We start from the raw sequence: 63,404 nt of genomic DNA, 5'->3' as shown, positions 1-63,404 counted from the left end.
TTCCATCAGTTTAGGGCTCTTCTATGCCAAGTGCATCTGCTAGTCATTCCGATACTAGGGGTTCCCTTCAGTCCCCGTTTCCAGCACCCGGAAGTTACTATGAGTGTGGAGAGATGGGTCATATGTGGAGGCAATGTCCTTGTCGTCTTGGGGGTTCATCTTAGCAGAGGAGTTAGCCATCGGCTTCAGCACCAATTACTTCACCACCACCCACCCACCCAGCTAGGGGTAGAGGTCAGTCAACTAGGGGTCGCCATAGAGGGGGAGGTCGATCAGGTGGCGGTCAGGCTCGTTTCTATGCATTCCCAACTAGACTCGATGTTATTGCTTCAGATGTCGTGATCACAAGTATTGTCTTAGTCTGCCACAGAGATGCCTCTATATATTTGATCCCGGTTCCACTTATTCTTATGTGTCATCATACTTTTCTCGTTAATTGGATAAGCCCCGTGAGTTTCTTATTTCATCTGTTCGTATATCTACTCCGGTGGGCAATACTGTTGTTGTAGACCGTGTGTACCGGTCATGTGTGGTGACTATTGGGGGTCTGGAGACCCGAATGTATCTTTTGTTATTATGTCTGGTAGACTTTGATGTAATATTGGGCATGGATTGGCTATCTCCGTGTCGTGCTATTTTAGACTGTCATGCTAAGATAGTGACATTGGTCATGCTAGGTGTGCCACGGATTGAGTGGCGAGGTTCGACTAATTATGTTCCTAGTAGGGTAATTTCATTCTTGAAAGCCCAGCGTATGGTTGGTAAGGGTTGTCTTTCTTACTTAGCCTTTGTGAGGGATGTCGGTGGAGAGACTCCTAGTATTGATTCTGTTCCTATTATGAGAGATTTTCCCGATGTATTTCCTGCAGACCTGCCGGGCATGCCACCGGACAGAGATATTGATTTTGGTATTGATTTGGTGCCGGGAACTCAACCTATTTCTATTCCACCGAATCGTTTGGCACCAGCAGAGTTGAAGGAGTTAAAGGAGCAGCTTCAGGAACTCCTTAATAAGGGGTTTATTCGGCCTAGCGTGTCGCCTTGGGGTACGCCTATTCTATTTATGAAGAAGAAGAATGGCACTATGATGATGTGCATTGATTATAGGCAGTTGAACAAGGTTACTATTAAGAACAAGTATCCTTTGCCTCGTATTGATGATTTATTTAACCAGCTTCAGGGAGCGAGGGTGTTCTCCAAGATTGATCTCTGTTCAAGTTATCACTAGTTGAAGATCAGGAACTCAGATATTCTTAAGACGACTTTCAGGACCCCATATGGTCATTATGAGTTCTTGGTGATGTCTTTTGGGCTGACCAATGCCCCAGTAGCGTTCATACATTTGATGAGCAGCATGTTTCGGCCTTATCTCGACTCATTTGTCATAGTTTTCATTGATGATATTCTGGTATACTCGAGTAGTCAAGAGGAGCACGCAGAGCATTTGAGAGTTATGTTGCAGAGATTGAGGGAGGAGAAGCTTTATGCAAATTTCTCCAAGTGTGAGTTTTGGCTCAGTTCAGTGGCTTTCTTGGGGCAAGTGGTGTCCAGCGAGGGTATTCAGGTTGATCCAAAGAAGATAGAGGTGGTTCAGAGTTGGCCCAGACCATCCTCAGCCACAGAGATTTTTAGCTTTCTTGGTTTGGCGGGTTATTACCGCTGGTTTGTTCAGGGGTTCTCATCTATCGCATCGCCCTTAACCAAGTTGACTCAAAAAGGGTGCTTGATTCAGGTGGTTGGAAGAGTGTGAAGAGAGCTTTCAGAAGCTCAAGTCTGCCTTGACCACAGCTCCAGTGTTAGTTTTGCCATCAGCTTCAGGTTCATATATCGTGTATTGAGATGCTTCGATAGTTGGTATTGGGTGTGTGTTGATGCAGGAGGATAGAGTTATTGCTTATGCTTCTCGTCAGTTGAAGCCCCATGAGAAGAACTATCATGTTCACGATTTGGAGTTGGCTGCCATTGTTCACGCAATGAAGATTTGGAGGCATTATTTTTATGGTGTGTCTTGTGAGGTGTTTACTGATCATCGTAACCTCCAGCACTTCTTCAAGCAGAAGGATCTCAATTTGAGGTAGTAGAGATGGTTTGAGTTGCTAAAGGATTATGATAATACTATTTTGTACCATTCGAGGAAGGCCAATATGGTGGCCGATGCTTTGAGCAGAAAAGCGGTAAGTATGGGGAGTTTGGCATATATTCCTATTGGGGAGAGACCTCTTGCAGTTGATATTCTGGCCTTGGCCAATCGGTTCGTGAGGTTAGATAGTTTGGAGCCCAATCGGGTATTGGCTTGTGTGATTTCTGGGTCTTCCTTATTTGATCACATCAGAGAGCGCCAGTATTATGATCCTCATTTGCTTGTCCTTAAGGACAGAGTTCAACATGATGATGCCAAAGATGTGATTATTAGTGATGAAAGGGTGTTGAGGATGCAAGGCCGAATATATGTGCCTAATGTAGATGGGCGCCGGGAGTTGATTATGGAGGAGGCCCATAGCTCGCGGTATTCCATTCATCCGAGTGCCACGAAGATGTATAAGGATCTGAAACAACATTATTGGTGGAGGAGAATGAAGAAGAACGTTGTGGGATTTGTAGCTCGGTGTCTCAATTGTCAGTAGGTGAAATATGAGCATCAGAGACCGGGTGGCTTGCTTCAGCAGATGGATATTCCAGAGTGGAAGTGGGAGCGGATCACCATGGACTTTGTAGTTGGGCTCCTACAGACTTTGAAGAAGTTCGATGCTATTTAGGTGATTGTGGATCGACTGACCAAGTCCGTGCACTTCATTCTTGTGTGTACTACCTATTCTTCAGAGCGATTGGCAGAGATCTAATTTGGGAGATTGTTCGTTTGCATGGTGTCTTAGTTTCCATCATTTCATATAGGGGCACTCGGTTTACTTCACAGTTTTGGAGGTCTGTGCAGCGAGAGTTGGGTACTCAGGTTGAGTTGAGTATAGCTTTTCACCCTCAGACAGACCGGCAGTCCAAGCGCACTATTCAGATATTGGAGGACATGTTGCGCGCTTGTGTCATTGATTTTTGAGGGTTATGGGATCAATTTCTACCGCTCGTAGAGTTTGCTTATAACAGCAGTTACCAATCGAGTATTCAAATGGCTCCATATGAGGCTTTGTATGGGAGGCGGTGTAGATCTCTAGTTGGTTAGTTTGAGCTGGGTAAGGCTAGGCTATTGGGTACATACTTGGTGCAATATGCTTTAAACAAGGTGAAGGTGATTTAAGAGAGGCTTCGTATAGCGCAGTCAAGGCAAAAAAGTTATGCTGACAGAAAGGTTCGGGATGTGTCCTACATGGTTGGCGAGAAGGTCTTGTTGAATGTTTCGCCCATGAAGAGTGTTATGAGGTTTGGGAAGAAGGGTAAATTGAGTCTGTGGTCCATTGGGCCTTTTGAGGCGCTTCGGAGGATTGGGGAAGTGGCTTATGAGCTTGCTTTTCCACCCAGTTTATCGAGTGTGCATCCGGTATTTCATGTTTCTGTGCTCCAAAAGTATATTGGCGATCCGTCTCATGTTTTGGACTTCGGCACGGTTCAGTTAGATGATGATTTGACTTACGATGTGGAGCCACCAGCTATTTTGGAGCGTCAGGTTCGAAAGTTGAGGTCAAAGGATATAGCTTCAGTGAAAGTGCAGTGGAGAGGTCGGCCCATGGAGGAGGCTACCTGGGAGACCGAATGGGAGATGCAGAGCAGATATCCTCACCTATTTGAGGCTTTAGGTATGTTTCTTGACTCGTTCGAGGATGAATGTTTGTTTAATAGGGGGAGGATGTAATGACCCGACTGGTCGTTTCATGATTTACCGCTCTGTTTCCCCCATTTCTGCTTCTTATTGCCTTGTTTAGGGGTATTATGTGTTATCGGGTTAGTTGGCTCGGGTTCGGAGAGGTTTTGGTAAAGTTTGATACACTTAGTCTCTTTTGAGTAAGCTTAAGTTGAAAAAGTCAACTCAATGTTGACTTAGGAGATAAAGGGCTCAGATGTGAGTTCCGATGATGCGGATAGCTTCGGGAGGTGATTTTGGACTTAGGAGCGTGATCGGAATATGTTTTGGAGGTCTGGAGTAGATTTAGGCTTGAATTGGCGAAATTGGAATTTTGGCATTTTTCGGTTGGTAGGTGAGATTTGATATAAGGGTCGTAATGGAATTTTGGGCGTTGTAGTAGGTCTGTTGTGTCATTTGAGATGTGTGTGCAAAATCTTAGGTCATTCGGGCGTGGTTTGATAGTCTTTTTTATCGAAAGCGAAATTTAGAAGTTTTTGGAATTCTTAGGCTTGAATTTGATGCAAATTTGGTGTTTTGATATTGTTTTGAGCGTTCCGAAGGTTGGAACAAGTTTGAATGATGTTATGGAATATGTTGGCATGTTTGGTTGAGGTCCCGAGGGCCTCGGGTGAATTTCAGGTGGTTGAACGGATCATTTCAAGTTGAAAAAGATTGTAGAAAATCTGTTGTTTATGTTGCAGACTTTTATCCTTCGCGTTCGCGAAGGGTTAGGATGAGAGGCAGGAGGTTTGGCCTTTGCGTTCGCGATTGAGGTCCCGCATTCACAAAAGGTTGGGGTCAGTGAGCTTCGTGTTCGCGGGTGTGGGGTCGCGTTCGCGGTAAGTGGGAAGACTGAGGCTTCAAGTTCGCATAAGGGGTGTCGCGTTCGCGATGAAGGAAAAGTGGTCAACGCCAGGTTGTGCTTCGTGCACGCGAGGCGTTGACCGCGTTCTCGAAGAAGAGGTTTTAAGTGCTGGGCAGAATGTTTTAAAAGATCAATTCTGCGATTTTTAGCCTAAGTTTCACCATTGTTGGGCGATTTTAGAGCTTTTTGAAGATGATTGAAGAGGGAATCAAGGGGGAATACTTGGAGGTAAGATTTTATGGACTCAATAATCAATCCTAATGTGTTTTCTACTTAACTAATCATAGAATTTGTAGAATTTAAGCCTAAATATTGAAGAACTAGGGCTTGTAATTGGAGACCTAAAATTAGGGATTTTAGGGGGGTCATTTGTGGTTGGATTTTGGTGCTTTTGATATGAATGAACTCGGGGAGTGATAAGGAGTCTATTGATGTAAATTTTATCGGATTCCGAGACATGGGCTCGGGAGTCGGGTTTGGCCAATTTCAGGATTTGTGTTGTAATTTAATTAATTTCGAGTGAGCTTTGTTCCCTTAAGCATATTTTGATGGTTATGTATTGATTTTTGGTTAGATTTAGAGCATCCAGAGGCCGATTCGAGAGGCGAAGGCATTGCGGGCTAGAGTTTGGACCGGATAGAGGTGAGTAATGATTGTAAATGTTGTCCTGAGGGTAGGAAACCCGAGATTTCACATCGTTGTGCTATTTCGAGGTGACGCACACTCTAGATGATGAGCGTGGGATCGTGCACTATTGAGGATTGTGATTTAGTCTGTCCCGAATGACTGTCTAACTATGTATTTGTTTGAAAACTGTTTGTTATCATCATGTTATGGGCTGAATGTCATATTTGGGCCTCGTGCCAACTATTTTGGTCCCTAAGGTGATTTTTACTACTATTCCTCACTGTTTTAACTTTATATTTGTACTCAGTCATGCTATATTCCACAGTTTTCATAACTCAGCCATGTTTATTCTATTTTGACATCTTAAATGATATTTTGAGTTGAGCATCATATTTTAATGTGCACGAGTGGCTTTTATAGATTCTAACTGAGTAGAGCCAAGGGCCTGTGTTGTGAGGCTATTATGGGATCGGGCTGCGCGCCGCAGTGGTATTGTGTTGATTTATGATTATGAGGCCTAGGGCCTGAGTTGTACGCCATAAGGTGGCTTAATATGAGGCTGAGAGCCTATTGATTATGTCACGAGATGGTTTGATATTGCGCATGGGCCGTAAGGGGCCCCTCCCGGAGTCTGTACACCTCCAGTGAGCGTGGGTACCCAGTTTGTGATATGATATAGCCCGAGGGGTTGATGTTGTTTCATGTTATTTCCCGAGGGGCTGATACGAGTGATTGTGGGATAGCCCGATGGGCTGATTCTGTTGGTCTTTTGCCCGAGGAGCTAATTTTATGTGTCTATTTTTTCTCATTGCTTTTTCTTTCACTCGTTTAACTGCTAAAAGACGTTTTAAAGAGATTTCTACTGATCTAAGGTGTTTTGTACAAGTTTTTCACTATTTTATTGCATTGTATTGGTTTTATACTGCCACTTTGTAGCATTTTGCTATGTTTTACGTATTTTCTTATCGCTCAGCTGCCTTTACTTATATTACTCACTGAGTTGGCGTACTCACATTACTCCCTGCACCATGTGTGCAGATTCAGGAGCCTTCGGTCCTGCTAACGAAGGTTGATTGCTTCCAGCAGACTGTTCGGAGTTCACTAGGTAGCTATTCGGCGTTCACAGCCCAGTGCTTCTCCTTCCTCTCTCTATTTTCATTTGTATTGGATTTGTAGTAGACTTTGTAGTCTCTTCCTACTCTTAAACGGATGTTTAGATTCTCATGACTGGTGACACCCCGATGTCGGGCTATGTTTATTTTCGCACTTATTCTATTTCACTCTATTTTTGGGATTTAGTACTTATTAATGACTTAAATTGAATTATTATAACTGTTTAAATGGATTGGGAATTTGTGTCGGCTGGCCCTGATTCACGATAGGCGCCATCACGACCGGGTCCGGGTTTAGGGTCGTGACATAGAGTTAGGACCTTAGTTTTTTAATTTGATTTTTTTATATGGGTGTAAGGGTTGACATGGACCATTGGATGAAAGTAGATCCATGGATATGATTAAGGGAGGGGTTTGATGGGTGAGAAAAGGGTTTGGGCTAAAAGGGATTGGGAAGAATGGACCTTTGTCTTGCTAGGCCACTAAAATCCGAAAATGAGTTCCCAATTGGCCCAAATTCAATTCTTTCTCGTTGAACAAAAATAAAATACTACCAAAATATACTCATTAATAGGAGAATAAATATTATAAAACTATTTTTGTGTTTTAAACTTATGTTTTAAAATTAAAAGTTGACTGAAATCCTATTAAAATAAAAAAGTAAATATTTTTAAAATACTATTTTTAAAAGTTGTGGGGCTCAAAAATTACGTACTTACACCGAATATAAATAATTTTTACCGCGGGCTAAAAATGATCTTTACCAATTCGAATAAAGCAATGACTAGAGCCTTATGGAAAATAGTAACTTCAGTAAAGAGTGTTCAAGTAAACAGCAGTAGCCTCGAATTGAATTACCAGAGTGTAATTTAAATTGTAGTATTTTGTTTTCTGGAAATGAGACAGACTTTCTTCCTCCTTCTCTACCCCCCTAAAGCAGGGGCGGAGCGAGCCTACTAGCTAGATGCAGGTTTAGTCGAACCAGTGGCATAGTTATTCTATGTTAAAGGTAGTCAAGCGAACACCTTTTGTCAAAAAATGATATTGTATTTGTAAGTAAAATATTTATATATCTATATATATATTAAACCAAGAAAGTTACCATATATAATTGACATTATGGTTAAGCCAAGTGACAAGCTAATAAATATCAATAGTATATGGTAACTTTATTCTATATTTGACTATTTTAGTTATATATATATATATATATATATATATATATATATATATATATATATATACGGAATTTGAATTAAAAGATAATTTTGAATTTATAGATAAATTTCTAAAATTCGAATTTAAATTAAAAATAAAATTTATTATTTTTTATCATGTTATCATACTTAATTCGGTTAATGATCATATGCAATCATGTTAGGAACTTTTAATATTTTTTATTATTATTTAAATACTACTTCGCCTCTAGCAAAAAAAAAAACTACTCCATATAACTATAAAACTCTTTCACGTTTAAAATTCTATAAGTATAGTTCTTTGAAACACTGTAGCTAGATTTGAATAAAACGGAATTCTTTTAAAATAAATGTAATATATAGGGCACACGTCTATGTTTATCTAAATAACAAAAAAGAGTTTACAAAACCAAATAAAAGTTTACTTACATATACAATAAAGTAAACATACATACTGGAGAAAGAAACATCACAAAATCAGTCAATATTAAAAAAAATTGTTTCTTTTTTCTTCTTGAAGAATATTTGTTTAAAGAGTCAATTTGCATAAATGGACATCAAACAAATAACAAAACTTTGGCTATACAATTGCTATCATTAATTTCAATTTAGCACATTCAAGGAATTGAAGGGTATAAGTTGAAACCCCTTCATTTAGCTGTAGTCAAGCCAATATTGCACGGGTATAATATTTTTTTCGTTGAAGAATATTAGTTTTGAATCATTAGATTATGTGAAAGGTTTTTTTTTTCAAACTCAACAAGAGATAATCCGGTTTCTAATTGATAGTTTCTATAGCGACTTTTAAGTAGAACAAAGAGTATATATAAAGAAAATATTGGTATGAAGTGGAATAATTTTTTTTTTAAAATATAAACAAATTATTTCGAAAAAACTCTTTACTTTTTTTAATTCAAAGATAATAAACAGATAAGATATTTTTGAACATTAGTAGAGAGTTTAAAATTATTATAATAGAAGTTATATCGTGGATAAACTCAAAAACCTAAAATCTTATGGAACATTTACATAATATCCAGCCATATTTATTATTTACTTTTTATAGATAATATAAATAGATGATATATCGACAACACATGATTATACACATATTATATATGGATTATATATAAATTATACATCATTCAATTTTTTAATTTAAGTGGTCGGGTGAGCACCTATTTAAGCTGATTAGAAAAAGCCAAAAGAAAATATGAAATAATTTCAACAAAAGACTAAAAATATAATTAAAGTTCATATGTAGACAATTTTTATTAAAACTCATCCTTTTATAGTGAAATAAATTAATTTTTTGTACAAAAGAAATAATGACATAAAAAATAAGATAAAAGAAAATAAATATTGAAAAAAAATATTATAATGATCTAAAAACGAGAAATAAAAGATGACAACAAATTTCTTCTTATGTTTCATCTTTGTTGAGTATAAAATTTGAAAGTTAATCTCATCGATTTCAAATATTTTTTTTCAACTCAAATACATAGATTATAAGATAAAGATATCTTCGAATATTTTTTTTTAAATTTACATTATGTGTCGTTTTTAAAAAATCACTATTACTAACAAACTGATATGATATTCGAATTTGAATTGGAATGCAATTTGAGTAGTTTGCATTGAGCTTAAGCCAAGTATGGTGTCGAAAACGAAACTACTTGACAACTTTAAGACGGTATATGCAATGTCTTATAATAATAATAAACTAATTTAACATTTAATGATTCAAAAAATAAAATTTTTGTATATATAGGGTATTAAAAATTTAAGTTCTGGGGCTAGAGATATCGATAAACTTAAAGTGGAGTCATACTGAAATAAATCCGGCCAAAGAATCATTTAAATTTTTAGATAGCCGATTAAAGTGAATTTTAAATTAAGGATAATATATTCACTTGCATCATTATAAAGATAATCATTATTATAATATATATAAAGTTTTAGAAATTAAAATTTCAAAATAGAAATATTTTTTGAAAGATAAAATCATACCAAATAAGAGTTCAAGTCGTAGTATAAGAGTCACGTAGTAATCAAAGAATCATTTATATCGTGTCAACCTTTGTGCTTTGCCATAAATATGAGTTATTATTTCAATTTGTGACTATTTTTAGGTTCCAATGACACCTATGAGAATAGTGCAAAAATAAAATTATTACTACGAGAATTGAGAAAATATTAAGTCTTTTTTCATGTAGTGTTTCTTAATTAATATCTGACGATTATCTATAATTATTTAGAAGGTTTAAATGTTAAGGTTATTTACATATAATTCAAATAACGCAGATATTTAACATGATTAATGTTAAATGTCAAATATCAAAATGGAGTTAAAAAATTCACTAGCTAAAGAAATATTTTTAGATAGCCAACTAAAATGATTTTTGAATTAAGAATTAGTTTCTAAAAATAATGTTTTAGAAACTAAAATTTTAAGAAAGAAATATTTTTTAAGAGATATCAACACACCAAATAAGATTTCAAGTAGTAGTAAAAGAGTTAAGTCTTATCCAAAGAGTCACTTATTGTCTCAATATTTCATTATTTTGCCATAAGTATGAGTTATTATTTTGCTTCCCAACTATTTTTAGGATTCAATGACACCGGCAAGAATGGTACCAAAAAAAATAAATAGAAGAAATTGTTTTTTCATGTAGTTAATATCCAATGATTATCTATATTTAGTGAGAAAGTGTAAAATTTAAGATTATTTACATACAATCCAAATAACTTAAATATTTGACATGATTATTGTCTGCGCATCCGCGCGGATATTAATGCTAGTTACTTTATATAGCTACATATTATATTTTGAACACCTTAACATAGTTGAGTGAGATAATCTAGTAGTCCAGGGTGTTCAAAGTGAGATGTTCTTCATGAAATCTCTATCCAAATATTTTTATCTGCTCATTTTGTTTGCAAAAACAAAACGAAGACCACCGTGTTTTGTCTATTGACTTTTTTTTATCTAAATAGATTCCTAATAAATAACTCTTAAAATATAACATTTGTGTAAAAACAAACATTTAAATCTTAAAAATTATTTTTTAATAAATTTTATAATTTAAAAGTCAAGCTTTACACAAATTTTTCAACAAAAGATTTTTACATACTACAAACTCTCTCTCTCTCTTTCTCTCTCATTTTACTCTTACTTTTATTAGCAAAATTTCTTTTGTTGTCTCGTTTTATGTTAGTTTTGATTTATAAAATTATAGTTCTATTACAAGTGTTTTAATTGTTTAGCTAAATATTATGTAGTTCGATTTAAAAAAATTCGGTGTACTCATACATCGTAAATAATTTTATCGACTTCCTTAGAGTTTGAACACCTTTGATGAGATTTTTTACTACTACGTCATTGGACTGAACCCAATCATGTTTGCTGAGATATTATACATGAATAAATATTTAATTTTGAAACCAATAACAAAGACAGCTATAAGTTCCATAGAAAATCTAGAACTTATAAATTTCAAATCCTAAATATGCATCTATCTTAAAGTACTTTCGGGTGGTTTGGTTGATTGTATTGAACGACTAATTCCAACATATATTTTCTTATAAAATGATACAATGTTTTGTTAACCGCACAAAGATAAAATAATCTCTGCATAATTAATAGTAAATTATTTGGTTGACAGTATTAAATAATACCCACATTAATATGTAATAATTTATATGAGATAAAATGCGAATAAATTATTTAAAGACAAAAAATACCCTTTTAAAATAAACAATTTATGTATTACAATGTTCTGATTATTTTGCATAACAATTTCTTCATTATTAATCACAGTCACAACATTATGATCTTCGTATAACAATTTCTTCATGGTTAATCATAGTCAAAACATTATAATTTTCGTATAACTAGCATGTGAATCAAACGACTCCTTACAGCTTGTTTGGATGGTTATTTTGTATCGTTTCATAATGTATCGTATAATATTGCATTTTACTATACTGTATCGTTTTGATCTACACAACATTTGGATAGATTATATTTTTTGTTGTCGTTTCATGATGTCAGGCACCATGTATATGGTCGAAATCGGAAGAGCTCGATTTCGAGGGCTTAATGGAACCCCGGGGCTCGAATTCGGGTAGCACAAACTAAAGACCGTAGCTGACTGAAAAATGCATACCTCGAGGGAGCAAATCGAAGACCCGGCATGATCCGACTCGAGTGCAGTACAATTTCGATGACAGTCAAGAAAGAGCGGGAATTCCGCAAGAACACGTGGGTTAGGGGATAAATTAGGGGATAAGATTTGTACGAAATAGTACAAGTCCGTACTAGGTTGTTATACAGCTGTACCAATAGAATTCTTGACCATACTTGGAAATGTACCATATTAGGGTTTTCTCCTTCTATATAAAGGGGACCCCAATCTTTGTAAAAGATATCTCATTCACTACAATAGAACATTCTAGTCTGCTTTTCTCGTTTATCATGCTCAATAATTGTTCTTCAGCTTTATTATTTTTACTTTATTGTTCATACTTCTTGGTACTTAACTCACCTCGAGGCCCCCGAGATTATCGAGCTCGAGGTCCCCGCTGCTCCAGCAACACTGGTTTGGTTCATCAATTCTTCTTGTTTAAACCTAATATTACTTATATATTCACTAGTATTGGAATAAATCATATATCTTTAAAACCACAAATTATCTTTAATTGTTACTCATATTTTTCGAGGTAAACTGTTTGGTGCCCACCATGGGGCTAAAGATAATAGTGATTATTTTAGCGCTAGTTTTCTAATAACACACGTTATTCTTCACAGTTTTTCTTGTCAAAGATTCTTTGATTTCAAGCTAAGATATGTCTAGCATACAAAATGCACCTGCTCATGACAGTGAGGGACTCGGAGAAAACAGTGGTATAGGGGTCGGTGTACCACCCATAAACCCTGAGGGAGTGCCAAATATGGAGCCAGTTGATAACAGCTGGCATAACGTTCTATACGTGGATTCAGGTGCAGACCCCGTAGGGAATGCGCACGGGGAAGCCCGGCCCGATAGCCAAAGAACATGAGGAATGGAAGAAGGAGGAATCAACCTCCAGGTGATATTCGAAATGTTGCAAGCCTAGCAAGTCGCCATCGCTCAACTTCAGAGTTAGAATAGAACTCCAAATACAGCCGAACCAGTGAACACTCGGCGTGCTGAACCAGCACTTGAAAGCCTGCTGAAAGCGGCTCGGAGACTGACCCCACGGTTATGAGAAGGCTCGAAGAGCTTGACAAAAGGATCGAAACCGGAGAAAAGAAGATTGAAGAAAATGAAAAAAAGGTGGAGACATACAACTCTAGGGTCAACCAGATACCGGGAGCACCTCCGATTTTGAAAGGACTGGACTTGAAGAAGTTCGTGCAAAAACCATTCCCCTAGAGTGCAGCTCCGAAGCCCATCCTGAAGAAGTTTCGGATGCCAGATATCCCAAAATACAACGGAACCACTAATCCCAACGAGCACATCACCACATATACGTGTGGCATAAAAGGAAATGATTTGGAAGCCGATGAGATTGAGTCTGTTTCGCTAAAAAAGTTTGGGGAAACTCTGTCTAAAGGTGTTATGATTTGGTGCCATAACTTACCCCCGAACTCTATTGATTCATTTGCCGTGTTGGCAGACTCATTTGTAAAGGCACACGCAGGTGCCATAAAAGTTGCAACAAGGAAGTTCGATGTATTCAAAATAAATCAGAGGGAGAACAAGATGCTGAGGGAGTTTGTGTCCCGTTTCTAGTCAAAACGAATGGAGTTATCACTAGTCTCCGATGACTGGGCCGTGCAAGCCTTTACTCAAGGGATAAATGAACGAAGTTCGATAGCTTCGAAGTAGCTGAAGCAGAACTTTTTCGAGCATCCCGCCGTAACTTGGGCGGATGTACATAACAGGAACCAATCAAAAATTAGAGTCGAGGATGACCAGTTGGGAACCCTCTTGGGCTCAGTTTATCCAAGCAGGTTACTAGCAAAGGATTCAGGAAATGCAAACAAGGGGTCAAGGTCAAATAAGGAAAGATATCAGCCATACGTCGAGGATCAAAGGAACATTTTAAGGTGTACATACCTCGGAATGATCGAAGAGCAGATCGAGGTCAAAGTTCCTGGGGACTCATGAGCAAAACCGGGTTTGATAATCACTTGGGGCCTGCGGAGGCACCCCGATTATCAAAGTACAACTTCAGCGTCGATGCCTAGGGCATCGTCTCAGCCATTGGCAAAATTAGAGATACTAGATGGCCCAAGCTTATATAGACCGATCATTCTCAGAGGAACCCCAATTTGATGTGCAAGTATCATAGTACTCATGGGCATAGGACCGAGGATTGCAGGCAGCATAGAGAGGAGGTAGCCCGATTGTTCAATGAGGGGCATCTTCATGAATTTCTCAGTGACCGGGCCAAGAACCATTTCCAAGAAACAGATACAAGCAGGAAGAATGAACCTAAAGAACCTCAACATGTCATTCACATGATCATCGGTGGAGTTGACGTCCCACAGGGACCTATATTCAAACGTACTGAAGTATCTATCACAAGGGAGAAACGGACTTGGGACTACATGCCCAAGGACACCCTCACATTTGGCGAGGAAGACATCGAGGCCTTATCTCAGCCTTACAACAATGCATTGGTAATCTCTATCCTTTTAAATAAAGTTCAAGTTAAACGTGTTCTCATGGATCCATGTAGTTCGGCAAATATAATCAGGTCGAGGGTCGTGGAACAGCTCGGGTTGCTCAGTTAAATCATACCAGCATCTCGAGTCTTGAATGGCTTCAACATGGCAAACAAAACAACAAAGGTAGAAATCATTCCCCCAGTCAACGTGGCTGGAACCATACAAGACACCAAGTTTCATGTCATCGAAGGTGATATCAGGTATAATACTTTGCTTGGAAGGCCGTGGATCCATAGCATGAGGGCGGTACCATCGACCCTTCATCAAATGATGAAGTTCCCAACAAAGGATGGCATAAAAACAGTATATAGAGAGTAACATGCAGCTAAGAAGATGTTTGCAGTACATGACTTGGCATCGGTATCGACACCATCCACATCAGAGAAGTCAGAGGGCGAACAGGTGGCCAAATAGCGATCACAACCCACACCCTCGGTTGAGTCCGAGGCACAGGTGTTCGATGAACAGGTGGTCGAGGACGAAGAAGAATATTTCCTCATCCCCCGAGCCTTTGTTGCCCCCGAGGAATCGGACACAGCAAAGTCCATAGTTGAAGAACTCGAGAAGACCATATTGGTCGAGCATCTTCCAGAACGAAAGGTATACCTGGGGATGGGGTTAACCCCTGAACTTAGGAAAAACTCATTTAATTTCTTATCAATAACATTGATTGCATCGCCTAGTACCACTTAAATATGACAGGAATCCCACCGGAGATAACTACCCATCGAAGTATGATACGTATTGGAAAGAAGTATTTCCCGAGGTGTTATGGGCATATCGAACAACATCAAAATTAAGCATGGGGGAGGCCTCGTTTTCTTTGGTATACAGGTCTGAAGCATTTATCCTTGTCAAAATCAAGGAACCTAGCATCAGGTTTCAGCATACCACCAAGGACTCAAATCACGAAGCTATGAACACTTCTCTCGAACTACTAGATGAAAAATGTGAGGCCACAATATTTCAGAGTCGGGGATTTAGTCCTAGAAAAGTCACTCTCAACACTCGAGACCCAAACAAAAGGAAACTAGGAAGGAAATTATCGTGTCCTTTTAGTTGTAGGGAGAGGATCCTACAAACTTGGCACAATGGAAGGCGAACAACTACCAAACAACTGGAATGTATCGTTTCTTAAATGCTATTACTGTTGAGGTATGACCTTCTCCCCTTTTTCATTTATATTTAAAACTAACTCCTTGCATATGTTCGATTGGAAATGTCGAGGTTCCTTTCAGCTCGAAGACCTTGGGTTTTAAAGCATGGGTTGTACTCTTTTCGCTTAGATCAGATTTTATCCCAAATAGGTTTTATCAGCAAGGTTTTTTAACGAGACAACACCTATATGCTACCTAAGAAATATTCGACAAGTATTCAAGGATTCTTTTCAATCAAATTCTAACACTATGGGGCATCACCCTCGGAGAACGCTATCTCGAAGAAAGCAATTCATGCCAAGAAGGGCCTCGATAATTGAATGTTGTAATGGGCCAAACGATCAAACGAACCGTGTCCATGTAAAATAATCGAGCCCCTAGCGGAAAAATATGTACACATGTATCAATTATTTGAAGAAGCATTCTTGTTATATCAAAACACTTTGTGCCTCAAAGAAGTATGCTGTTTTCACATTTAACGGCTCAAGGGCCAAAACTTCGAATGCACCCGAATACTCGGGGACTGTCATCGACAATCGACACATCGAGTCATCGAACAGTCGAACTTATAAGACCTCAAAGATGCACACTCGAACTTATAAGACCTCAAAAATGCAAACTCGAACTTATAAGACCTCAAAGAGGCACACTTGAGCTCACAAGACCTCGAAGAGGCATCCCCTCAATATTAAGGCCAATGCCATCACACTCGGGGACTAAAGGCTACAACCATACAAAAGACTACTGTCATATGAAAAGGCTACGACTGAAATAATGCGGCTAAGGGACGTTTGACTTCTTCCATAAAACTAAAAGGCCTTCATATACTTCGAAAAAACCGGTTAAATCAGGCTACCCTCGGCAAAAGCAAATTATAAGGGGCTTCGATATAATCATCCCTCGAATAATGCAAAGGCTTCGATAACATAAGCCCTCAAAAAAACCTCAAGAGGTATTCGACTAACATTGCATATCAAATTATAAATGAGGTTTCAATCAATCGAACCTTCGAAAAACCCAGACGGGTACAAAAAATACATGCTAAGGCATACAAAATTTTTACTAAGTCTTTTAGCCAAAAAGAGGGAAAACTGATAGCCATTTTTGGAGGCCGAACTGCCCCAACTTAAAGAGCCTAAGGGCCGATATATAAGAGCCTAAGGGCCAATATAAAAAACCTAAGGGCTAACTTTACTTTGATTTCGAGCTAGTACTCACTCAACCACCAAGCCCAAGGGCTACCCGAGTTCGAGAAAATTCTCACTCGAGGACTATCCATGAAGACTAAGGGCTAACTTTATTTCGAGTTGGATCAAGTACTCACTCGACCCCCAAGCCCAAGGGCTACCCGAGTTTGAGAAAATTCTCACTCAGGGACTATCCACGAAGCCTAAGGGCTAACTTTATTTCGAGTTCGCGCAAATACTCACTCGACCACTAAACCCAAAGGCTACCCGAGCTTGAGAAAATTCTCACTCTGGGACTTGCCACGAAGTATTTGAGACCTTGTTCTCGCTCAAATCAGACCCAAGAATTCCTACTCACATCAATTTAAGCTTAGCTCAAGGGCTAACAAAGGCCTCAAGGAGTATTACATTAATCAGTTAGAAACCTAAGGGTCGTCATGACCAAACCAAAACTCAAACCGGTCATTTAAATTATAGGATCGAATCTACAACAAATATGAACAAGATTCAACACAAGCCAAAAGATGAGACAAAAATAAAATCCTTTTGTATTTCCAAGAGATAGTTACAAAATATATTTACAACACCCATGAAGGATCCTTACACAGGAACAAGAAATCAAAAATAAAGCCAAGAACCTAATCTACTTTTAGAGCCACATCCTCGAGAGCGGCGCCTTCGGGAACCTCCTCTGTGACAACAATAGATGAAGAAAAGGCTATATTCTATCAAAGAGCAAAAGCTTTTAACAAGTGGAGGAAATTGTGGCCTGGTAAAAAACTTGGCAAGTATGGATCTTGTCAGCACAACTATTCTAAAGCCACTCCCTAAGACGTTATACCGATGTGGGATGTAAAAGTTAGTGGATGATAGTACCACCTCACTCCATGGAAAGCGGAAGGAATGAAGTGCCACACCAGGTTGAAGTTAAGAGAGATGAGCGATCGCATATCTCCGGATACAGGAAGGGTTTTGCGCCCTCTTTTCGTTGCTTCGAATCGAAGCTTCGAAAATAAAAGTCTTGGCGTAACTACTAAAATTGCTGCCATGTGACCAGAAGCTTACAGGTTTTTGAATTATGGAAGCAGAAGGTTAGATGAAAAAATAAAGAGGGGAAAGAACCAGAGTAAAAATGGTGAATGAACACAGTCTTTGTTCAAATCAGATAGCCTCGTATTTATAGAAAGGCAGTGACGATTTCGGTGGCGCACGTGGCCGACCGACGCTGGTATGCATTTGATGTTCTAGGGAAGATTGTTGACGTGACATTTCCGGTCACTTCAAGCGCCCACATCACGGGTATGACATCATTCTAAGAGGCTCAAAAAATTGAGGTCTAAATTGTTTCTTACTCTAAGAAATACGAGGCCGAAACAGACAAAGGTTAAGGAATAGGGGTCAAGACCTCGTTCTCATTCAACTCGGGCCCAAGGTTCACGTCATTACAAGCTCGATCTAAGCTCGATAATTACTTAAGAACTCAAGAGGCATCATGTTAATCATTAAAGAACCTAGGGGTTCATCACTTTCTAAGTTCGAACCAATGCTCAGGCTGATAAATTGGGTTGTACAAGCGAATTTTCTGTAAATAAAGAAAAATGAGATTCGTCACAAACCAAGATCAAAACAAAAGTTCCTTTATATTCACGAAACACATTTACAAAACTCCCCCATGGAGCCCTTACATAAAACAAAGAAATTAAAGGGGACCTAGTTTATTGTCGGGGTCACTCGCTCAGAGGCAACATTCACAGGAATTACATCTTCGGTGGTACGACCTTCAGTAGCCTGATTTTCGGGGACCTAGGGGGTTTTTTCCTCTTTGGGGACTCCGTCTTCATCCTCCCGACTCTCGGAGCCGTTGTCAGAATCCTCATCAGTAGAAAGCAGTGTAGCTGCCTCTTCTTCCAAAACCTTCACCTTCTCAATTTCTGCAGAAAGGTCAAAGCCTTTGGCATGCACTTCCTCGAGAGTATACCTTCGAGATTCCTACCGAGCATGATTGACGGTGCAGGATAACTTGAGCTCAGCTGTAGTAGATACCTCCCTAGCCCGAGCATTGGTAGCTGCAATATTGGCTCAGTATGAAAACATGAATGCATCAACTTTGGACTTAACCTTAGATAACTCAGCGGTAGTCTTAGTGTGAAACTCCTTAAATTTATGACCCTCCTTCTTTGCACTCCGAAGCTGACTCTCGGCCGAGGCCAGTTGTTCTCGAAAACTATTATTTTCAAAGGCCAAGCGATCCATATTTCACTTCCACCCGAGGGTTTCAACCTCTTTGGTCTTAAGCTTATCCCGGAGTTGTTCCACCGGGTCAGCCTTTTCTGGAACTACAAAGGTGAAACATTAGACGCTAAAACAAATAAGTACAAAATATGCCAACAAAGGCTATATTACCTTTGCAACAAGCTCGGCCCACTCTTAGGAAGCCTTCACAGAACTAGATCGAAGATCATTGAGTTCCTCCTCTTTTGGCATAGAGAAATTTGAGTTCGTCCATCTCTGACGTAAGCTTCCTGAGCTCAATTTCACATTAGGCAAGCTCAGTTTTAGACTTGGAAAAGGCATGATCGAAGAGCATCGCAGACTAAACGCAAAGGAAGGAGGTCAGATGCGGAGACTCAAATATTTGAAATAAGATTTTTTTCAGGGGGAGTAAAATGCGCGTTGTACTCTTTTTCCCTTATTAAGGCTTTTCCCACAGGGTTTTCCTTATAAGGTTTTTAATGAGGCAGCCAGCAATGCGTATTATTAAATATATGTACTCTTTTTCCTTCACTAGGATTTTTTCCCACGTGATTTTTCCTAGTAAGGTTTTAATGAGGCACATTATTTTTTAATGAACATCCAAGGGGGAGTGTTATAAATATATTATATTATAGATGTTCATTTAGTACTCCGTTGTAAATAAGCTTCCTGAAGAAGCTTATCCATATGAGACTCCACCGTAAATATGTTTATCTATTTAAGTACTCTATTGGAAATAAGCTTCCTGAAAAAGCTTATCACTTCGATACCCGGTTATGGATAAACATTACCCCCGATAGAAGATTATCCATACCGGGTATAATAAGCTTATCCTTTTAGTACCCAGTTATGGATAAATATTATCCCCGGTAGAAGATTATCCATACCGGGTATAATAAGCTTATCCTTTCAGTACCCAGTTATGGATAAACATTACCCCCGGTAGAAGATTATCCATACCGGGTATAATAAGCTTATCCTTTCAGTACCCAGTTATGGATAAACATTACCCCCGGTAGAAGATTATCCATATCGGGTATAATAAGCTTATCCTTTCAGTACTCCGTTATGGATAAACATTGCTCTCAGTAGAAGATTATCCATATCTGGTATAGTAGCAGCTTACACAACAGCTTCCTTTCTTCTATAAATAGAAGAGATTTCAGTTCATTATGTACATCAGTTTGAATTCGAATAATATAACAGTTTCTCTCTATACTTGTCTTTACTTTAAAGAACACTTAACATCTCATTCTTCATGCATTGATATGCTAAATAAATGAGGCCACCTACAAAATGACGCACCAATTTATTTATTTTTTAATATTAAATAAGATGGTAAAGAAAAGACACTCTACTCAAGAATTCAAACTTTTTTATTTTATTTTCAGATTGGACGTGCAATCTCTTTATATACCTTTACTTTAAATAAATAAAGCAAGAGACAAAATTTTATAACAAATTATATAATACTAATATACACAGTTGAATCTTAGGAACATCTAAAATCTATCTACACAAAAACTGAAGACTAAATCTATCTATGCATATTAAAATGGAGAAGACTCAAATTTTTAAAGGAACTCAAAGTTGCAAACTGACTTTCATTGTTTAATATAACTTTAACAATTCAATGTAAAGTTACGATCAACCGTAATAATCCAAAAACGAAAATTTATTTATTTTTATCTCAAATTAACGTAGTTTATTTCATAATACAATAATAATTGTAGCATATAATATTTGTCCTTCCATGCTAAATATCTGTTATTACTAATAGTGGGTTATCTAAATTTGATCTTTAGTTAAAAAGAAAATTATCATGCATATGCTAGATGTCATGTTAGAGTTCAAGAAAATTATCAAAAATTACATTCTAAATACTACATTAAAACAAAGGAATTTTTATTGTGCATTTTCAAATTAAATAAAAGAGAATTATATTCCATAATTCTAAGGTACATTGGATGGTTTAATTCTACTATTATAACCATGCATTACACCTTGTAAATATACTTAAGCAGAAAAGAATAAAATTATAACAGAAAGAACCAAATTAAATTGAAAGTTTAAAATACATAAAAATAAAAATGAATAAGAATGAGTCGTGCACCTTTTCAACTATTCAATATTGTTTATATGATTTTGTATAACATTGAAATTTTTAATATTTCATGATTACTCTCTAATTTTTTGCTATTTAAATTTTTAAAATTTGATTCTAATGGCCCACCCAACAGATTAAACTAAAAATAACTGGTAGATGTGTATATATATAATTTATGTATAATCTATTTATACCAGCTAAAAAAAGTAAATTACTAATTCATTCGACTATTTATATAAGGATTTAGAAAAAATCTCAATATCCAATATAGTGTTTGGGTTCATGCTTAGCATGGGCCATCCTTTACTAGTGTTTAATACGATCTGGTAGCGAGTCACTATCAAGACAGACTTTTTGGCAAATGGCTATTGGCTAGTCACATTCCCAGTCTCCATCATTTCGGGCTGGAAAAAATGTCATCTTAATGTCATCGATCTTATACTAAAATGTCTTACGATTTCTGCCTTAAAATGTCTCGAGCTTATATCAAGGAAAAATAATTGGCTATTTGAGACCAACACGAAGGAATATTAACATGTTTTTCTGAATTAGGGGAATCGGTATAAATTTGAATCATTTGCTAAATGTTTCTCACTGAAACTTGAAAACAATCAACCTATAGTATATTGCTTGGAAGAAAAAAGAGGAGGGAGAGGGTTTAATTCATCACGACACTAGTTTACTCGGTTAGAAGAGAGGGAAAAGTCAGTTTTTCTATCCTCAATTCAAAGGAAAAGGTAAAAAATTTCATTTAATAAATTGGATTTAGTATCTTCTTAGCGCACCTGCCCTCGTAGAGTACTCTAACCAACTTCAAAACTAACAAAAAAACTAAAGTAATCCTCGTGATAATATAGAATATCCAAAATAAAGAAAATCATAGTAAAAGATAAAGGTACTCATTATTTATTTACAAACATAACACATGTATATCAATGAACATTAAGTGCGCCGGAAAACAAAAAAGGAAAATATCTGCTAACATCCAAAGAATATAGGAATACAAGAAATCTGAAAAAACAGAAATAAACTCTGTGGACATGCATGATGTGAAGATCAAGAACAGAACCATGATAAAAGAAAACTACCAATCAAGATGGCATCTTATTTCCTCAAAATTGATAGATGATGATCTGCCATTAACCTCCAGAGGAACCTTGAAATCACACTCAATCTTTGGCTTAATTTTGGGTGTTTTAATCCAACCAGCCTTAAGCCTAATACGCATGTAAAGCTTCACTTCCATCTCATATACCCCTAAATTCTTCTCATTACTGTAATTGGATTTCTCTCTGTCACCCAATAGAACCAAGCTCTGACCTTTGAACACTGGATGCAAGCTGCTAGTATTCTTGTGACCTTGATAAAATGGTTGCAAATTCGTACTAGCAAATCTCTCGCCTTGATACATAGCTCTAGCTTCAATTGAATCATAGTAAATTCCAATACGTTTGTTGGGGTTTCTAATAGTCATATTTAGAGCAAGATCATAGAAAATAGTGTTGTCTGTGTTGGACAAATCGAACTGAGTCAACGTAGCATCGGTCACGTAGAATTTGACCTTGTTAGGACGAAGAACGAGCCACAGAACTAATGCAGCGACTCCAATGATGACAAGAATGGTGAAGAATATTTGGAAAATGCAATTGCAGAGCAGCCGAAGAGACAGCTACATGGATTGCAGCTGCTGCCACGGCCATGGCGGTGGTAGGTTTTCGACCGTGGCGGAATGGAGGGTCCATAATAGGCTCCGTTCAAATGGGATTCTGCCATAGCTTAACCAAACAAGAATGAAAAATTAAGTAGCAACTTATATAGTATTATTTTTTTGTTCCTTTGGTGTACTATAGGCTACAATAGTAGAGATGAGAATGATATATTCTTTGTTGATCAAAAGAAATGAATATATATAGCTAGTTGTTTGTTCAGTCTGTGGTTTAATGTGTGTATGCTATTTGTGTATGAAGGGAATTGTGGAATTGGTAAGCGAAAGCGGATTGAATAGTAGGAAAGGCCGTGTTTTATTGTTGCTTTGAGTTTGAAAGACGCGCTAGTTTTTGTAATGGTTTCTTCGGAAAAATCAGATTGTATTGAGGTAGATTTGTGCAAAGCAATTTCCTCTTAATATGATAGTCAGTGCCTTACATTTTAGTCAATATTTTTCCACTGTTGTTTATATTTCCTCTCATAGTTTCTAGAACATGCTAATTTGGACGCAGAATATGTCTTTGAATTTCTGGATCAAAACGATAAACTTTACATGCCATCAATTTTGTTTTAAAAAAAAAACTAGTTTCTAAAGTGATTTTCTAAACGGATTTTTAGTAACTATGTGCATGAAGGATAACCAACACTTCTTTTTGCCTTGGGTGACCAAAATATAAGCAGATTCTAGGAATTCAATCAGAACTTAACTATTGCTTTCTCCTCAAATTATGTATATTGATGAGAATTTTTTTACTCATTCTGATTTTGAACCCAGTGACCTTATATTTTAAATTCAAAATGTGACGAGAATAGTAGAGCTTAATTTTTTTTTTTTTAATTTTGTAATTTCTGGCTCCTTCGTTTTGTTTTGAGAAATCTGGTAGTAGGTGATCATTATTCAGGACAGACTTTTTGTCAAAAGGCAATTGGCACATTCACCAGTCTCCATCGTTTGGGCATTGAAGAAAAAAATGTCATTAGCTTAACGTCATTGACCTTAATTCTTATACTAAAATGCCTTATGGTTTCTTTGGCTTTGAAAACCAGTGAATTATATCGCTAACAAATATTGAAGTTGGCATTAAGAGGTAACTCTACCATAAATGATTTGGATACACATCAACGAGATTAAATTAAAGCAATAGGCTAATGGAGAAACTAATAGAGGAAAATTACATGTTTTCTTTCGAATAAGAGTACAAGTATATAGGTATTCTTGAACGAGTCTACGTGTGTGAATTTTATTAGGGATATTATTTGAAGTTATCATGTGTTAATTTTATTAGGGATATTATTTGAAGTTATCTTTTGATCAATAAAAGTTCTGGATCTTTTACCATTCCTGCAATACTTAGAAGTGTAGGGTATAATGTATTACGTAATTACAAGGCGGAATTTATATAGGAAACTTATTTTTATAGAGTAAAATATGTTCATATTAAATGATCGCACGAGAAAGTGACACGTGGAGCCGAAGACAGAAGGTAGCCGGATGTGGAGGTAACAATCCCGTCTGTTACCGGAGTAATGATACTCATAAAGGAAAAATAAATGGCTGTCAACCGGTAACATTTAATGAGGAATATTCTACAACATTAAATACGTGGCCCGTTACAAGGAATATGGCATTCACTGCCTGCCGTTATACATTCTTCAATAGCCTTCATAATTATCATTAAAAGGGGGCTTGATCCTAGGACCTTGTTCCCTAGCTATAAATAATGAACTCTATTATCATTATAAAGGACACGAATTCTCTGACAAGCATATACTATATTTTATCAAAAGGTCAATAACATTTTGCTCTTGCTTATTTATACTGTTTTTACTGCCCCCCGTAGCTCTGCGCCCGCGATCAAGATATCCGCCGTTTCATTTCAATTTCAAGGCTAAGTCTTACATTTTTGTCTAATTCATCTATTATCCTAGGATCAAATTAATTTACTTATCTATAAATCGCTATTCAACTGTACTGTTTTACAGGTAAACAGTTTCGCACCTACCTTGGGGCTTAGATAATTGTGTAATTAAGTTGATCCTTGCCATTATTACTAGCACGTTTGATTATTTGTTCTTAGCAAAAATCATAGAAAATGGCAGATGAAGGTGTTAACAACACACACAACGTTGAGGCCCAAAGAAATCAGCCTCAGCACGAGGATTCAATCAGTAATACCCTTAGAGAGGGGAATGAGGCCATGTCAGTCCGCGATAGACGGTATCTGCGACATGTTCGAGAGGCGACTCCTGATAATGCTGAAGAAGAGCACGTCATCAAAGCAGTAAGGGTCTTGCAGGAGTAGCAAGAGGCCATTTTAGGCCATCTCACACGACAGGATAAGGTCATGACAGATCTCAAGCAAGCGTTGTCGGGTGCTTCCAATAATGCGAATGGACGAGGTCCAATTCCTTCCGGTGCTCCCGCAAATCAAACAACATAGAGGGTCGACAACAACACCCCGAGGGACGAGGTCGGCTTCGATAAGGCGGGGGAGGGGGGAGCGGATCCGGTCACAACAACGTGAGTGATTCCTTTAAAATCGAAGAAGGAAGTGAACACCCGAATGGATCAAATTCCGGGCGCACCACCGGTGCTGAAAAGGTCAGGCTCAAAGAAGTACACTCAATTGATGTACAAACCTAGAGCGACACCAGAATTGATCCCGAAGTGATTTAAAATGCCAGACGTGCCGAAATATGATGGGACTTTAGATCCTCAGGAGCATATCACCATTTATACAACGGCGGTGAAGGGGAACGATTTAGCTCCCCACGAGATTGAGTCAATTTTGCTGAAGAAATTCCGGGAGACTCTTACGAAGGGAGCCTTGACGTGGTATTTGCTTTCGCCCGAGTGTTCCATAGACTCCTTTGAGATGCTCGCGGACTCTTTCATCAAGGCCCATGCCGGGGCTAGAAAAGGTACAGGACCGAAATGCCTATATATTTAGGATCACACAAGGAGAGTCGAGTTGCTGCGGGAGTTTGTAACCAGATTCCAGAAGGAAAGGATGTTTCTACTAGCCGTACTGGACGAATGGGCGGCTGAAGCATTCACCAAAGGTTTGAATCCGAGAAGTTTCGATGCTCCCCGGAATTTGAAAGAAAGTCTGCTTGAGTTTCAGGAAGCAACTTGGGTGTATGTTCACAACCAGTACGAATCAAAGATAAGAATCGAAGATGACCATTTCGGTTTTTCGGAAACGGTCAAGGGTCGAGACCGAGAGAAGAATAAGGAGAAATCGAAAAATGATTTTAACACAGATCGATGTTCTTAAAGGAGTCGGTTTTTTGCCTTATGAACGGGCCGAAGGATGCGACAGAGGTTTCTGATCGGAAGATAGATTCACTATCGATAGGAAAACTGACTGTGGTCAAAATAACAAGCATTACAGGATAAGGAAATGCCAGGTCCTCGAGATTCTTCCTACCCCAAGATTTTCGAATACAATTTCAATGTCAGCGTAGTGGAGCTGGTGTTGGCCATAAAAATATTAAAGAGGCACGGTTCCCGAAGCCAATGAAATTTGATCCCAGCCAAAGAGATCTTAACATATGGTGCGAATACCGCGGGACAAATGGTTATCATGCTGGGAACTGTCGGCATCTGCGTGAAGAGGTGATGACATTGCTGAAAAATGGCCATCTCAGGGAATTTTTAAGTGACCAAGCTAATAATAACTACGATCGTAATCGTGATAATGCATAGCCTTCAAAAGTAGGAAAAGATCCACCGCGCTTGACGATCAACATGATTTTTCGGGGAATGAGATTAACGGGGTTACATTCTCGGCGGCAAAAAAAATGAAGGTGTCAGTAACCCATAGCAAGAGACTTCGGGAAGTTGTTGAAGACGACATTACTTTCACGGAAGAAGATGCAGATGGATTGCTGCTACCACACAATGATCTATTGGTAATCTTTTTAAATGTCTTAGATTTTAAAATTAAACGTGTGCTTGTAGATCTAGGATGTTTGGGCTAACATCATACAATGGAGGGTATTGGAGCAAGCCAAGCTCACTGGAAGTATTATTCCGGACACAAAACTCCTCGCCAGCTTCTACTTAGCAAGTGTGATGACCCGAAGAGAAATCCTTCTACCTACGAATGCCGAAGGGGTGATGAAGACGACCCTTTTTGAGGTGGTGGATGGTGATATGGGCTACAATATTATCTTTGGTAGACTGTGGTTGCACGAGATGAAGTTTGTACCATCGACATATCACCAGTTGCTGGAATTCCCAACTCCCAAAGGAATTAAACAAATAAGAGGCGGCCAACTGACGGCAAGGGAGATGAATGCAATCTCAGTCTCCAGTAGCAAAAGGAAGGAGCATGCGACATAGCAATTACATGAACTGGTGCATGTTCCCGAGTGGATGGTGATATGGGCTACAATAGTATCCTGGGTAGACTGTGGTTGCACGAGATGAAGGTTGTGCCATCGATATATCACCAATTTTTGAAATTCCCAACTCCCAAGGGAACTAAAAAAATAAGAGGTAACCAACCGGAAGCAAGGGAGATGAATGCAATCTCAGCCTCCAGTAGCAAAGGGAAGGAGCATGCGGCATAGCAATTATAGGAATCGGCGCTTGTTCCCGAGTCAAGCAAAGTCAACCAGGGGGAAGAGTCGTCGGAATCCTATCAGGTGCCAAGGTATTTCCAGGTACCTGAAGAGAATGACGCAACAGAGTCCACAACGGAAGAACTTGAGCAAGTCGCATTATTTAAAAAGTTCTTGGAGAGGAAATTCCACTTGGGGACAGGACTACACCCTGAACTCAGGTCTTTATTTATTGAATTTCTCAAATTTAATGTCGATTGTTTTGCACGGTCGCATGCGGATATGACAGATATCCCGCCGGAAGTGGTCGTACACAAGCTAAGCTTGGATCCCAGCATCCCTACGGTAAGACAAAAAAATGTCATATTGCCGATGCTAGAAATAAATTCGTTAAAGAAGAGGTAACTCGCTTGCTTGATATCGGTTCAATCCGAGAGGTAAAGTATCCCAACTGGCTAGATAACGTAGGAGTAGTTCCAAAGAAGAATAATAAATTTTGCATGTGTGTAGACTATAAGGACTAAAATAAGGTGTGCTTAAAAGAATCGTTCATATTGCCAAACATTGATCAAATGATTGATTCAATGGCTGGGAATGAGTTAATGAGTTTCCTCGATGCTTATTACGGGTACAACCAAATTTAGAAGAACCCGGAGGATCCGGAAAAAACATCGTTCATAACGAACTTCGGCACATATGCTATAATGTGATGCCCTTCGGCCTAAAGAACGCCCGAGCCACTTATCAACGGCTCATGAACAAAATGTTTGAAAAGCAAATAGGGAAAACCATGGAAGTTTATATAGACGATATGCTTGTTAAGTCTTTGAACGCAGGTGTTCATCTTAAACACTTGCCGAAACTTTTGATATCTTAAGGAAGCATAACATGAAGCTTAACCCCGAGAAATGTGCGTTTGGGGTCAGCTCCGACATGTTCCTAGGATTCCTGGTGTCATAAAGGGGGATTGAGATTAACCCCGATAAAATCAAAGCTATTGAAGATATCCCTGACCAGTTATTAAGCGTAAAGGAGGTTGAAAGGCTAACAGGGAGATTGGCCGCTTTGAGTAGATTTATTTTCGTTCTTCAGAGAAATGCTATCATTTCTTCTCGCTTCTCAAAAAGAAGAAGAACTTCAAATGAACCCCTGAAAGTCAGCAGGCTTTGAGGGATTTGAAAAAGTATTCTTCAAGTCCTCCAATACTATCAAAGTAGAGGAAGGCCAAAAACCTGTTAGCAGTCTCGGAGTTAGCGGTAAATGCCTTAGTCCGTGATGAGGAAGGTACGTAGTCTCCTATTTATTACAGTAGTAGAATTTTAATGCGAGCAAAAACTCACTATCCGCATCTAGAGAAGTTAGTCTTAGCCCCCGTAGCCCCCGCTCGAAAGCTAAGGCCTTATTTCCAATGTCACCAGATAACTGTGGTGACCAGCTTTCCCCCGCAGAATATCCTTCATAAACCCGAACTTTTGGGTAAGATGTCCAAGTGGGCCGTCGAAATAAGTAAATTTGACATAAAACATAAATCTAGGACTGCGATTAAGTCACACGTTTTGGCCGACTTTGTGGCCGATTTCAGTCCGGCACTGTTACCTTTCGCAACTAAAGATGCAGTGATGGTGCCAGAATCGACATTAGGAGTTTGGATCCTACTCATGGACGGAGCTTCGAACATAAAGAGGTCCGGGCTCGGTATAGTACTAACCACGCCTTCGGGAGAAACCCTAAGGCAGGTCATAAGAACAGTTCCTCTGACTAATAATGAAGCTGAGTATGAAGTTTTGATTGCAGTGCTTGAATTGGCTCAGGGATTGAACCCCGAGGTCATAGAAATCAAATATGACTCTCAGTTGGTGGTAATCAGGTCTACGGGATCTTCGAAGCCAAAGAGGAACGCATGCAACAATACGTAGTGAAGGTTCTGGGAGTGTTCAATTACACATATCCCGAGGGAAGAAAATGCGGAAGCGGACGCACTAGCTAACCTTGGCTCATCTACGGAAATGAAAGGATCGAACTCTGGTATGGTCGTACAGCTTATGTACTCGATTCTAGACACAGATAGATAGACGCCGCTAATTTGGTCTAGGATTGGAGGAATGAGATCATTGATTATCTCGAGCACAGAAAGTTGCCTGAAGATCCCAAGGCATCTCGGGCGCTACGCACTAAGGCATCACGATATAGTTTCAAAGGAGGTTAATTGAACAAAAATCTTTCCAAGTGACGCTGGCCCAATATTTCGAAGCCTCTAAAGCTAACTATGTTATGCGAGAAGTCCACGAAAGGATCTGCGGAAATCACTTAGGCGCAGATTTCTTAGTACTAAAATTAATAAAGGTAGGATACTATTGGCCCCGGATGAAACAAGACGCCAAATCTTATGTTCAAAAATGTGACAAATGTCAACGCTACGCATCATTGGTACATTAACCCCCAGAGCCATTGCACTCAATTTTGTCACCATGGCCGTTCATGAAGTGGGGAATGGATATTATCGGACCACTACAGCCGATCCCTGGTAAGGTAAGATTTCTTTTGATTTTAACTGATTATACATATAGGACTTATTCTGATTTTGCAACCATTATAAATTCAATTCGAAGTAAAATGATAGTATGTTTGGCCCTTTTTTTTGGCCAATAGTATTTTCTTTTTTTGTTGCTAAAAGCGTTTTTTTTTCTCAAATGAACAATGTGAAGAAAATTGTCCAGTTTGATTTTTTATAAAAAATTCCAGCTCCTTCGTTTTGTTTTAAGGAAGAAAAAGAAATTTGGCAGCAGCTGGTCGCAATTCAGGACAGTCATTTTCGTAAATGGCTATCGACTAGTCACATTCACCGATCTACATCATATGGGCATTGAAGAAAACACAATGCCACTAGTCATTAATTGATCTTATACCAAAATGCCATATGGTTTCTTTGGCTTTGAAAACCAATGAATTACATCACTAACAGACAAAGAAGCTGACCTTAAGAGGTAACTCTATCGTTTGGTAGGGTGTATAAGAATAATAGTGAATATGGTGTATTAGTAATGCTGGTATTAATTATGTTTGCATTAGTTATGCTGGTATTAGTTATGCTGGTATATTTCTTATCCATTGTTTGATTTGATGTATTAAAATATTGCACAATTTCTAAAAAGAATTGTTTGTTTACAAAAATATCCTCAAAACCAGTCCATCACTCTAACTTTTTAAAAGAAACATATGTTGAGAAATATTTTTATATGAAAAAGTTAAAAAAATTATTTGATTTGTCTACCTATATTGTAATATAGAACTAAATATTTATTTATTAAAAAAGAAATATACTAAGTATTTATTTATTTACTAGAGATATAATTTTATTTCTCACTATTTGGATTATTATAAAGTTGCATTAATATAATAACTAGCACATTTTAATCAAGCATAAATTTTGAAGGACAATTTTGTCTTTAACTAAGCTATTGCATGCATTAAAAACCATTGCATTGCTAATACCATGGTTTTTTATGCATTAGTTATACATAGGATAATACCAAATAGAATGTATAACTAATGCTTGCATAACTAATGCATAGGTTCAAAATATCTACCAAACAAGGTATTATTAATATACAAAGCTAATGCATGCATTATTTTATCTAATGCATCCTACCAAACGACCCTTGAGTGTTAAAATGATTCGAACACGTATATATCAAGGAGATTAAAGTAGTAGGCTATTTGAGAACCTAATAGAGAAAAATCAACATGTTTACTTCCTACTAAGGGACCAAGTATAGGTTTTTTGAGCGGCTCCATGCATGCTAATCTTATTAGGGAGATCATCTAAGGCTTCATTTGTTTTTTTTAAGATTAAGACGTCTGAATCTGAATCTACATCTGAACATCAAGATGTGCATTAAGATTAACACATCTGAATCTGAATACATATCTGAATATATTAAGATGTGTATTAAGATCTGAATACTAAAAATTAAGAATGTTTGATTTTTAACATCTAAATGTATAAAATTTATTTTATTTCAAAATTAATAAACATGAAATTCAAATGAATACTAACTAATCTAATATTCTATCAATAAAATATATTGTTTTTTAAAATATGATAGTTGTTGGTGGTGATGGCTAACGGGTGAATGCCGACTAGAGACAGTGGTTGGTAGTAGTTTTGGTTGATGATGGTGGTTCATGCTAATAGCTAGTAGCTAGTAGTGATTGGCAGTGGTGGCGATTATGATTGAGGATGGTGGTGTTGGGTGGTGATAGTTAATAATGGTGGTGGTGGGTGGTGATAGTTAATAATGGCGGGTGGTGGTACTAATTTTGATTGAGGAAGGTGGTGGATTGGTGGTGGTAGGTTATAATGATAGGCGGTGCTGGCTGTGATTGTTGATGGTGATGGGATGGTTAGTTGTGGTAGTTGAGGTGGATGAGTGTTGATTGTGGGTGAGAATGATGGTGATCGGAGTGGTGGGATGGTGGGTGGTGATGATCGATAATGGTGGCAGCTATGATTGAGGATAATAGTGGCGTAGTGGTGGTGGTGGTGATGGAGTATGGTGGTGGCATGGTGGTAGTTGATAATAGTAGGTGGTGGTGGCATTTAATAATAAATATGTGATATCATCTTAATGAAATTAAGTCTTTGTTATAGATTTTAATCATACAGATCTATTCAGTGGTTGTGAAGTAAAAAAACAAACACACTTAATGATTAAGATCTGAATAATTAAGATTCAGACTTTAAAAATAAACGCACTTAATGTCTGAGATCTGAATGATTAAGATTCAGACCTCTATTAAGTACAAACAAAATGAGGCCTAACTTATCTCTTGAATAATCAATATTCTGGATCTTTTTATCCATTCCTGCACAATTTAGAAGGGTGGGGTAATGTGTTAAACATCCCAAATTAAAAACAAAACATATATAGAAAAATTATTACCAAGATCAGCCTAGAAACCTTTTTTAGAAATTCAACACTTTGGAATTATGCTGAATAATAATTATATTACAAGGAGGAAGAAACATAACAAAGAGTTAAGTTTGGCTCCTAGAAGGAGGAAGAAATATAACAAAGAATTAAATTTGGCCCTTCAAAACCTGAACCAGAACAGTACCATTGAAAATGCTGTGAATGCTCAAGGGCAGCCTAAGGAAGATGAGCAGAAAGATCAAGCTAAGGCATCCAACAATCATGTTAAGGCTGTTAACGACCAAACTAAGGCTGTCAGTGAGCAGTTGTCTTCGAGAACTAGGATACACAGGGATATGAAAGAGGATAATGAAAATAGAGCTACAAAAGAAGATAAGCAGAAGTCCATCCGAGAAAATGTTAGTCAGAATGTGAAGAACGATACTGAAAACAAAAAAAATGCAAAAGAGTGCGTTAAACATAAGTGATTATGTCAATGAATCAACTAGTGTGCCTTCTGAAATTCGAAATCTTCTTGGGATTGAGATGGTAGTTGATCTCAATATGGAAGCCAAATCAAAACAAGATAGATATGTGACTAGTCAACAAATAGAGGTGACATCTCCTAATAGGGTGACAGTCATGATTCCTGAAGACCACATACAAACTGATTCAAAAGATGAGTCTTCCAGATCATATGGTCCAAAGAAAAAAAAAGGAAAAAAGAACAAAAGACCAAAAGCAAAGATACTATACCTCCTAAAGGGGGACACTCATGCTAGCCTGAACTATTTTAATGATAAATGCCATTTTTTGGAACATTAGGGGTGTGGATACCAAAAAAGCCTTATCAAGGCTAAAAAAATTGATCTCCATCTATAAGGTGGAACTAGTTGCCATTATGGAACCTTTTGTTAGTACTAATCAAATAGAAAGGTGCAGGAGGTTCCTTGGTTATCAACACTGTATTTCTAATTCAAATTGTCAGATTTGGATCATGTGGTCAGGCAACAACATGACTACTATACTGAGCAACCATGATCAACAACTTACTATCAAATTGCATTATGGGGCTGTCAACAGTGATCTCTACATCACAGCAGTATATGCTAAATGTACTCCTGAAGAAAGGAGAGAGTTGTGGAATAGTCTTGAGTTAACCAATCTTCATGTGAACAGTCCATGGTGTATTGGAGGTGATTTCAATGTCATTCTGGATCCCGATGAGAAAAAAGGTGACAGACCTCACAGAATGAACAAAAGTCTAGAATTCAGCAATTGCATAGATAACTGTGGTATGATGGACTTGGGTTTTGTTGATCCAAAATACACATGGTGTAACAATTGGGAGCCAAGAAGGAGAATATGGAAGAGATTGGATAGAGTTTTTAAAATAATATTGTCAACCACTTGACTAGAATTGGCTCTGACCATAGACCTATTATAATTCAATGCAAGGACTCTAACCAGTATGGGCCTAAATACTTCAAGTTTTCAAATTTTTAGACTAATCAATCAACTTTTTGCGGGTAGTTGAAGAAGTTTGGAGAAATTGTGTCAGTGGGAATTCTCTGTGGAGACTTCAACAAAAGCTTACAATGTTGAGCAGAAGACTGACTCAATGGTCCAGAGACGACATTGGCAATGTTTTCAACCAAGTTCAATACTGGGAAGATAAAATGAAAGACCTTGAACAAATGGATCTTATGAACAGTAATGATACAACCAGAACTGAACTGAACAAAGGACAAGCTGAGTATATTAGATGGATGGGAATGTAGGATGACATCCTCAGACAAAAAGCTAGGATAAACTAGTTTGAAGAAGGAGATACTAACACTAAATACTTCCATAGCACCATCAGAGGGAGAAGGATAAGGCTGCAAATTTTTAAAATCAACGACCATAGAGGCTACTGGATCGAGGGGGATACTAATATTGGCAAAGCAGCTGCCATCACTTTCAACAGTTCTTTAACATCAATCATCACTACAATGATCATGACATCATCAACTGTATTTCTCAATGTGTAATTGATGCAGATAATGAAAGTTTCACTGCCATTCCTGACACAGAGGAGGTTAGAGATGTTGTTTTCAACATGAGTCCTGACAGTGCAGCAGGGCCGGATGGATATAATAGAAAATTCTTTTAATCCTGTTGGGATATCATTAAGGAGGATATCATTGATTTTGTTCAAGATGTTTTCAATGGCAGAAGGCTCACTAAATCTTTTTCTCATACTTGTTTAGTTCTTATTCCTAAAGTTGACTCCCCTAATAGTTTTTCGGACTTGAGACCTATTAGTTTGAGTAACTTTACATCCAAAATTATCTCCAAGATCCTTTCCAGAAGGCCGAATCCTATTCTTGGGAAGCTTATATCAGAGAATCAAAGTGGCTTTGTGAAAGGAAGATTGATCACTGAAAATATCCTTTTAGCTCAAGAGATTGCTCAGGGCGTGAACAAGAAGAACAGAGGAGGCAATGTTATTATAAAACTTGACATGGCAAAAGCTTATGATAGAATTTACTGGACCTTTCTGATAGCAGTTATGAGGAAATTTGGTTTCTCTAAAAATTGGATTGATAAAATCTGGGGACTTCTACAAGATATATGGTACTCCATCATTATCAATAGGGCTAGAACAGGTTTTTTCACATCTACTCAAGGCCTCAAACAGGGAGATCTCTTATCCCCTTCTCTGTTTATTATTGGAGCTGAGGTTCTCTCTAGATCTCTAAATGCTCTAAATGATTTTATTGGCTACACTCCTTTTAGCATGGATCCGAGAGGTCCGATGATCAATCATTTAGCCTACACTGATGATATTGTTATATTATGTGGTGGAAACAACATGACTCTCAAGTTAATTAAAAAGGCTATTGACAGGTATGAAAAGGCTTCTAGGCAGAAAGTTAGCAATGATAAGAGCTTCTTTATTACAGCCCCTCATACTTGTGCTGCAAGAATCAATAGAATTAAGAATGCTACAGGCTATATGGATAAGCCTTTCCCTTTCTCTTATCCGGGATGCCCCATTTATTTTGGGAGAAATACTGGCAATCTTTTTTACGGTATGCTCTCTAAGGTGGTCAAGAAACTTAGTGGATGACAATCCAATATGACGTCCTCTGGAGGGAGAATGATTTTGATTAAACATATCTTACAATCCCTCCCCACATACATCCTATCTGCTATGAACCCTCCTAAAGGAATTACTAAGCTCATGGAGAAACACTTTGCAAACTTCTTCTGGGGTACAAATGAAGGTAAAAACAAATATCATTGGTCTTCATGGAATAATCTTTGTCTCTCCCAAGATGAGGGAGGAGCTGATGTCAGAAAAATGGAGGATATCATAGATATACTTAGCATTAAAAGATGGTGGAGATTCAGAACTCATCCTTCCCTATGGACCAACTTTTTCAAGAATAAATATTGCAAAAGAGCCCATCCAGTGAACAAAAAGCCAAATCCTACTGATTCTCATATTTGGAGAAACATGCTCAAAATCAGAGACAAAGCCGAGGAAAATATTATATGGGAAATACAGAAAGGTAATTGTAGCTTTTGGTGGGATAACTGGACAGGTAAAGGTGCATTGGCCAACATATTAAAAGGTAGTGGGAGATCTTTTAAAGTACATGTGAAAGACTTCATAATTAATAGAGAATGAAATATTGTCAAACTAAACGATGTTCTCCCCGTGCATATTATGGATAGTATTGCTCAACTGGATATAGGAGACGCAAATGAGGATGATTTCCCTGTTTGGACTACTTCTAATGATGGGAGATTTTCTTCTAACTCAGCATGACATTCTATTAGATTCAAGAAACAGAAGAATATCTTCATAAACAAAATCTGGCATAATTCTCTCCCCTTTAAAATGTCCTCTATCTCTTAGAGAATTTTCAAAATAGACTATCTTTTGATGATGTTATTTGTAGGCTTGGTACTAATATTATTTCCAGATGTTCTTGTTGTTCTTCTGTGTAGGTAAAAATAGTCCAACATATCTTTAATAGTAGTGAAGCTGCCATCTTCATATGGAACAACATAGGAAATGCGTTTGGAATCAAACATCAGCATGAGCCTATTATTGCTACCTTCAAAAGATGCTGGGAGACAACGACCAACAATAAAGTGCACAATCAAATGCTTCAGATAGCCCCCACAATCATATGATGGGAACTGTGGAAACAAAGAAATGCATGCAGATATGGAAAACAGAAGAAGTTTCAGCTGAACTCGATGAGACACCAAATCACATGGACATTGAAAGTGGCTATCTCCAACATGGTACCAGGTGACTACACTCAGATAGAATGGCCCCTATTATGTGATAAGGTCGAGAGACTCAGACCATCTCAGAAATGGATACAAGTTACATGGGAGTCTCCTCTACCTGGCACTGTCAAAGTTAATACGGATGGAAGCTTTTGCAAAGAAAGTATTAAGGTAGGCATCGGAGGGGTGGTCAGGAACAGTCAAGGGGAACTTATTACGGCTTTTTCTATTCCTATCAGCTGTGATGATAATACCATGGCAGAGGCTAAAGCAACAGAGTTTGGAGGGGAATGGTGTAGTCATAATGGGTACACTAATTTCTATATCGAACTCGACTCAAAGATCATAGTGGATATGCTCACGGATGGAAATCCTAACAACATGAAGATTAAAAAGGTTATAGACAGAGCCTCCCTCATTATTAAACAAACTAAAGCTACGGTCAGGCACTGATTCAGAGAGAGAAATCAGGTAGCAGATTGTCTTGCTAAATTGGCTACAACCACAAATCAGAGAAGGGTGTATCATTCACTTCAAGATTTGCCTAGCAATGCAAAAGAACTCTTTCTCCTTGATAAATGGCAACTTCCTAGTATAAGGACAAAGTATGAAAAATCTAATTTCTTTGTTAGCTAATTTTGTTCATAGGTCTTAGGAAGGAGGGTGTATATATATGAACTTCATGTCCTTCTTTTGGGGTGATTGCATCACCGTTGTTGTATTTTGTGAGGTCAGGTCTAACCTCCCTCTTACGCTGTTTTGAATACAACACAACCTAGACGGTTGTCTGGGCAATTTTATTAAAAAAATATTACAAGGAAGAATGAGTAGTGAGAGAATTTATGAGGTCTCAAGTTCAAATTTTACATATGTTAGGAGGAAATTGTAAGTAGCCGGTATAACTAGTTGAGGTACGCACAATCTGTTTCAGACACTATTATTATAAAAAATAAAAATAAAAAGGAGTAGGAGAGAGATCTAGAGTGTTTAATTTTTAGCAACATATTCACCCAGAGGGAAATAGAGAGCTGAATTTTCAAATTATTGAACTCCAAGAGAAACAAATTGCCAATTCGAGGGACCAATATAAGTATATAGTTATCTATCCAACGTGCAACTTGGCGTTTACTTTATATTCTCTTTGTAAATGGAAAACGTCAACTTTTTATTTAACAACATAACAAATTGGAGTTAGTATCTTCTTAGCATACCTGCCCCCGTGGCCCGTACACTCTAATCAACTTCTAAACTAAATAAACAAACTGAAGTATCCTCGTGATAAAAACTAAAAAGAATTTCTGGAATAAGGAAAATCAGCAAAAATATATGGGAACTCATTATTTATTTATGTACAACCATATCCAAATATAACAAGATGGTAGCATGCATGTATATCAATGAAAACTAAACGCCGGAAAACAAAAGGGATAGAAATCCCATAATCAAGAATATTTGCTAATAACCAAAGAATGGATCAGAAAATACAACAAATCCAAATATATAAAAAAACAATAATGAAGAAACAGAAACAAGCTCCATCGAAATGTGAAGACGATCACTAATGGTATCAAAATAGAAGAAAACTACCAATCAAGATGGCATCTGGTTTCCTCAAAATTAGCAGATGATGATCTGCCATTAGTCTCCAGAGGAACCTTAAAATCACACTCAATCTTTGGCTTAATTTTGTGTGTTTTGATCCAACCAGCCTTAAGCCTTATACGCATGTAAAGCTTCACTTCCATCTCATATACCCCTAAATTCTTCTCATTATCATAATTGGATTTCTCTCTGTCTCCCAATAGAACCAAGCTCTGACCTTTGAACACCGGATGCAAGCTGCTAGTATTCTTGTGACCCTGATAAAATGGTTCCAAATTCGTACTGGCAAATCTCTCCCCTTGATACATAGCTCTAGCTTCAATCGCATCGTAGTAAATTCCAATACGCTTGTTTGGGTTTCTAATAGTCATATTGAGAGCAAGATCATAGTGAACAGTGTTGTTTGTGTTGGACAAATCGAACTGAGTCAATGTAGCATCGGTCACGTAGAATTTTACTTTGTTAGGACGAAGAACGAGCCAGAGTACTAATGCAATGACTCCGAGGATGATCAGAAGGGTGAAGATAATTTTGAAAAAACAATTGCAGAGGCAGTCGAAGAGACAGCTACATGGGTTGCAGCTGCTGCCACGGCCATGGCGGTGGTAGGTTTTCGACCGTGGCGGAATGGAGGGTCCATAATAGGCTCCGTTCAAGTGGGATTCTGCCATCAAGAATGAAAAATTAGTTACCGACTATAGTATTTCTTTGTTCCTTTGGTGTACTATAGGCTACAATAGTAGAGATGAAATGATATATTCTTTGTTGATCAGAGGAGAGGAATATATATAGGTGTTTGTTCAGTCTTTGGTTTAATGTGTGTATGTTATTTGTGTGTGAAGGGAATTGTAGAATTGGTAAGCGAAAGCGGATTGAATAGTAGGAAAGGCCGTGTTTTATTGTTGCTTTGAGTTTGAAGGACGCGGTAGTTTTTGTAGCGGTATCTTCGTAGAAATCAGATTGTATTGAAGTAAATTGTGCAAAGCAATTTCCTATCAATATTATATTCATTGCCTTACATTTTAGTCAATATTTTCCACTGTAGTTTATAGTCTCTAGTTCATAGTTTCTAGTACATGTTAATTATCAGAACATTTAAAAAATTCTCTCTCTAAAACTAAAACCCCTCAACGACTATATTCTGTTAACTCTGTGAACATCACGAGCCACCCATGGAGGCCCCAGACGGTGGCCAGGCGGCGCGTCTGGAACACCAAAACAACCCCCCTGATGCGGTGAAGCTCCCCCATGGAGCAATTCAAGGAAAGAAACTGTATGCAGCCGTTGTGGTAATTGCAAGAAGAATCACCCACAATGGAATGCCAGCAGTTATATTCAAAGCTAAACACTACTATGGTGTGATGGCGAAGGAATGCAAAAGGACACTGGTTGGAAGATTTCTAAAGATAAGACCCCAAGTTGATAAAATTAGGGCTCAATTCTCTGAGAAAATTGCTTTGAAAGGCACAGTCAAAATTGGGGTCTATGATAAAATTAATGTGTTCTTGGACTTTACAAATTATGAAGATTTTGATGTGATAAGATTCAAAATGGTGGTGGAAATCGGAGGCACTCAAATGTGGATACCAAAATAGACTTCGACTTTTAAACCGGATGAAGATTTGCCGATCGCTACTGTTTGGGCACTGTTGTCGGAACTACCTTTCCATATGCATACTTGGCAATATGCCAAGCAAGTCATAGGTCCAGCAGGAACTCTGCTAGAGCTAGACGTTGCTACACGATCCAAAACAAGACAAAGTATGGCCAAGGTGAGAGTGGAGGTTGATTTACTTAAACCCCTACATACCTCTGTATTTGTGAGAGTTGAAGATGAGAACATCCCTCTAAATGGCTATGTTCAAAAAATCGAATGGGAGAATGTCCCTAAATATTGCAAACATTGCAGGAAGATAGGACATTCCTTGATTAATTGTTGGGTAGTTGAAAAAAAAGAAAGGAGAGGAAAATAAAAAAAAAAGATGGCAGAAACATGGGAATCAAGTAAAGGGAAACAAAATGAGGAAAGCAATGATTGTCAAGAATTGAAAACAGATGAAGGCAATCAAGAGGAGAATTGGCAAGTTTATAACACTAAGAGTAATAGGAAAAAGAAAGCCAACAAAACTGCTGAAGGAAAACAGAATGAGAACAAGAAAGATACTGTCCAAAAGTACGTGGTAAGAGCAAATGAAGCGCAGAACAACAATGTATCACAGTCCCCTATCGAGGTCCAGAAGAAAGAACCTAGCACTGCCTATGTCCAGAATAAGAAAGAGGGCAGAAAGAAGAAGAAGAAGAAGAAGAAGAAGAAGAAGAAGAAGAAGAAGAAGAAGAAAACAATGCCCAAAAAGAGAAGTTCTGTAATGTTCAAACCTGTGGTGAAAAAGAATAGGAAAAATGCTTCTAAGATTGCTACTGGAGGTAATACAATAGCTACAAATGCTGTCATTGAAGATAGCGTCAAGGATCTAGGAGTGATGGAGAACAATAAGTTGATGAATATAGTAAACACTCGGAAATTGACCTCCAATGCCAAGTCGGATACTATTGAAAAGGTGGATGAAAGCAATCCCAGTGAAGGTGAGAATAGCAATGACAATAAAGAAGAGGGAAACCAACAGATTGAAATAAGCAGAACTGGAAACAATTCAACGAAGCAATGTCATGACTACGAGAGTGTCAATATGAGAGAACCAAACAGTAACCAAAAAAGCTCTAATACAAAGTCAGATTCCTTACCATCAGAAATCAAAAAACATCCGAGAATTCAAGTTGTGGTTGACCTTGGTGGATACAACATTGAGGAGAAGAGGATACAAAACCATGGCAAGATGATTGAGGAAGGAACTGGGAATTCTAACATGTCTATATCAAATAATAGTGATGAAACTCTCAACAAACAACCTGATGATCCGGCTGAAGCTCATTTAAAAGAGGCTTCCAACAGACACGGAATATCACATGTTAAAAGAGGTAGAAGCAGAAATAGGAAAAATGGAAAAAACAAAGAAAAAATGAACCTTTCCTCCAGGGGAAAGAGTCAAAGTTGATCCACCCCATCTTTTTCCTTGATTAGTGCAATTATATGGAATATAAGGGGAGTAAGGACTAAGAAAGCCTTACCTAGATTAAAAAATTTGTATCACATCAACAACATAGACTTTGTAGCCATCATGGAACCTTTTATCGACAAGAAGAAGATTGAAGGTTATATGAGATACTTGGGATTTCAACACTAGCAAGCTAACACAAACGGGCAGATTTGGTATTTTTGGAAACAGGATTATAATTCTGTTATCTTAGCCAATGAAGAACAACAGCTCACTATGAATCTCACTAATGTTGTACATAATAAGGAGATCAACATAACAGTGGTCTATGCCAAATGTACTGCTAAGGAAAGAAAAGATCTTTGGAACAGTCTTGAAGATACATATTCAATCATCAACAGTCCATAGTGTATTGGGGGTGATTTCAATGTTATTATGGATCCAGATAAGAAATTGGGAGGTAATCCTCATAGAATTTCTAGAAGCTTCGAATTCTCTAATTGTATGGATTACTGTGAGGTAGTAGACATGTGATTTATTGGTCCTAAATATACGTGGTGTAATAATTGGAGACAAAGGAAAAGAGTCTGGAAGAGACTGGATAGAATCTTCATCAATGACACCCGGGCTCACAATTTTCATAACTACACTGTCAAACATCTCAACAGGTCGGGCTCCGACCATAGACCTCTATTATTCAAAAGTAAGGACAACCAAACGACGAAAATCAGTTATCTCAGGTTCCTTAACTTCTGGATTAAGCAGCCCTGCTTCCACGACTTGGTTAGAGAAGTTTGGGACACACATGTTCCAGGTAATCCAATGTGGAGACTGCATCAAAAATTGAAAATTCTTAGTAACAAGTTATCAAAATGGTCCAGAGAAAACGTTGGTAATGTTTATGATATGGTGATCAAGTGGGAAAAGGAAGTGGAAACTTTAGATGAGCTTGATCAAGTGTGTAATTCAGAGACGAGCAGAGAAAACCTCAACAAAGGCTAAGCAGGGTACATTAAATGGCAAGCTATGCAGGAGCCACTATTAAAACAAAAAGCTCAGATTCAATGGTTTAAGGAAGGTGATTGTAATACAAAATACTTTCACAATGTTATTAGAGAAAGGAGGAGGAAGACTCAGATCCATAGAATCAAAAACCATAGAGGGAAGTAGATTAGAAGTGAAGCAAAGATTACGAAGGCTGCTATTAAACATTATGAGAAGCTCTTTAATCTTCCAAAAATTGGTGGACAAGATGGATATCATAGAATGCATCCCTAATATTGTTACTGATGAAGAAAATGAACTCCTGACCAATATGCCTACAGAAAAGGAAATAAGGGAGGCAATCTTCAATATTTCCAGTGATAGTGATACTGACCCGGACGGTTTCAATGGGGCTTTTTATCAGAGTTGCTGGCATATAATTAAAGAGGATATCGTTCGATTTGTGCAAGCTTTCTTCTTTGGTGCTCAACTCACTAAGTATTACTCTCACACTTATTTAGTCCTTATTTCCAAAGTTGATGCTCCGAAGACTTTCTATAATCTAAGACCTATCAGTCTTAGAAATGTCTATAACAAAATCATATCTAAAATCCTTTCTAGGAGATTGAATCCGCTTCTGCCTAAGCTGATTTCTAATAATCAAAGCGGTTTCGTTAAAGATAGATTGATCACGGAAAATGTCCTTCTAGCTTAGGAAATTGTCCAAAGTACCAGCAACTACAACAAGGGGGAAATATTGTTATTAAACTAGATATGGAAAAAGCTTACGATAGGATGTCATCGGAGTTCATTAATGCGGTGATGAGGAAATTAGGATTCTCCGAGAAATGGATCAACATGATTGGAAATCTTATATCCAATGTGTGGTATTCCATTATCATAAATGGCACCAGAAACGGATTCTTTACTTCCTCTCAAGGGTTAAAACAGGGAGACCCTCTATCTCTATCTTTATTCATCCTGGGATCAGAAGTATTGACTAGGTTGCTCAACAAACTTCACGAGAATGAAAAATTCACTCTGTTCACCATGCCAGCGAAAGGACCTCAAATTATTCACCTAGCTTATGCAGATGACATTATTATTTTCTCAGCTGGGAATAACAAGATGATCAGGTTGATAATGGAGCAAATTCATAAATATAAAAGGGCATCGGGCCAGAAGCTTAATGCAAACAAAGTTTTTTCAGGGAGAATCAATAGAATCAGATCCACTACAAGAAAATAGATCATTAGCGAAGGGAAAAATGGTCCCTAAAAGTATAATTTCGGTCCCTAAATGTAATTAGCGACCAGCAAAACCTGGTCGCCACCCGTCGTTATAGGCGCCGTCGCTAAAGGTCAATAGCGACGAGCTTTAGCTACTGATCCTTAAAGTGTTTTAGCGACTGAAAATTCTCTCGTCCCTAAAATACTTTTAGGGACTAGATTTCTGGTCCTTAAGCATAGATCAATAGGTCGCTAGAACATTTTAGCAACCTTCCACTGGTCCTAATAGGTTGTTATATATAATAATATCTGGTCCTTAAAGAATCTTTTCCTGTCATTTCTATTTGAAATTATACAATTATCAATATAGATAATCACATGAACATAAACGAAATTATCAACAAAATCATTCTTTCACATCCAAATATGCATTTACAAATATAAAGTTGGTAATTAATTACAAAAGTATATTAATATCCCATTGCTAATTATATAATCAGGATGCATATATCACCCCTACTGTTTACACAATCTCTGGGCAAATATATAATATTATCCTAACTGCCTAGTAAAATGCTTGTTAACCATGTTCTCAACTTGTACGAAGTCTTCAAAACTCGCATTTTCAATTGTAACCTCAACTTTTCAAACCCTGTAAACAATAAAAAGTAATTTCTCTTTAGAAAATTATAAGGATCGGATTAAATATCTAAAAGAAAACATAAATGGAGAGTAGCAGCTGAATATTGCATAGTTCCTTCTCTTTAAACATGTCATTTTCGTACATAACCCTGTTATATTTTTCAAATACAGATTAATATAAAATAACTTATCCTTATTTATAAAATGCATTTTCCAAGTAACAATATATACTTTCACAACTCAATTAGTCAAGTAATCAAATATAATTAGAGCTTGACAATGAATTCCTATTTAATAAATAAAATATAAGCTAGAATGTACTAAATACACAAGTTACTAAAGCACAAACTCATGGCCTATGATATTGACTAAACTCATCCAAACAATTTAAGGAGAAGAGACTTCTTCATTGCCTCTTCAAGAAGCTCAATTATATGAAAGAGTAAAGTTGTTGTTAACTTTATAATCAACAATTTTGAGATCTAGATATCAACCAAATTACATAAATAAGACCCCAAGAAAAATGACAACACACAATTGACTGAAACTACCAAAGTAATAATGATATCACAACAGAGCAAACAAGAGAAAGCTTTTATGAGGTGAATCCCCACTGAATTTCCATTGACAAGAAAGCTTTTTTGTTTACCAAACACAGGAAACTAGAAAAAAAAACAAGAGAACATATAAAGAAATTGGTAAAGGAATAAATAACTTGACATATTCTATGAGTGCAGGCTAAAAATTAATACTTAATAGTCTCCATTTACTTCAAGAAGAAAAATATAGTTGTTTAAAAGGATCAAAAAATTAGATCGTTCAATAAACAACTCATATCAATCACAAAATCTCAATTTGACAAGGGTGCACTCACCTAACCTATTCTAAGGATTAGAACACCTAGAGGTGCAAACTTGCAAAATGCATAATGTACATATTTTAAAGTTTAATCATTCTGCCTCAAGTACTCAATTGGTCAAGTTCGCCTTTGCTTCAAGAATTTATATTCAATACTAGCATCCAAAAGGAGAAAACTTTTGCTGCTAAACCTGGTCCTACTTAATTTTGGCTACCCAACCACAAAGTTTCTTATCTTCTTATGTCCCATCCCCTGATCCTTATTTATAAGACTGAACCAGTGTGACTAGAGTCCAACATATCAAAAAAATGAATCAAACTCCAACACAATTGCCAAGAGTGCCAGTAGCTCATTTCACATCTAATGCAAGCAAATGTAGATGAGACACAGAATGGAAAAGTTTGTAGAAAGCCTTTAATTGAGCTGAGAATTTTAACAACCAAAAATATTATATAAGTCTAAATAATATGTATTTAATTGAACTGAGAATTGCCCTCCTTTAAACTGGGCTGATTTTCAATATTCCCTCTTAGGATAGGATAACTTTAAAGTTCATAAAGAGAAAATTATAGTATATTTTAATATAAATTTTTACTACTCTTTCTCTGTCAGTTATTCTAAAAACACTAGGGTATATCCTTGAATTTCTCAACAACTCTAACCTCCATCCTCTACAAAATTTACACCTGTTAACTCAGAATGTCTCTCATATAACTCTTTTATCACTTCTACTGATTAACTATATGTTTGTGAACTCAAATTTTAAAGACAAATAGAAATTAGAAAACAAAGATATCTCAAAATTAGGATTCAATAGTAGACTACAATTCTAATTACCTGGTTCAATGTTGCTGGTTTTGCCATTCAATATTTCTCCAACACAATATTGCAATAAGACTACAACTTTTTGAAGAAGCTCCTTGATTTTGAAACATCTACCCTGGCTCTCTTTTCCTACTACTGTATGTTCACGCCTTCAAAGACAATTGTCTTGTTGCTTCTAAATCCCACTACAACATCATCTACATCTCAAACAAACCATTTTGCAAGCCCTAAAGAATAAAAACCCCATAAGATTTGGAGAACATACAAAAATCGAGATTGTAATCTCACAGATAACCTCAATTCAAGATATTATAATACAAAAAATCACCTATATGGCTCATACGATTATACCCGCTTGAAAGATCAAAAGAATAGTAAAACGAGAGCGGGAATCACTAAATGAAAGGGAATTTTTGAATTGGTATTAGAAAAAAAATCACCGGATAGAGATATTAGAAAACATTGACGGTGTCCTAATTACATAGCTCTAAATCAACACACAAACAAAAAAGAGACAAGGAAAATTAAGAAAATTACCAAAATCAACCCCTAGTTTTCGTTCGCTGCCTAAGGGGAAGCGGACGGCGGCACCAGAGATTATGGATTTCGACACATGGAGTTATTAGGTTTGAGGTGTTTTTGTTTAATACTTTAGTATTTTTTTAATTTAATTATATGTAATTCTTTTTAAGAATTAATTTAAGTTGATGCTCACTCTCGCTCAATATGGAGCACTAGGGTAAGGCTGTACTGTGGCCCGGGCCTGGCCCGGGACCGGTCCAGGACCGCGGGTCAAACGGGCCGGTTCAACCGGGCCTGGGCTCTAGTGGTGTAAAAGCCCGTGGTGGGCCGGTTCAAGACATTTAGCCCGTGAGCCGAGGACCGTTAAGCCCGGGACCGGCAGGCGGGCCTGGGCCGGTTCAACCAGGCCTAACGGGCCGTTGGCCTTCAAATTTATCCGTTGGCCACTTTAAAAAATAGTCATTTGGCCCCCAAACTTTGCTTTAACCCCAAACTTTTTATAATTACACTTTTTCCAAATTCTCAACTATAAATACCCCCATTCTTTCATTTTTACTCACAAAATCATCAATCTCTCTCTAATTTTCTTCTATAATTGTTTGCTTTATTATTGCAATTTCGTGAAAAATTGTGAAGTTGGTGAATTGAAGTATTCAAGTATTCAAGTCTTCAAGTCTTCAACGATATTCAATTTTCAAGAAGTTGTTCGTCAATTCGGTAAACGCGTTCCAACTCTTAAGTTTTAATATTATAGTTTTGTTAGTTTTATTTCGTACAATTATAATTAATATGGCATTTTCTTTGAAAAATATTTTTGGTGGTAAGGGTAAGGGAAAATCTAAAATTGGTGAATCTAGTAGCCAAGCTACTACTCTTCCCCCGGCTCCCCGACCCAGACCTGTTACCCGTCCTCCTCCACCTATTATTCTTGATAGTGATAACCCTTGTTTTCAATTTTCCGATAGTCAATTTTGCCATGATGTTGCACCGGGTCAACAATTAAATGAAGAAGTTATGAATGATCTTTATCCTAATGAAATTATCTTTGAAAATGATGATTTAGATGAAACGCAACCGGATTTAGATGATACACCTACTAGTCCTGTTAATAACCCAACTGATGCCCCGCCTGACCCTCCTGTAGTAACCCCTACTTTTAATAGACAACCTTCTAAACGGCCCGAAACATCTCTTGTTTGGCATTTTTTTACTCAACTAAGAGAAAAAAATAAGGCTAAGTGTAACACTTGTGGGTCTCAACTAGTTCATAAATTTACTGGAGACCGTAGCGGTACGAGCAGTTTGACTAGACACATATTGAAACACCCTAGAGATAAAGCTAGATTTTTACAAATGAAAACTGCGCAAGAGGGGACAAGTGTAGATAGTACGGTTAACCCTAGTTCAGGTTCAAATTTAGTTCAACCGGGAATTAACACTGTTACCGGTGGCATTTTATATTATGATCCAAATAAAGATCGTGAAGAATTGGCAAAAATGGTTACTGTTATGTGCTTACCCTATAGTTTTCCTTCTAACCCTCATTTTGTGCATTATATTAGAAGAGTTTTTAATCCTACTTATAAAGGATGGCCTCGCGCAACCGTAAAGAGCGATATTTATAAATATAAACATGAATATGAACAATATTTGCGCTATTTATTTACTCATATAGATTGTCGCATTGCTATTACTACTGATATTGGTAGAAGTGGTAATGACTGTGATTATCTAACTGTTACAAGTCATTGGATAGATGAGGAGTGGATAATGCAAAAGCGCATTATTGCTTATAGAATAATTAATTCACGCCACACAGGTAAGTTTATTGCTAACACAGTTGCAGATATTTGTAGATATTTTTGCATTAGAGATAAAATTATGTCGGTTTCAATGGATAATGCTTCTAGTAACACTAATGCTATAGGCTTGCTTACAACTACACTAAATCCTGCATTTAGTAATATTTTTCATGTTAGATGTATTTGTCATATTTACCATTTAATCGTCGGTGCTGGTATGAAAGTTTTAAATGTAGAAATTGAAAAGGTTAAAATGGCTCTTAATTGGCTTTTTTATTCAAACCGTAGAAGTAGACTTAGAGACTATTTTAAAAAATGTGATGAATTTGGCCTTAGAGAAAGAAAGGTTCCTAAACCTTGTCCGACTAGATGGAATTACATGTATGAAAGTTTAGTTGTTGCATATGAATATAGGAACCCAATAAGCGCAACGTATAATGCTCGTGTAGGTGATGGTGATGATGATGATGATGAACACCTTACAAATCAAGATTGGAGTAATGTTAAAATGCTTGTAGACTTTTTAGAACAATTTCATATTGCTACAAATGAATTATCTGGCCAATATTATCCTACTATTTCTAACTATTTAGTTTATATTGCAACACTTGTAGATTTATTTACTCAATTTTCAGAGGGTGGAGTAATTTATGAAGAAGCTATTAATTCTATGAAAGCTAAGTTTAAAAAATATTTTTTCCCTATCCCCCTATTTTTGGTGTTGCTGCATTGTTAAATCCTACAATGAAATTAGGAGGTCCTCACTTTTGGTATTCAAAAATTTATAACGCTTTATCACTTTCGGCTGAGGAATTTGCTACACTTGGATATGCAAAAGCCTCAATTAAAATAAATGTTCAAACTATTTATAATGCTTATCAACTTGCCTTAGATCAAGCTAGACCAAATGTTCCAACTCCTACTTCGTCTAGTTCGCAAGAATCTAAAAGAACTGCGGGCCTAAAAGCCCTTAGTTCTTGGACGGAGTTCAGGGGTTCTCAAGGTGATAATTTTGGTGATAGTTCACAACTAAATGTGCTTCAAGTTTATTTGTCGCAGAGACTTGAATCAGAGAATCCCGACGGCTCCTTCAATGTTTTGGAATGGTGGAAGGACAAACGAAAATACTATCCGGTTCTTTCAAGGATGACTCGAGATATTTTAGGTGTTCAAGCTTCAACAGTGGCATCAGAGAGCGCATTCAGTCAAGCGAGGCTTCAAATCGGTGGTCATAGAGTGTCTATGAGGGAAAGCTTGGAAAAATCAGTACTCTTCAGAGATTGGATCCGTTCGGAAAGAAGAAATTTTGGACTTGCAGAATCACAACCGAAGATAGATGAAGCTTATGAAGAAATGCTAGCGGAACTTGCGCAGGATGCTGCTTCGCCCGGAAGCGGTGATGAACAAGCTTCTTTTCCACCACCACCAACGGAAATTCCTCCGGACCTTCAAGGATTTATGATATTTGTTAGAGATAATACATAGACTAACATGTAACTTGTATTTTGGCACATCTTCCTTAGTTTTTTTCCTTTTAATGGTGGTATTAGTAACTTGTTGTGCTCATTCCATTAGGGGGAGGAAGACTAAGAAAGATATTGTCATTCTTTGTTAATGTCGTAATAGTAAAATATATAAGACATTTCCTTGAATATTTCTTTGCAATTTATTTTGTGTTTAAATTTGATATAGTATATATATTATATCTCTAATACATATAAACTATATATATATATATACATACATATATATAAGGTAATATATATTACATAAGGCAATATATAATATATACACATAATACACCCTTATATATAGTACTTGTTTCTCCCAGATCCTATGTATATACTATATATATATATATATATATATATATATATATAGTATATAGTCCCAGATCCATTCCAAAAGCTTCATATCTATGTTGAATATTTCATATTTATTACATATTTACCATGAAAATTCCTAGGCTCTGATACCATCATTTCCAGGATCAGGGTAGGCGGGCGGTAGTCCGCACGACCATCCAGATCTAGCTGATTCAGTACCTTTGAAGGTTGGCGGTAGTCCGCACAACCAATAAAGATTCGAAATATACGGGAATTCTATTATAATTTAATGACTGTATGGAAGGATCTATCCTTTTACCCAAGTAAGGGGCCTGTCTAGGTCCGATACATACTCTTATTGAGCCCATGTGTCTAGCATTTGTAACTGTGAAAGGGATAGCCCTTTTGACAACTTCGGCGGGCTTTAATGTCACAGCTGGCTAGACGTAGCCACTAAGGTAAAGCCAATAAGAGTAGTACCAGAGTCGACTGTACCACCATCTTGGAACCAAGCCAAGAAACTATATTAAAATTTCTTTATATTTTGAAAGAGTCTGAATTCTTCATGGTTAATATGCAAGAGAAATTAGTTCTTCAACATAGATATGAATCCGTTTAGCCGGACATAGTCACGGCTGGGGAGAGAAACTAAGTATATAAAATACTATATAATAAAATAAAATAAATACCTTTAACGCCAGGAAGCAAGGCCCTGAAGATGAACTGAACTTCAAAACTTCTATTAATCTTCAACTTGATTTACAAAACTAATAAGCTAAAAACTTTACAAGGAGAGAGTTTAGAGAGAGAGATTAGAGAGAGAGGGGATTCTCACGACTTGCCTCTTCAAATGAAGAGGTCTTCTATTTAAAGAAAGAAAAAAAACATAAAGAATCTTTAAATAGTAGATTGGGTCCCATATCTGGGTCCCTTATACAGTGTTTCTGCTGTTAAGAACAGTGTATCTACTATTGTGTGGGGTCTTCGGTTGCTTTTAGTCAAAGTCCTCTTCTGTCTAAATCGTTCATTTGTTGGAGGAATTTTTCCACCTTTTCTTTCTCCTTGTCAGATAATATTATTTCTGGCTGCATTGGCTGTGAATCTTCTTCCGCGATATCATCGCCACTTGTTTCACTCTGTATTGATGTGTCTGATCTTTCACATTGATTCAAAGTTTGAAGTAAATTTCTTTTTACTTCTTCCAGATATTAATTTACTAATTTGGTTTTATCTCCGTCTTGAACCGAAATTCTTCGAGCAATATGTTTGACGGAGCTGTCATCAAATATTTCTTTCTGTGGAGTGGACAAGTATACTTGGATTTGTGTTTTAATAGAATCCAATAATTCTTGTCCATATAATGTTTTTGTTTTGGGATCATTCTTCATCAATTTGTCCCAAAAATTATTGTAAAATACCCTATATAAGCAAGAGATTTGTTCCTCCGTAAAACCTAATTCAGGAGTCCATTTATGAATCCATAGGATAGAGAATTCAATAAAGAAGCCAATTTGATCAATTTTCTCTAGGTAACAGATATGATCTGCGTGATATAACTCGGTTAGGAATGGTGAAACTTTTGCCCATTCTTTGTATAACTTAAGGAATGGTTCAGGCAGGATTTTCGTTGTGGGACCGTGGTATGACCACCAATTTAAAAACCAGTTAGGGATTGGTCCTGTAAATATCTTTGCACATACTTTAATAAACCAAGTATGTTTATGCCTCTCATTGTTATAATAAAGTACCCTATCAAATGCTTGGATATAATCCCAATAAGTAAAATTTATAGGTGATTTATTAAGGCTTATCTGCCTTTCTTTCATTGTTAAAATCCCCCATTCTTCAACAGATATAATCTGTTTAATAATGATTTTTGAAAAGTTATAAACGTTTTCATTTGTGTTATAACCCGAAAAGTACTGGAATTCTGCACTACCTGTACTGATTAGAATAGTCTCATAATAAGTGCGGATTTTATATGATTCACCCGGGTAATATAATCCATTAATCAGATATCTCTGGAATATCTTCCATGGTTCATCTTTTCTCTGAATCTCAGAGTTTTCTAGGAGAAATATCATTTCTTTCTTTGGTAATTTTTCGTAAGACTTAATATCATCGTTGTCTTCATCTCTAGCGATGGAAGCAAACATATTACTTTGCTTTTTGGAAGCCAAATATGCCTGTAGATGACCATATAATGGATCATCTTCTGAAATATCATCCAGATGTATAGACGGACCTGATGAAGAATCTCCTTTATGGAAAACCTTTGAGTTTATTAAACTCCTTTTCCCTGCTTGTATTACTGGAGAAGTTGATGAAGATCCGTATGACGATCCTTGAGAATATGATTTAAAATCCAACAAGCCTTCAAATAACATAAGTGTGACATATATATATATGTGTATATATCAGCAATCAATTTAATCTTTTGCTGAACCTTAACATATTGTAAAGTATCGAATATATTCATGCTTAATATTTCTAATTGTAATGAATCAACATGCCTTTGTTTCATATTAATCAAGGCGTTAATATCTCTATTTACGGGATCTGTAACAAAAGAATAACTTATCTTTTTATCTTGATAAGTAGCAGAAAAACTCTGTGCATCTATGTTATTAAAAGGGTAAATAGCATTAATAAAAGGGGTTCCAAGTATAATCGGAGGGTATAACTGGTTTTTTACCAAAAAGAAGAAATGAGGAATATAGACTTTATTTTGGCAAATATGAGTATTTGGTAGTTTGTACTCTATGTCTAAAGCATGACCAGAAGCGGATTTAACCAAATGAGTGGTCTTTTGAAAATATTTAGTTGGAATTAATCCTTCCTGAATGCAGCTTACATCAGCACCACTATCAATCATGGCTACATCAGTTATAGAAAAATTATTATCGATCAAAATAGTACATTTAATATACCATTTATGCGCAGTAATAATTTGCATCATACCTAAAAACATATCAGATTTTTCTTCAGTCAGATCAGAAATCTCTTTTCCTTTATCATTAGAAAATTCAGAAATTTCTTTCGTCGAAAATTCAGGTAGAGAATTATTTTTCTCAATTTGCGTAATTCGATGATCGCAAATCATTTGATTTTGCTTAAGAGACTTAATATCCCTTTTCAAATTTTCAATTTCTTCTTTTAAATCATCAAAAGAAGCATCTCTGCTAAGCGTACTGGACTTATGAAGTCGTTTATTAATTTCAGACAAAGAATAAGGCGTAAAATGTTCAAATTCGTTCTTGTATTTTTCAAAAGGTTTTGAACTACTAGAACTAGAACTTGCAGCTAAATTAATAATTTTTTCACGAAGTTTTTCATCGGTAACTTCTTTTAAAAGTTCTATTACATTATCAGATGTAATAGTTTTCATATTTAAATTATGAAATTGTGATTGTAATTTATAAAATTTGTCACTATCACAAGTACAAATATCACCTTTGCACATAGTGCAAGAAGTATCAACATTTTTATCACTATTAGATAAATCAATTAAATCAACTTCATCTTCAGATTCAGTCTCAGAGTAATAGTCAGATTCTGATCCTGAAGTGTATAACAAGCCATAAACCTTATCGCGTAACTCATCATCGAGTTCTAAGGTTTTCAGCTTTTGAAGCTTGCAATTTGAAGAAATATGACCAAACTTTCCACACTTATAACACTTAATATCAGCGAGATCTTTCTTTGATCTATTCTTCGTAAATCGAGTAGATTTCCGATGCGCTTTTCTAGTATCACGCTCTTCCTTAGGCCTATATCTAGACCTCTTTTTCTTATACGGGCTATCCGGGTAAGGATACCTATGATATCTATTTTTCTTCTTCCTACTTTGAGTAGAAGTTCCGGGTAAACCGAACTGGGTACAGAAGTCACCTAATTGGGATTTCTCTTTAAGCTTATCAATCTTAAGCTGTCTAGAAAGCTTTAGCTCATTACACAAGTTTAATCCTTCTTGTGTACATACTCCTATAAGTTTACCATAGGTATAATTACCATACTGAATTTCACCGTAACTATCCCTTAATACTTTCCTTACTCTTTCAGCAAATAAGGAAGGGAGGCCGTCTATAAACTTGGCTTTCCAATGCTCATATTTATTCTCGGGTAGTTCCATAACTCTACTCATAAAAGTATCTTTATACCATCTAAATTCACTAAGGGTCTTACATCCATAATATACTATATATATTTATATAGCTATATATAAGTAATTTATACTAGTATATACATATATAGTTTACAAGAAAGTGCCTTACATAAAATTAAAAAAAATAGCCTATATACATAAAATAAAAAAAAATAGCCTATATATATATGTGTGTGTGTGTGCGTATATGTATATATATATATACATACATACATATATACAAGGCAATATATATTACATAAGGCAATATATAATATATACACATAATACACCCTTATACATACATACTATACATACTATATATACTATATATACTATATATATTTATATAGCTATATATAAGCAATTTATACTAGTATATACATATATAGTTTACAAGAAAGTGCCTTACATAAAAAAAAATTAAAAAAAATAGCCTATATATGTATGTATATATATATATATATATATATATATACATACACATATAAATAAGGCACTATATATATCTCTAATACATATAAACTATATATATATATACACATACATATATATTAGGCAATATATATTACATAAGGCAATATATAATTATATATACACATAATACACCCTTATACCTTATATATACATACTATACATACTATATATACTATATATACTATATATATTTATATAGCTATATATAAGCAATTTATACTAGTATATACATATATAGTTTACAAGAAAGTGCCTTACATAAAAAAAATTTAAAAAAATAGCCTATATATATGTGTGTGTGTGTGTGTGTGTGTGTGTGTGTGTGTATGTATATATATATATATATATATATATATATATATTACATAAGGCAATATATAATTATATATACACATAATACACCCTTATATATACATACTATACATACTATATATACTATATATACTATATATATTTATATAGCTATATATAAGCAATTTATACTAGTATATACATATATAGTTTACAAGAAAGTGCCTTAGATAAAAAAATAGCCCGAAACGGAAAAAGCCCGTTAGGCCCGCGGGCCTGGCCCATTTAGCCCGGGACCATGTGGGCTTAGGACCGTCGTGGGCCGGTTCCACACATTGGGACCGTTTGGCCCGGGACCGCCTTAGCCCGGCCCGCCTCAAGCCCAAGCCCGTTTGGCCCGATCCGTTTGGCCCGACCCGTTTGGCCCCGGCCCGGACCACAATACAACATTACACTAGGGACCAGTTATTGATTTTTTTAAGGACTACATTTACTCCCATCGTCATTTAAGAGCATAAAATCGAGAGTTAGGGACCAGCAGAAAATCAGGTCCATATAAGTATGCTTCTAGGGACCAGATTTTTAACCAGTCACTAATTGTTGGTCGTTAATAAACCTTTTTCTTGTAGAAATGCCACTAGATTCATGGACAAAGAATTTCCTTTCAATTATCTGGGATGCCCTATATATGTCGGAAAGAAGAAAATCTGTTATTTTGAGGAGATGGTTGCAAAGATTATTAAGAGGACCAGTGGTTGGCAAGAAAGATTGTTATCCTACGGAGGTAAAGTGGTCATCATTAAGAATGTGTTTTATACACCCTCTTTGCCATGAGCCCTCCAAAAGCTACACTTAATCTGATTGAAAAGCATTTAGCAAGATTCCTTTGGGGGTCCATGGGCAACAAGAATAAGTTTCACTGGAGCTCTTAGAAAAATCTTTGTGTCCCTAAGGAAAAAGGTGGTATTGAAATTAGAAGAATGGAAAACATCAACGCAATTTACAACATCAAAAGATGGTGGAGATTCAGAACCTGTCCTTCTTTATGGGCAGATTACCTCCGAGCTAAATATTTTAGTAAAGCCCACCCAACCTATAAAGTTATTGCCTCGGGCAACTCACATTCCTGGAAAGCTCTCCTTCATGCCAGAGACAAAGCGGAAAATGGGCACTACTCTAATTTATCGACTTGGAACATGGTTAGAGTTGTTAAGCAAAGAAACCCCCTTGTGGGCAAAGTGTGGCATGATTGTATTCCCTTATAAAATGTCATTCCTTGTTTGGAGGATGATTCAAAAAAAAACTCCTCCTTGATGACACCATTAGGAAGTTTGGCAATCAACATGCATCAAGGTGCAACTGTTGTAACATCCCTCATTTTAAAAGCTTGCATTATGTCTTCATTGATAGTGAGGCCGCTAGAGATTTATGGGAATTCTTTGGAAATCCTTTGGGAATCCGACATCAAGCCGGTTCCATTAGTAGTGTCCTCACTCAATGGTAGCGGAGGAAACCAAAGAATATGGTCCATAAGATGACCCTTCACATTCTGCCTATTACTATCTGCCGGACATTTTGGAAAAGCTATACCTCTTGCAAGTTCGGAGAAGCAAAGAAATTTGTCCAGTACAAGATGAAGTCGCAAATTATTTGGAACACTAATGCTGCGATCAACAGAAAATATCCTTTAATTAAAACCCATACTCACTGGCACAAAAATTGCGACATGATAGAGCACCTGAAACCTATCCCTATATGGAAGAGTGTGTTATGGGAAATGCCTCCCCATGGTAAATTAAAGTTGAACACAGATGGAAGTTTTAACAATTGTAATGAAAAAGCAGGGATTGGAGGGATTCTTAGAGATGAAGAAGGAGGATTTGTCATGGCATTCTCGATGCTCATCCTTTGTAATAACATCAGTGAGAAAAAACTGAAAGCTATCAAATTTAGGTGTGACTGGTGCAAAAATAAAGGACTCTCAAACTTCATTGTGGAAATGGACTCTAGGATGATCTGGGACATACTCCAAGCCAAGAATCTGGACAATAACAAAGTGAAAAAAGAGGTACACGACTTAATGGATAATCTGGAAAGATGCAGAACAACGACCAACCACTGCCTTCGTGAAGCAAATCAAGTGGCAGATTGGTTCGCTAAAGAGGCCACCGCATCAAACGAAGGCATCATCCATACGAACTTCAGTCAGTTTCCAAAAGCGGCTAAAGGACCCTTCTTCATGGACATGTGGTAGGTTCCGTCGCTTAGAATTAGATATGAAAAATCTATTTTTTTGTAAATTAATTCGGTGTATAGTGAGAGGAAATGGTCTAATATGTATTTTTGCCCATAGACTCTTCCTCTCTTCATGTAAAAAGGTATTCATGATGTAAGGTTTATGACTCCCTCGGTGTGCAATTTTTGTTTATATAATAGACAAGGTAGGGGTCTTGCCAAACCCCCCAACACCACAGAAGATGAAAACCTGGGTGATTGGCTTTATAAAAAAAGTACATGTTAATTTGGAAGCACAATATGTATTTAAATCCTGGATCAAACTGTATGGAGTAAAGTTGATAAACGATAGGTGGATGCTCATTGAGTTGACACGTGGCAGTAACGACAAGTAGGGTATTCCGAAGACATTGGAATTGGGGACGAAAGCTTGAAAGAAAGATAACGGTTGAGAAGACATCATTCAAGGAGCGGCCGTTACAAAGAAATTTTACATTAATACTCAAACATGCAACCATCATGTGGGGTCTTTATTCATATTAAACAAGAACTTGATTTGGGATCTTGTCCTCTGAATATAGCTATAAATAGAAGAATTTGTACTCATTGTAGCCACGAAATATTTGTACACAAAAAAAGGCTAAACTTACTTTTGTTTTATTAGCATTCTTTCTATTCTATACTCTGGTCTTGTTCTTGGTTTCGGTGGAGCTCACTTCACCGTCGACAGACTTGTATTTTCTTCAAGTTTCCTTAATTAATTTATTTCCATTCTTAATTATTTGATATTCTTGGATTAAATTAATTCATATATTTACAAATCACGTTACAAATTCAATTATACTATTTTATGAGTAAACAAAAATAACTTTACATGTTGTCTATTTTGTTTTTAAAAAACTAGCTTCTAAAGTGAATTTGTAAACCGAGTTTTAGTAATTATGTGCATGAAAGTGGATAACCAACTCTTTTTTTTTTTGCCATCGGTGACCCAAATTATAGGCAGATTCTAGGTATTCAACTGAACTGTTTACCTAAAAAATGGTTATTACAATTTTGATTTTGTGGTTCTAAAAATACGTGATTTATTTTTATGCTAGTTGTTAGGCAATAGATGCTAAGCGTGATACTAGAAAATAAGGTAAGAACTTGAAGATAGAACCCTATGCAAACCGAGTAGCCAATAATCTGGGCCTCGAGCTAGCCTATACTGGGCCTCGAGGTCGAGCTGAAGCGTCAGGCCGTGGATAGCCGATGAAAGACTAACAGTTCTAAAAGCTTTGATGAGGGCTCTTTATGATCAATGATGACTAATAAATGAAGAACAATCAATGAAATGCAATAAATGTAATCAATGTAATAAATATAAGCAATAAAATCAAGGGAGAATATATTTAAGTTAGAGAGCATAGAATGTTCTTGTTCTTGTATTGAATATAATGTGTGCACGAAATAACAAGGGTCTCGTTTTTATAGGAGAGGGAATCCCAACATGGCACATGTATAATTATTACAATGAAACGTAGCTGGTACAACTACTTAACAGTCCGGTACAGACTGGTACTATTCTTGCAAGTGTTGTCAGCTTCCATCACGTGCCTAGGGTATTTCCCGCTCGTTCATGATAACCACCGATTTGCTGCTACCCCGAGGTAGAACATCGGGAACCCTCGGGGTCAAACCTCGAACTGTGTCTCGGGCTTTCCATATGAAGCTTTGGAATGCCGCAATGATCATAAAATCCGACTCTACAATTTTAGCCATATACAGATAGTCCCCGCATTTCTTAGAGCGAAAACGATAAGAAACGGTCTTGAATTCTTCCCTCTTCGGTATTTCCATCACGACATTAGTTATGTCCTGCCAAGCGATTGATGTGACAAATAAGGTGCCTAAAGGTCGCATCTATACAGCCCTTGAAAAGCCTTTGAATTAATTACAACAGTTGGCTATCTTTTGGCCTGCTCCAACGTACATGCTTGGCCTCTATAAATACATCTTCCTTCGCCCCTTATTTCCCACTATATCATCAAGCCTTCAAAGAGATCTCACTTCTCTCTTGCGTATCTTCCTGATTATAATTTCTTCTTTCCTCTGAAATCCTTTGATAAGAATGGCGAAATCTTCCACCTCTATCCCTCAGGAAGATATGCCTTCCTCTTCTTCACGCTTGTCTATGGTCAAAGCAACAGGGCCCCCTCATTTTGAGGAATGCATCCCAGGATCCTTCGAAACGACCTCCGATTTCAAGGTCGGCAAGCCTTCTTCGAAGTCGGGATGATGTGAACCCATGTCCCGATATATTAGTTTAATAGCAGACGCCGAGAAGGTGAAGACTAACTGTCGCTGGGGGGACGCGGTGCTGGTGGAGATTCCTTCTCGGGCGGAGGACATAACGACATACAAGGCCGGCTTCCTTAGTGTGTATACCTATCCATTCACTCTTGGCCTGGTGGAGTCATCCTCGCCCTCAATAGACCCTGTGATCCTTAATTTTTGCGAACGATATCGAATGACCCTCGGCCAAATTCATCTGTCATTTTGGCATATTATTTATATGACCAGATACTATGCTAACATGATTGAGGGGATGCCCTTCACCCTCGATCACCCGATTAGAATGTACAATCCCCGACTATTCCGTGGGGCCTGATTAAGCTCAAATGTCGGGCCCCGAGAGCACTTTTTGCTTGTACTAACGAGGTTAGGAACAGAGAATGGATGAGCCGTTTCATCCAAGTTAGAACCTTGGACCTGATTCTAGAGAAGAGGATGTCGTTCCCTGAAAGGTGGAACATGAAAGGTAAGTGGATACGCTATTTTAATATTCTCTTTTCCCTTTGGGTAAATCTCCCCATGAACTGACTCCCTCCGCTGATGCAGCTGCTGTGGTGTACCCCAATGCGTTTAAGGATCTCCCAGGCTAGGTTAGCCAGCTAGATTCGACTTGCACATACGTTGAGCGCATGTGGCGCGACCTGTCTAGGGCTCGATGAGAGGCCAAGGACCATGGTGAACCTTCACTTCTGCTGTAATTGAATCTCTCGAAAGAACTATCACCGATTGCTTCCTCTTTCCCGGCGTTTATATTTGCATTTGCGCAGGTCTAGGAGAGGTCTCTTTGATGAGAGAAGCACCCGTTTGGGGAAGCGGATACCCCGAAACCTAACAAAGAGGAGAAAAAGCGAAGGAGATCATCGACTGATTCTCCGAAATCCAAGAAGGCCAAAGTGGAAAAATCTAAGGCTGATTCAGCAGCCTTAACTCCAGAAGTATAGGTAAGTCCCCGAGCTGAAGGCGAAAAAAAAGATGATTTCTTGGTAGCACCTGAGGGAGGAGAAAACCTGACCATATTGCTGAGCCGGTGGCTTCTAAATCGGGACTCGGGCTGAAGAAGCCTTCAAGGGTGTATCGGGTAATATTCTCGAGCCGTTTGATGACCAAAATATTCCTCGAGCTAGGGTGCATTCGGTAGGCAGTCCGGAGGAGCCTATTTCTAAAGCTCTCCAGAAACAAGACACGACCCCGATTGATCCAGTCGGGTTTATCGAAGTGAGCGATTCCCCTCCGAGACCAGCTCTTCCTCCGAGGGAGGTACAGGATATCCAGAATAAAGAACCTTCCGATGTGGGGGCACCTGTCGGAGATAAAGATGCGTTTGAAAGGCCTTTTGCTGCGCCTAAGAAAATCCATGAGCTTGACTCCTCCCTTATTTTCAATGAGATCAACAGGCTCTATGAACATGTAACTTTTTGCAAACTCTGCTCGGTGTCCTGACCTTCGTCTTTCTAACTTCGTTTCTTTCATGGTTCTAGGCCAAGGTGCTTTATAATCAGACCTTTGCAAGGTTTCAAGCCGAGTTAACTCGCTATGAGGGTGAGCATATGAAGCTCACCTCGGAAACCAACGAACTTAGAGCTCTGTTTTCCAAGAAAGAGGAGGAACTCTGTAGCCTTCAGAATTGTTTGGAGGCGGCGTCTCGAGAGAGGACTCATCTCACTGAGCAGGTCATACGGTTTCTGTTTGTTTTTGCCCACACGCTTGCCCTACTCAGTGTTTTAACACCTTTGGGCTGATCTTTGTAGCTTGAGAAGAAAGATATCCTAATGAGGGAGGAACTCCGAGCCAGAGGCTCTGAAATTCTTGAACTCAAATAGTATGTGAGTGAGATCGTCTCTGAAAGAGATACCCTCCAGAGGGAGGTGGTCTCAATCGTACATCCGCTTGATAGTGCGAGGGAGGAGAGTAACAAGTATAAAGATCTTCATACTGAGTTGGTTGCTGCGATGTTCGGGGTCAGGGCTGAAGCCGAGGCGTTTGTATCCTCATACAAAGAGGATGATGTTACTGCAAATGCTCAGGCCAGAAAGATGTCCGAGGAGGCCGAGCTGCAATTGACCCGAGCCGTGAAGCATGCCCGGTTAAAATCTCGGAGGCAGGCTCTCGAGGATATATATGTAGGGGCATTGACTTGTCTACCGATCGAGAGGGTGAAGATCTTAGAAGAGGAGGCTGTGGCCCTACTTACTTCTGAGGGCGAGTCGAGCAGTGGCTCGGGAGATGATGAATATGAAGGCGAAATCCCTAAAGGGGAAGAGGCCTTCGAAGACCGAGGGCCGCGATCGGAGCCGTTGAAAGCACAAACTTCGGGGGAGCTGCCGAAGGCATAGCCCCGATGGTAGATTAGGATTTTATTTGCTCTCTCCCTAGTAAGGGCTTTAGGCATAAGCCTTGTAAATGAACCCTTGTGGACTTTCAATATATATGTAAAAAGCCTTTCGTTATTTCTCGTTTTTCCTTTGCTTTAAATTGTGATGCTTGTTGACAATTGGTTCAAGATTTTGGACCTCATTTTGTAATGGTCGAAATTTGACTGTTTGGGGCTTAGTCCCCGAGTCAAGTTTCGACTTAAGTTTATCGACCTTTATGTATAAAAGTCGGCCCTGAGGCTATTTGAGCCGACCCTTAGGTTCTTACGCATTGGGTCGGTACGACCCCTAGCATAGGCTAGCACTTAGGCTCTTACGCATTGGGTTGGTACGTCCTTTAGTATAGGCTGGCGATTAGGCTCTTACGCGTTGGGTCGGTATGACCTCTAGTATAGGATGGCGCTTAGACTCTTACGCATTGGGTCGATACGACCTCTAGTATATGCTTTATTTTCCCTCGTTAAAGACTTTTTTGAAGTTTTGTGTTATCCCAACTCTTCGATGGTTCGATAAGAACCTCGATTGTGAGCCATTATGTATCGATAAATGAGTACCTCGGGAGGTTTCGCTCGATGGCTGAATTATTTCGAAGCCTTTTCATTGTTTGGAGTTGATATGATCGAAGCTCTTTTGCTTATTCCAAGGGTAGTCTGATTAACTGGTTCTTTTCGAAGTATTTTTGGAAGTAATTGAAGGCCTATGATTTTATGGCGACGGTCGGGCGTCCCCGAGTCGTGTTAGTTTGGCTGGAGCCTTATGACCATAGTCATTGTCTTTGGCCGTAGCCTTTTAGACCCCGAGAGAAGTAGCCTCGACGTCTATATCGAGGGTATGCCTTTTTAGGGGTCTTACAAGTTCGAATATATAGCCTTGACTTTAAGATCGGGATTATGCCTTTCGTAAGGTCCTATAAATTTGGACATGCCTTACTTGAGGTCTTGTAGATAGGTCACTTGGCACAAGTACAATTCATGCCTTGCTCGAGGTCTTATGGATTTGGTGTTGCCTTATAGAGGTATTGCCTTATGGAGGTCTTACGAGCTCGAGGTTGCCTGCATGGGGTCTTATGGCCTCGAGTTTTTGACAGCTCGAGAGGCGGCAATCGGCAACAGTCCCTGAGACGTCGAAAGTTTTTGGCTCTGGAGCCGCTCTTTGTAAACTTGATGTTGCCTCATTAAGGGCTTACGAGTTCGAAGTTTCCATCCCGGAGGTCTTATGGTTTTGAGTTTTTGATGTCAGTCCCTAAGTGTTCGGGAAATTCCTGGCCCTGGGCCGTATTTTTTCTTTGAAAAAATAGCTAACTTCTTTGAAGCGCAAAGCGTTTTTGGTGGTAAAAGATACCCCTTTGATTACTTGGTACAAGTATATTTGAAGCGCGAAGCATTTGGTGGTAAAAGATACACCTTTGATTACTTGGTACAAGTATACAGGTTTTCGTTGTCAGGGGTCAATTATTCTATGCGGACACAGTTCATTTGACTGTTTAGCCCGATATATCATTTTCCTATCGAGACCCTCTTTGGCTCATCTTGACTTCCCCGAGGAGGTGGTATCCCAGGGGATGCCCCCCAGTATTCGAGGTTGATTGAATAGAAGCCTTGAATATGTTAAGTTCTTCTTAGGTAGCATATAGATGTTGCCTCGTTAAAAACCTTGCTGGTAAAACCCTTTTTGGGATAAAATTTGACCGAAGGAAAAGAGTGCAAT

General features: G+C 37.5%; 5 protein-coding genes, 1 long non-coding RNA gene and 1 pseudogene across 6 annotated transcripts; 4 read left to right on the top strand and 3 right to left on the bottom strand.

Annotated features, from left to right (window-relative positions):
- Positions 1 to 21,971: 21,971 nt before the first annotated feature.
- LOC138884275 (NDR1/HIN1-like protein 10) lies at positions 21,972 to 23,084 on the bottom strand (annotated as a pseudogene).
- Positions 23,085 to 26,526: 3,442 nt separating this feature from the next.
- On the top strand, positions 26,527 to 27,070 carry LOC104250127 (uncharacterized). The gene is made up of 2 exons (XM_009806688.2): positions 26,527 to 26,637; positions 26,693 to 27,070. Exons 1-2 carry the CDS (start codon positions 26,527 to 26,529, stop codon positions 27,068 to 27,070), a joined length of 489 nt encoding a protein of 162 aa, XP_009804990.1.
- An 8,258-nt stretch (positions 27,071 to 35,328) lies between these two features.
- On the top strand, positions 35,329 to 36,024 carry LOC138883736 (uncharacterized mitochondrial protein AtMg00310-like). Its single transcript, XM_070164443.1, has 2 exons — positions 35,329 to 35,797; positions 35,951 to 36,024. The coding sequence occupies exons 1-2, from the start codon at positions 35,329 to 35,331 to the stop codon at positions 36,022 to 36,024; spliced, it is 543 nt and encodes a 180-aa protein (XP_070020544.1).
- Positions 36,025 to 38,040: 2,016 nt separating this feature from the next.
- Positions 38,041 to 38,770, bottom strand: LOC104231897 (NDR1/HIN1-like protein 10). Its single transcript, XM_070165594.1, has one exon. The coding sequence runs from the start codon at positions 38,768 to 38,770 to the stop codon at positions 38,081 to 38,083; it is 690 nt and encodes a 229-aa protein (XP_070021695.1). The 3' UTR covers positions 38,041 to 38,080.
- A 1,311-nt stretch (positions 38,771 to 40,081) lies between these two features.
- On the top strand, positions 40,082 to 42,154 carry LOC138883735 (uncharacterized). The gene is made up of 2 exons (XM_070164442.1): positions 40,082 to 41,065; positions 41,918 to 42,154. The coding sequence occupies exons 1-2, from the start codon at positions 40,082 to 40,084 to the stop codon at positions 42,152 to 42,154; spliced, it is 1,221 nt and encodes a 406-aa protein (XP_070020543.1).
- A 756-nt stretch (positions 42,155 to 42,910) lies between these two features.
- Positions 42,911 to 43,384, top strand: LOC138883734 (uncharacterized mitochondrial protein AtMg01250-like). Its single transcript, XM_070164441.1, has one exon. The coding sequence runs from the start codon at positions 42,911 to 42,913 to the stop codon at positions 43,382 to 43,384; it is 474 nt and encodes a 157-aa protein (XP_070020542.1).
- A 375-nt stretch (positions 43,385 to 43,759) lies between these two features.
- LOC104231898 (uncharacterized) lies at positions 43,760 to 46,336 on the bottom strand. The gene is made up of 3 exons (XR_712198.2): positions 46,229 to 46,336; positions 45,704 to 45,918; positions 43,760 to 44,017 (listed from the first exon to the last, which is right to left on the bottom strand). It is a non-coding gene; the product is annotated as an uncharacterized lncRNA (long non-coding RNA).
- Positions 46,337 to 63,404: the final 17,068 nt, after the last annotated feature.

This window comes from Nicotiana sylvestris, chromosome 12 (assembly GCF_000393655.2).
Source record: "Nicotiana sylvestris chromosome 12, ASM39365v2, whole genome shotgun sequence".
Lineage (NCBI taxonomy): Eukaryota > Viridiplantae > Streptophyta > Magnoliopsida > Solanales > Solanaceae > Nicotiana > Nicotiana sylvestris.
This window is presented reverse-complemented; position numbering and strand designations above follow the sequence as displayed.

Coding starts and splice junctions, on each gene's coding strand:
- LOC104250127 (XM_009806688.2), top strand. CDS start 26,527: ATGAAGGTGTCAGTAACCCATAGCAAGAGACTTCGGGAAGTTGTTGAA. Junction 26,638..26,692: donor TACCACACAATGATCTATTG/GTAATCTTTTTA, acceptor TTGTAGATCTAG/GATGTTTGGGCTAACATCAT.
- LOC138883736 (XM_070164443.1), top strand. CDS start 35,329: ATGACGTCCTCTGGAGGGAGAATGATTTTGATTAAACATATCTTACAA. Junction 35,798..35,950: donor TTGGTGGGATAACTGGACAG/GTAAAGGTGCAT, acceptor AACTGGATATAG/GAGACGCAAATGAGGATGAT.
- LOC104231897 (XM_070165594.1), bottom strand. CDS start 38,770: ATGGCAGAATCCCACTTGAACGGAGCCTATTATGGACCCTCCATTCCG.
- LOC138883735 (XM_070164442.1), top strand. CDS start 40,082: ATGGCAGAAACATGGGAATCAAGTAAAGGGAAACAAAATGAGGAAAGC. Junction 41,066..41,917: donor ACAGACACGGAATATCACAT/GTTAAAAGAGGT, acceptor TGGATTAAGCAG/CCCTGCTTCCACGACTTGGT.
- LOC138883734 (XM_070164441.1), top strand. CDS start 42,911: ATGGAAAAAGCTTACGATAGGATGTCATCGGAGTTCATTAATGCGGTG.